The following is a 71829-nucleotide window of genomic DNA, read 5'->3' on the forward strand; positions in this document are numbered from 1 at the left end:
CATACCTGAAGGAACCCAGTGTGCTCAGCTAGAGAAGCACTGCCCTGCAGAACAGCTAGTTAAATGTACGGTAAAAAAGAGCACTTTGGCAGGGCGTTGGCAGAACATGCCTCTAATCCCAGCACTTGGGAGGCAGAGGCAGGAGGATGTCTATATGTTTGAAGCCAGCCTGGTCTACAGAGCGAGTTTCAGGACAGACTCCAAAGCAGTACAGAGAAACCCTGTCTTGAAAAACAAAAAACAAAGAAACAAAAAGAGCACTCAGGAGGCTGAGACTCAAGGAGAATCATAAACTCAAGGTCAACCTGGGTACATAGGAGACAGGAAAAGCAAAGCTACATCACACACTATTGGATGTTATAGGCACATTTGGTGACAATCAGACACAAACAACCCTTCTGCCTGCCTTGCTCATGGCAAGGTAGATCTTCCCTTCCACCCTACAGACAGACAGACAGACAGACAGACAGGGACGGACAGATGGCAAGATTCTAATGAGTTGGAAGGTTCATATTTGTAGAACTATGGACAGCTGCCAGCTGTCTGCATCAGGAAACCTCTGGCTGAAAACAAAGACAAGCAGAGGGGAGAATCAGCAGCTGGTGCCCCCTCCCCCAGCCTGTTTCCAATTCTGCCTGAGACTGGGTTGAAGACCCCTAAGAGCCATCTTGATCATAGAAATGTCCCCTTTGGGAAAAGCTAGCCTGGGTGGTCTGCTGCCAAGGGTGCTGGGCTAACCGTGTGATCTGGGCCTCGTGTGACAGGGAGTTAGTTGGTGCACAGGGATAAGCACAAGACACTTGGAAACAATCTGTTCTTCGCCGTCTTAACTAGGTCAGGGACAGATTGTGCAACCCTAACAGGTACAGCCCTCCGCTAGGAGCTGGGAAAACTGGAGCCGCTGACTCAAGAGCAGCGAAAATGCTAACCTGAGCTGCACCGACATTTGAAAATGCAATTAAGGGTAATAAACCAGCCAGAGCAGGCAGACGTTTTCCCAGAATTTCTAACTGCTTCTGAGACTGCGACCCAGAGCTTGCTCTTCTACAGGGTCACATCTCATCTGTGGTTCTTAGCTCCAAATCCTCAGATGCTTTACTGACGGTTCTGGGGTTTGCTTATTTGGAGGGACATCTTACAGTATTCATAATTCTTGATTTTCTATAATGTGTCAGTGGCACAGAGGCTTTGGGGCTATTTAGATGTGACCCTGTACCTACCAAGCCATCTTGCAAGCCCAAACCAAAAAGAGTTTAAGATTATATATATGTACATATATAATTATATTTATAATTATATATATGTACATATATATGTACATATATATAATGTATATTTTATATATATTTTCATATGCTATAGATATATATGTGTTATTTTAAAATTATGTTTGAAGAAAGAATAACCTCAATGAACCTTGACAACATTAAGGTGACTAAAAGTCATTCACAAAGAGCATGTGCTCTGTGAATCCATTATGAGATATAATGAGCCCATCTACGGAGAGAGGAGGCACACTCATGGTTGCCGGGATATTGGAGGGAGGGAGGGATGCACACTGAAGAGTAACTATAACTGTCCTGAAATTAGAATTTGGTGAGAGCTGCAAACCCTATGCCAGACTGATGGTGCACACCTGTAATCCCAGCACCTAGGAGATAGAAGCAAGAAGTTCGAGGTCATCCTCCTGTATACAGAGCAAGCCCAGGATATATAAAATAGGTAGCCTGGAATCTGAATTCCACTACCACTAGAATGCCTTCAGCTAGCAAATACCAAGAGTCCATGTGCCTGGCACTGTGAGGCAGTGAAGAGACTGGAAACAAAGGCCCTCGTCAAGGGGTTTATTCTCCAATTAGGAGGGTAGATGGTCTATAACTGTGGAGTACCAGTGGCTGTGGGCTAGAAAGGAAAAGCAAGCGAGGCAAGTCACAGGAGGGTCACGAGGTGTGCTGTTGTACATACTCTGGCAGGCACAGCTGCAGTAAGAACAGACTTTCTTTTTTAATTAAAATATGGTTGCATCATTTCACCTTCCCTCACTCCAGCCCTCTCATGCCCCTCCCTTTCAAATTCATGGCCTCTCTTTTTTCTTAAAAATATATATGTGTGTGTGTGTGTGTGTGTGTGTGTGTGTGATATATAACTATATAAAGTATACATAATATAAAAATGTAGTTTATATATTTTGTCACATATTTACATCTAAAAATATTTATACATAGACATAAATGTAGTATTTATATGTGTTTTTATTATATAACACATAGTGGAAATGTATTACACAATAAAAAAACCATAAATATGCAAACAAGTACAACCCGCTTCGACTGTTTAGTGTTGATTGTACATATATGACTGCAGGGCTAATCACGTACTATTGGATAACCAATTAGGGGATTCGTCCCCAGGGAGGACTAAATTCTTCCTCTCTCAGAAGTCTTTAGTTGCCTGTGGTTCTTTGTCTGGGGCTGAGGCCCCACGACCGTTCTGCCTTCCAAGTCAGTATATATATCGGCATTGTCCTTGGTCAGGTCTTGTTTAGGCAGCCATACTGTTGATATATCATGGGTGTAGCTTCCTTGTCATTTTTAGGAGACTCAATCTCGCAACAGACTTTTTTATTCCTCTGGCTCTTAAAATATCTCCACCCTCTCTTTCATAATGTTTCTTGAACCGAGGAGTTGTTTTGCAGATGTAGCCATTGGGGCTGGGCAGCCCACGATCAGTTGTTCTCTGCATTTTGACCAGTTGTGTTTTCCTGTGATGGCATCTGTCTGCTGCAAAGAGAGGCTTCTTTGCTGAGCGTGAGAGCTGCACTTGTCTGTGGATGTAGACAGAATATAGATAGGGAGTATGCTGATCTAGTAACGTGGTGGTTGAAGATTCTCCTCGAGGATCTGTGACCACACTAGCCCCAGGTAGCTAGCTAGCCCTTTAGTAGCAGACATGCTTTCCCTCCTATTGAGTGGGCCTTAAGTCCAAATAGATGACTACCGGTTATCACCAAGATATGAGTGCCGTGTTGTTCCTTTAGTGATATATCAGGCTGGCTATTGATGTGGTTCATAAGTGTCACCAACTGGGTAGGATTATAGGTTGCTTCCCTCCCTTGGCAGGTTGCAAAACCTTGTGGTACCGTGAAAGCTAGCCCTCAGGGAGGAGGCTTTCCAGTCTGAGCCGGTTTGAATCCTCCAAATCCTGTGTCCAAAGTGCATGATGTCTTCAACAATAGCGACTCACCTTCAACCTCTGGGAGGTAATCAAAGGCAATAACCTATATTGTTTTAGGAGTCTCTTGGATATACCTAGCCAACAACTTTAAAGGGAGTTTCTCATGCCTGGTACTGAAGTTTTTGCTAAATAGTCTCTGCTTTTTTTTTTTTTTTTTTTTTTTTTTTTTTTTTTGAGACAGGGTTTCTCTGTGTAGCTTTGGAGCCTATCCTGGCACTCGCTCTGGAGACCAGGCTGGCCTCGAACTCACAGAGATCCACCTGCCTCTGCCTCCCGAGTGCTGGGATTAAAGGCATGCGCCACCAACACCCGGCTAGTCTTGTGAGAAGCATTGTCAGCCCAAGTGGCTTAAAATATATATATATATATGTGTGTGTGTGTGTGTGTGTGTGTGTGTGTGTATGTACATATATGTATGTATTATATGTGACATTTTAGGTAAATAAATAGTATGATTCCTTATGGTTTTTCAAACATCCTTAGTGTTACTCTTCTCTCCTCCACCCCACTCCTGTATTGGTCTCCCACCTTTCCCCACCTCCATTTTACCCATTTCCCCCTCATATCACTGTCTCCTGCTATTACCCTCTCTAGCATTCTTCCCCTGCCTCCGTTCATTGTCCCTTTTCACTTTCCTGGATTCTGCAGTTACTCCCGGCTGCATCTGAGGATTTGGAGCTCGGAACCACAGATGAGAGAGAACATGCATCATTTGTCTTTCTCTGTCTGGGTGTCCTCCCTTCATATAATCCTTTCTAGTTCCACTCAGGCCCCTTCAAATCCCATGAATTCATTTTTCCTTACGGCCGAATAGTGTACCATTGTGCATATATACCCCATTTTCATTATCCATTCGTCAGCTGAAAGACATTTAGATTGTTTCCATTTCCAAACAATTGTGACTAGTGTGGCTATGAACATGGCTGAGCAAGTACCTGTGGAGTAGAACGTCAAGTCCTCTGGGCAAACGCTAAGGAGTGGTATAGCTGCGTCATGTGGCCAATTTATTTTTAGTTTTTTTGAGCACTCACCACACTGATTTCCAGAGTGGCTGTACCAGTTTGTAGTTTCATCAACAGTGAAAGAGTGTTCCCCTCCTCCCCATCTTCTCCAGCGTTTGTTGTCAGTTGTTTTGTTGGTCTTAGTTAGCCGTTCTGACTGTGGTGAAATGAAACACGAAAGTCGATTTGATATGTATTGTTCTATTTGCTAAGGATAGTGAACTTTTTTTTTTTTTTTTTTAGATTTGTAGCCATTTTTATTTCTTCTTTAGAGAACTCTGTGATCAGCTCAATGGTTTATTTGTTTTGAACGGGCGGTTTGTTTTCTTGAGTCTGTTGAGTTCTTTATATGTTATGGATCTCTGTCCTCTGGCAGATCTACAGCATTGATGAACTCTTGCTTTGGGGACTTCCACTTGATCAGTTGATTATCTCCTTCGATATGCAGAAACTTTTAAGTTCTATGAGGTCCCATTTGTCGATTGTTGGACTTATTTCCTGGAGTCCTATTCAGAAAGCCCTTCCCCGTATCTCTATCTTGTAGGGTGCTGCCTATGTTTTCTTCTAACACAGTGGCTCTCAACCTTCCAAATGCTGTTCATGTTGTAGTCACACCTCAAACCATAAAATCATTCCATTGCTACTTCATAACCATAATTTTGCTACTGTTATGAATCATAAGCACCCAATAGTGCAGGAAATTTGATATGTGAGCCAAAAGGGGTCATGTCCCACAGGTTGAGCAGCACTGTTTGTGTTTTAGGTTGTACATTAAGATCTTTGAGCCATCAGGAAATGATTTCTGTGCAGGGTGATAGATCATTCTCCTAAAGGTGGACATCTAGTTTTCCCAGAATCATTTGTTAAAGATTGTCTAGTTAGGTATCATTGTGAAACATCAGATGGGTATATTTATGTGTGTGTACTCACACTGGGGTTTTCCATTTGGTTCCATTGACCTACACATGTATTTTTGTGCCAATATCATGCTGTTTCTATTACTATGGCTCTATAATATAGCTTGAAATTTGTAATGGTAATCCCCAGCATTGGTTTTGTTGTTGTTTTGTCTTTTGTTTTTGCTCAGGATTATTTTGGTTTATCCAGGCCCTTTTATGGTTCCAAATGAATTGTAGGATAGTTTTTCCTATTTCTGTGACGAATGAGATGGGGATTTTGATTGAGTTTACATTGAGTATGTAAATAGCTTTTGGTTGTAAGGTCATTTTCACAATATTAATTCTACTAATTCATAAGCATGGGGTGTCTTTTCATTTACATTTCCTGGTATCTTTCTCAGCCTCTTCAGAGTTTTAATGTTTTTATAGTTGAGGTATCCCCCCACTTAGTTCAATTTATTCCTAGATATTTTATTTTCTTTGAGACTATTGTGAATGAGAATGTATTCACAATCTCTTTCTCAGGGTGTTTGTTGTTGTTGTAGCATAGAAAAGCTATTGATTTTTCCAAATTGATTCTGAATCCTGCCACGTTGGTTAAATTACTTATTGTTTCTATAAGTTTCCTGGTAAAAGTTTTGACAACTCTTATGTGTATTATCACATCATTTGTGTGCTGGCTAGTTTTATGTCTCTTGACTGAGAAGTCATCTGAGAAGAGGGTGCCTCAATTGAGAAACATGCCTACATAAGATCGGGCTGTAGGCAAGCAGGTAGAGCGTTTTCTTAATTGGTGAGTGGTGGGGGAGGGCCCAGACCACTGTGGGTGGTGCCACCCTGGGCGAGTGGTCTTGGGTTCTATAAGAAAGCAGGCTGAGCAGTACACAAGGAGCAAGCCAGTAAGCAGCACCCCTCCATGGCCTCTGTATCAGCTCCTGTCTCCAGGTTCCTGCTCAGTTTGAGTTCCTGCCTGGGCTTCTCTCAGTGGACTGTGATTCAGGATAGGTAAGCCAAAGAAACCCTTTCCTCCCCAAGGTTGCTTTTGGTCATGGTGTTTATCACAGCAGTAGTAACCCCAACTAAGAAACAGACCTGAATGTATTTCAGGGAGGATTGTAGAAGGACTTTGGAACTCCAGGCTAGAAAAACCTTTGAGTGTTCAAATTGGTGAGCTGTTGTGAGAACTTGGAAGATTAGAGGATAAAGCTGTGAGCAGTGTAAATGACGGGGGCCTGGTTTGTGAAATTTCATAGAGAAGCAAAGACTCTTATCAGGCCCACTGCAGATTTTGAATTAATCTGCAGTTTGGGTCACCTGGAGCTGAGACATTACTGGCGATTGAGAAGGGACCAGCATTGGGGCTGGAGAGACGGTTTGGGGGTTCACAGTACTTACTGTTCTCCCAGAGGGTCTGGGTTCAGTTCCTAGCACCCACATCTGGTGGCTCAACATCGTCTGTAACTCCAGTTTCAGGGTTCTGACTCCCTGTGACCTCCACCAGCACCTGCATACAAGTGGTGCACTTAAACCCACCCAGGTATGCACATGTGCGCGCACGTACACACACACACACACACACAAATCTTTAAAAGAAGAAAAGAAGGAAGAGAGGAGGAGAAGGGTGAGGAGAAGAAAGAGCAGAAGGAGCGGGGAAACAGCATTAATGAAGTGAATTCTGGGATGGCTCCCTTGGAGTAGCGCACACACACAAGCTGTGTTCCAGAGGAAGCCAGGTGCTGGCAGCCAAAGTTGGTAGCATAAAAAGTCTCCCAGGTGATACTGGTTTTGAAGGCATAAAGGGGTCATGGAGAGCAGCTGGAGAGAGCCCAGGAGGAGCTATTGATGAGAGTGAAGCCCGGTTGTGATAGAAGACACCATAATTTTGGAGTGCCAATACGTCAATGGCCTTGGAGTAGAGCCAGACTGAGCGTAGGAGACAGTCTGTGTGTGCTGCAGATGGTGGAGCTGCAGAAATGACCCAGATTCTTTGGAAGAGCTCAGGAGACCATGAGTAAATCCCAGACACTGGGCACTTGAGTAATTTACACTGCCTCTGCCTCCTGAATGCTGGGGTTGAAGGTGTGCAGCACCGTACCCAGCTATTGCTTTCTTTAAAGTAGGCACTGAGAGCTATACATCTCCCTCATAGGTCTGCTTAGGGTGTCCCAGAGTTTTGCTTTCATTCAGGAATTTTTTCTTAATTTCTTTGATTCATACATCATTATGATTTTATTTCCATGGCGTTGTATGTTTACCAGAGATTTGTTTTCTGTTGATTTTAAACTTTATTGTATCCTGTTCAGGTAGGAAATGCTGAGTTCCTTCAATTTTTCTGAATTTGTTAAAATTTGTGTTTCAGGATGTGGCCTACTTAAAGCAGCTTCTAGGAGCTGCTGAGTAGAATATTGTTTAATGTTTGAGTAGAATATTCTGTAGAGATCTGCTAAGTCCATTTGGTGTGTGATGTCATTTAATTCTTATTTTTCTGTTTATTTTTATTCAGACAGCCTGTCTATTGGAAAAGTGGGGTGTTGACATTATCTACTATGTGTCCTTAATTCTAGTAGTTCTCTAAAACAATTTTTTTTATTTGTGTGCATTTGAGTTTTGCCTGCATGTATGTCTACTTTGGTCCCCTGGAACTGGAGTTAGAGAGAGTTATGAGTTGCTTTGTGGGTGCTCTTAAGTGCCGGGCCATCTCTCCAGCCCCAGGAGTGTGCTTTTTATGAAACTGGGTACATCAGAGTTTGGTGCATATATGTTTAGGATTGTAATGTCTTCTGAACTGTCCCCTCGATAAGAATGACCCTTCCTTCCTTATCTCTTATGATTAGTTTTAGTGTGAAGCAGGTTTTTGTCAAATATTGGGATAGCACTGCCCACTTTCTTCCTGGCTCATTTTGATTATAGAGTGCTTTTCTATCTTTAAGGTGGTGGCTATTTTAAAGCATATTAATGTTTGTTTTTAGACAGAAGAGGGATTTCTTTTCTTTTAAAGAGGTTTAAGATTTATCTTGGAGACAAGGTCTATGTAGACCTGGCTGTCCTAGAACTCATTCTGTAGAAGACCAGGCTGGCCTCGAAATCACAGAGCTCCACCTGCCTCTGCTTCCCGAGTGCTTGGTCTAAAGGCACACTCCACCATTTCTTTTTTCTGTGTATAGGTTTTTGCTTGTATGTATGTCTGTATACCACATGTGTGAGGTGTCCATGGATGCACCAGCTCCCTCAGAACTGGAGTTACAGTTATCAGCCACCATGTGGCTGCAGGGAATTGAACCTGGGTCCTCTGGAAGAGCAGTCAGTGCTCTTACCCACCAAGCCATCTCTCCAGCCCGATATTCCAGGCTTTTCAAGTTGTTTTTAAAGGACATGTTTTGTTGTAATTTTACTATTTGTGTTATTAGTCATACTTTGTTTCTGGGATTCTAGCTTGTAGTTTTCTTTCTACAGCCCCTTGGCTAGGCTTAGTCCTCTCTTCAGGCTGGAGTATTGCTCCCAATATTGTTTAGGGTTGGTATGCTGGATATGAATTCTTTTAACATTGTATCAAAACTTTTTTATTTCATTTTTAGCTATGGCCGATAGCTTTGTTGGGTGCAGTAGTCCAGATTAGCAGTTGTGGTCTCATAGACTGTGGGGTGTATTGCCCCAGGATCTTCTGAATTTCAAAGTTTCCATTAAGAAATAAGATGTTGCCAGGCAGTGGTAGTGCATGCCTTTGATCCCAGCACTTGGAAAGCAGAGGCAGGCAGATCTCTGTGAGTTCAAGGCCAGCCTGGTTTACAGAGCGAGTTACCGGGCAGCATTCCTTCATAGGTGACTTTTGTTTTTTCTCTTGATGTTTCCAATACTCTGATGTATACAAAGCATTTTAACTATGATATGCCATGGGGAGTTTTTCTGGTTCTGTATTTGGTGTTCTATGTGCTTCTTGCATCAGTATGGGTGTGTCTTCCCTTAGTTTGGGGAAGTCTTCTGTGGTCCTGTTGAAGATAAGGTCTATGTCATTAACCTAGAACCCTTCCTCACCTATGCCTATAATTTGAAGATTTTTGTCTTTTCATGGTATCCCAGAGTTCCTGTATACCACCCCCTTTCTCCCATGCCTGTGTGTGTGCTCGTGTGTGCGTGCATGCGTGTGTGTGTGCGTGTGTGTGTGTGTGTGTGTGTGTGCACATACGTGTTTCATATTCTTTGCTTGTATAGTCTACTTCTTCTACTTGATTTTCAGGTCCTAATACTCTATCTTCTACTTGATCCATCCTACTTGTAAGACTTTCCCCTGAGTTTTCTAGCTGGATTATTTCAATTCCATCTTCGTTCCAGCTGTGTGCTCTTCAATATTTTTTATTAAATTTTTTAAATTTTAGATTGTCATTTCATTCAGCATTGTGTTTCCTTGGGCATCGTTCCAATGTTTACTCTTTATTACATTTTCTTAAGTTCATTGAGCTGTTCATCTTTAAACTCTCTCAGTTCTTTGAAGTGTATGAGTGTTCTTTTAAGTTCTGTGTTCTGACGCCCATCTAGGTAATTCTACAGGACTGGTGGATTGAGGGAGGGGGAGCATACTGACTTATCTTTCATATTGTTTTGTAGTTTTGCAATGAAACTCGGGCCATGTGGACTTCTTCTGTTACTTCTGTGACGTCAGACGTGGAGACACAGGCTGGGCTGTAGGATAAGATGTGCTGGGCCCTACTGGGCCTGGAGCTTGGATGTGGTGCAGGCAGAAGTCATGTGAAAGGTGTGCCGGGATGCACTGGGCTGTCAGGCAGGTCATGGCCAAAACCTGACCAGATTAGGCCAGGGCCCTAGACGTGGGAGTCAGGCTAGATCTGGGGACTGAAGTTTGTGTGCATGGGACAGAATCACACAGGTCAGGATGGGCCCTGGATCCAGATGTGCAGGTTGGACTGGGTCTGAAGATTGGATGTGCCATGGAGGGATGAAGTCAGGTGGTCGGAGGCAAGCCTGTGCTGGCATGTACAGTGTGCCCTGGCCAAAGCCTGAAGATTGGGGATTGACGAGGCCAGGGCACGAGAGATGGGCCGGATCTGTGGGCAGGGATGGTGCGTGGAGAGGGAGATCAGGTGAGCTCACCAGGCCGGCCCTGCTGCAAGACTGAATAGACTTCTAGTAAAAAGCAGGACCGTGGCACGACTACACCTGGACCTTTCAGGGAGTGGGTAAAGTCAGGAAAGAAGTTTGGGCTAGAGGGCTGGAGCCATGTCATGTAGACTGAGGAGTAGGACAGAGAGATGTGCGCCTCGCCGGCCTTCACAGTAAGGGAAGAGTGAGTCATTTAGACTCTAGAGTAGCTAGCTGGAGGAGTGACACAGGCTAACTGTTTTAAAGGATCAAACTGTGGGTTGGAGAGATGATTTCAGTTAAGAGTGTTTGCTGTTCTTAGAGGACCTGGGTTCAATTCCCAACAACCACATCCGGTGGCTCCCAACTGCCTATAGCTCCAGCTGCAGGGGATCCAATGCTGCAATACTGCTCTCTCTCTCTCTCTCTCTCTCTCTCTTGCACTCGATTTTTAAAATAATAAAAAAAAGGCTCAATCTGGTTGAGTATGGTAGTTCATGCTTATAATCCTAGTGCCTGTGAGGCTGAAGCAGAATTGCTATATTAGACTAGCCTGGATAATAGAGTAAGATCACATCTCAAACCACCCCAAGATAAACAAGTTGATTAAAAAACTATAAATGGCCTGCTTTAGTTGTGAAATGAGAATAAGCTGTAGATCAAGACAGCAACAGGGAACTTGTCAGGAAGGTATTCCAATCCCTGACGGAGGCCTGAATCTTATGGTAGCCAGGGCCAGAGAGGTGGAGAGAGGCTACTTCTTCATATTTCCACTGGACCCACTGGTGGGTAAGGCAGGGATTCCCAGAAAAGGAATGTAATATTTACCCTTCCAAAGAGTTATTAGCATTAGGTTCTAGGCAGCAAAGGGCTTTGGTTCCTGGCCCCAGGGCCTTTGGCTTCCTGATGAAGATGTTTGTTTGGGGTAGGGGACAAAGAAGACTGCTTGTGGCAAATCTGGAAAGTAGAGGTGAATCAGACAGGCTTTAGGGATATAGGGCTGCCCACAAGGAACTGTTTCAAGCAAGAGTCTGGGTTGGTGAGAAAGGCTGAAAAATGAGCCCAGGGCTACAGCAGAAAGCCCTGCCCATCAAGGTCACAGGCAGTTTTCTTTGTTTCCACTGATCTAGGAAGAATTAACAGTCCTAGTGGGATACAGATTTCTAATGATATATTTATGTCCCCCACCCCCACCCCCACAAGTCCATCAGACTATGGAAACGATGGACTCCCTGAAATTGGAATTTTCTGAGTTGTCCCCTGCCAGAAGGAAAAGCTGAAGGCTGGTACCAGGTGGAGGGGGGAGGGGGTTGTCCTGGAAACAGATTTACAGCTTGTTAGACTATCTTAAAGGAGAGACTGCAGCCCAAGAAATGACGAAGGTGGGACATATCTTGACTGGGGCTCTTTTCTGCACACCTCTGGCTCCTTCCTTAAACCAGAAAGAACCTATGTTAGGACCCAGAAGGTAAATTTGGGAGGGAGGCTGGGGAAGGGGGTGTCACTGGACCTCTTAATTTGTTTTTGTTCATCTTCCAAATCTATCCCTTTTCTGCTTTTAATTTGTCCCTTCAGCAGTCCTACTGAAGGCAAATGGCTGAGCATGGGCTGTTATGGGCTAAGCTGACCCTAACTAGTGTAACAAATGAATAATTATTCAAATAGGACAAATCCTATAAAAAAAAAAACTTACTAAGGGGAACCAGAGAGATAGTTCAGTGGTTAAGAATGTGCACTGCTCTTGCAGAAAACCTGAGTTTGGTTTCCAGTGCCCAGGAGAAGCTAACAGCTGTGAGTAATTCCAGCTTCAGGGGTATCTAGTTGTCCTGGCCTCTGTAGAATGGCACTCACATGCCACACCCATACACAGACACACAATTAGAAATAAATCTGGTCATGGGAAGGTGGCTCAGAGGTTAAGAGCACTGGCAGCTCTTCTAGAGGACCTAGATTTGAATCCCAGCATCCAGATGGTGGCTAGCAACTTCTGGCACCTCCAGTTGGAGGGGATCCGACACCTCTCCTGACCTCTGAACGCTAGGCACACCTGTGATACACAGCATGCAGGCCAGGCAAAACTCATGTACATGAAAATGTATACGAAATAACAAGCATCACGCTAAATAGCTTTGTTCATGGTGTTGTCATTTAATTCTTACAACAACCTATAAATTGTGTTATCAATGGCCCTGTTTTATGAACAAGAAACCTAGTAAGGACAAAGCTGATTAGCTGTAGGACAAAGCTTGAGGCTTAGACTAGACTCAGCAATACTGCCCAGTGCACCAAGTTGCAGCTGGAGTTAGGGAGAGAGAGGTCCCAGTGAGGCAGGTGTGAGCACAGGCAGGGGTAATCTAAATGTACAGACATTAGTCTGTGTTGTTAGACATGAAGAGGGGGGCTTGGGACGGAGTTTAAAACAGAAGGGCAGGTGTAGCATGAACAGAATCCCATCAGCTGGTCTACAGGAGAGTGGCTAGGCCCTCCAGGCGCTGACAACTTGCACACCAGGTCATGTCTGCTTGGTGAGGTTAGTGGCACCAGGACACATCATGGCAGACCTCTGTACTACAAGGGAGACAGTGCTGTCTGGTAGGTGACGAAGCCCCACCCCCTTCCACAGGAGCCCCTATTACTACCAGATGCAGGAAGAGCACCCAAAAAGCCACTGTTGGCCTATTTAAAGAGACCACTTCAGGCCTTGTGAGCAAGGAGCTTGACAAGTAAACCTCACAATTCCAATACTTTCATTTCTTTTTATCAGTCAGCAAGTACTGGTGTACAGAATGAGACATTTTCCAATATGTCCCAAAGGTTTACTGAGTCTAGCCCAATCCAGACATTGCAGAACCTGAGCATAATGAGGGCTTTTGTGATGTCATATTAAGGAGTGAAGAGTCTTCCTCTTGGAGTAGCTGAGACCATGATTGAGCCCAAATGTGAATTCTCTACTTCTCTGTGTGTCTCCCATCTATCTGTGGTTTGTGGCTTGTCTGTTTGAGGTCTGTCTGTCCCTAACAAAAGGCTTTACTTTATTTATTGAACATCACAGAAAACATGGTATGGGAAAACAACAACAACAAAGAAAACCTTTTACAGAAGTGTTTAATGGGGGTGGGGCCTGGAGAGATGGCTCAGGGTTGACTACTGTTCTGAAGAACCAGGGTTCAATTCCCAGCACCCACATGGTGGCCCCAACCATCCGTAACTCCAGTATAAGGGGATCTGATCACCTCTTCTGGCCTCTAGGGCATCAAGCACACATGCATAGAGGTAGGCAAAACACATATTTTTTTTTTAATTAAAAGAACCCTTTAACAGTTTTATGGAAGGAAGTTACTGACCCAGAATAGCACTCAAACACATCAGCAATGTATATCCACATGTTACTTCCAATATTCATGGTGGATTTTGTTTGAAATTTGCTTTCAGGGACTGAAGAGATAATTTAGTAGTTAAGAGCACTGGCTGCTATTCCAGACATATTCAATTCCAGGCATCCCTGTGGAAGCTCTCAGTCATCTCAAACTCCAGTTCCAGGAAGCCCTTTTCTGGCCTCAGTGGGCACCAGGCACCCACATGGTGCACAGACATACATGCAGCCCCAACATCCATTCATATGTTTTTAATTTAAAAAGCTTATTTATGTTTGTGTGTATGCCACATGTGTGCAGTACTCACAAAAGCCAGAAGAGGGTGCCGGGTCTCCTGGAGCTGCAGTGGCAGGTGGCTATGAGCTGGGGTGGGTGCTGGGAGCAGGTCCTCTGGAAGAGCAGCAAGTGCTCTTAGCTGCTGAGCCATATCTCCAGCTCCCCAAAATTACTCTTACTGTTGTGGTGGCATATGCCTTTAATTCCAGCATTTGGGAGGCAGAGACAGGTAGAGCTTTGTTAGCTTGAGGCCAGCCTGGTTTACACAGTGAGTTGTAGGACAGCCAGGACTATGTAGAGACCCTGCCTCAAAACACTCAAAAAAGTAAAAATTGCTTTCAAATTACCACCCACCCATCCACCCCCCACCCCACTCTGGGTCAGGGTCTTAGAAAAAAACGAATAGTTTAAGATTAAAGCTATGTGCCGGGCGTTGGTGGCACATGCCTTTAATCCCAGCACTCGGGAGGCAGAGGCAGGCGGATCTCTGAGTTTGTAGCCAGCCTGGTCTCCAGAGAGAGTGCCAGGATAAGGCTCCAAAGCTACACAGAGAAACCCTGTCTCGAGAAAAAAAAAAAAAAAAAAAAAAAAAAAAAAAAAAAAAAAGATTAAAGCTATGCATTTAGCTTAGGTTTGCAAAAGCTGACTGAATGAGGCATAAGGTTGGTTACATTCTCCTAAAGGCAGGTTAGACTTACACAGGTTGAGCTGAACACACTGTAGGACAGCACATTATGTACGTGGTTTTAAATGATCTCTGGGTGTGTTACGGCTTGGCTGCAAGGTCCAGCAAGAGTCCAGTCTCTGACAGAGTCAGTCATTGGAAAAACTGCTCCCTCGAGGGCTGCTGCTTGTGCTATCACGATTGAACACACTGTCCCAGTCAGTTTGTCCAGGTCACTGATTGTCAGGTCAGGTGCTTTGCATCCCCAAGTTAAAGAGGAACGCTGAGTGAGGTGTGGCAGTGCAGGAGGTTTTTGCAGGCTAGCCTAGGCTACACAGATTCTGCCTCAATCAGAGAAGCACGGACATGGGTCCACTAAACTGACAACTAAGTGACAGGAAGAGGGAGTGATGAGAGAATCCAGAACTCAGACCTCCCTATTCCAAGTTCAGCAGTCTCCAGTCTTGAATGCTAAGCAATTGGAAATGAATTAATGTGCTTGACACATTGGGGGGGGGGCAGGGAGAGCTTACACTGATTGTGACTCTAACAGTAAGTGGGTTAGAGGATGAAATAAAGACATGAACAATTCAGCCTACTTGATGACTGGAATCAACTACGTTCTATATGCTATACCACAGCTTCTGAGTTTAGAGTAACAATGTAAAGAGTGGTACTGGGCAGGCTTTTAACTTAGAAGCGACAGTTAAGTTGCTTTACTTCTTATTTTTGTTTTTAAAACACCATTTGATCCACAGTCCTCTTTCATTACTTAAATAGTGGGCCACAGTGTAAATTACATGTCGCATGTTGCCTAATGCCTCTGTTCTGAGAATCCACACCGCTGATTTCAAAACCATGTACTTACAGACTTACCTAGGAAAGGCCAATCACTTCCCGTCACGGCCAAGAACTAGGAAATAAGCTGTATAAGGCAGCTGCCAACAGTGCTGTTACTCTTCTAAAATAAGCACAGGGTAGTGGGTGAACCAGTAACTAACCATAGGATGCTGTGCTCGACCTTTATGTATGAGTGTTTTGCCTGCATATATGTCTGTGCAATACTTGGGTGCCTGGTGCCTGCACAGGCCAGAAGAGGCCAAGGGACCCTTGAAACTGGAGTTGAAGAGTGTTGTGAGCCATGAAGTGGGTGCTGGGAACCAAATCCAGCCCCCTATAACAGTAGCAGCCAGTGCTCTTAACCACTCAGCCATCTTCCCAGCCAATACTTAAAAAAAAAAAAAAAGGAAAAAGAAAACAAAAAACTAAAGAAAATTGTGTGTGTGTGCCTAAGTATATGTGTACCACACAGTACAGGTACCTCTGAAGGCCAGAAGTGGGCATCAGAGCCCCTGAAATTGTAGTTACAGATGGTTGTGAGCAGCCCCATATGGGCTAAGAAGTGAACCTGGGTTCTCTGCAATAGCAGCCAGTACTCTTAAACCCCGAGCCATCTCTCTAGCCCCCAATTTGTTATCCTTTTATATTTCATGTGCATTAACAGTCTGTAGGCTGGCATGGTGACACCTGCCTACAACCCTTGCACTCAGACGGCTGACACAGGAGGACTGCAAATGTGAGGCCAGCTGGGCTACTTAGTGAGTGAGACCCTGATGCAAAGAATTCAAAGGCAGGGAGATGGCTCAGAATCAAGAGCACTGGATGCTCTTCCAGAGGACCCAGGCTTGGTTCCCAGCACCAATGATGATTCACCATCATTGATGACTCGGTTTCAGTGGATCTGGCACTGTCTTCTGGCATCCTCAAGCACCAGGCATACATGTGGCACACAAGCTTACATGCAGGCTAAATACCCACACGCATGAAACAAATTCTAATTACAATTAAAACATACATAAAAGATAGCTAACAGAAGGACAGACGTGAAGTAGGATCTGCACATGCCTCAAGTTGCTATCAGTTTAAAACGGAGTGTTACCATCAATGTTTTATACAACTCCTATGGTAACTGAAAATGCCTACAGAAGGAACACCCCACCGCACACGCGCGCGCACGCGCGCGCGCACACACACACACACACACACACACACACACACACACACACACACACACACACACACACACACACACACACGTACGTGTCAATAAAGACAGGGAAAGTAGGGAAAATACAAGATACAAAACAATAATTATAGATTAGGATTCCTGACTAAATGACAATGAGTTTTTAAAATCCAATTAGATGCCACATATAAGACTCATGTATATGTCTATCTAGATCCATCTTAACCATGTAGCTTAACAGGCCTGTAACTCACTGTGTAGACCAGGCTAGGCTGGTTTTGACCTTGAGGCAATCCTCCTGCCTCTGCTTTCCAAGTGATGAAATTACAGGCAGGCCCACCACCACGCCTAGCATTCCAAGACTCATTTTAAATACAAAAGCTGGGGTTGGGGGTGTAGTTCAAACAGTACTTGCTTCATATGCACAGACCCTGAGTTTACTTCTCAGTATATTACCTAAAATAGGCATGGTTGCTCAAGCCTGTAACCCCAACACTTAAAAGGCAGAGACAGGAAGATCAGAAGTTCAAGGTCAACCCGGTCTGGATCCCCATAACACAAGCATGTTTTACATAGTTTCCAAGTGTTATCTACCGTCCTCTTCCTCTGATGGCTCTAACAGGCCAAATTGTTCATGAAAATCCAACCACTACTGCTGCTAAGTTGACAATTAGGAGCAAGTTTCCCAGGAAGAAAGAAACCCTTGGCTTCCCTTAGATAGGAGCATTTTACTTACTTACAGACATGTGCTCATGTAGGCCAGGTTGGCCTTCCACTCTGACCCCCTGCCACCACCTACTGAAGGCTGGGTCAGGCATATACCATCACACCCAGCTTCCACCAGGATCAGTTCTTAAAGAGAAGGGGATCTACTGAGAACAGATAAGACGCAGGTTTCTCTGCACGGTTCAGTGCTTCACCAGGCTGTAACAGCTTTGAGATAAATAAAGCTTTATCCCATTTGAATGTGTGAAAGTCTATCAGCAAAATTTTTTTGTACAAACCATCTTTCTTTCCCGGCCTCTTGGAGTTATTTCCATTAAGGATGACTAAGCTTTTGACCCTGCGATATTATCTTCTATAAATGTTGGGCACATTCCCAGCATCTTGGGACGTGTGCTCAGGCGGCAGAATGGACACACCTGGTGTTAACTTCCCTTCTGAAGAGTGAAACAGGAGCCATACCTGCTGGCCATCTTGTCTTTTTCCTTTGAACAGGATAACCGAAGATACAGACAGGATTCAGCAAAATAAAGCAGATGAAACAAACTCTAAAAGACTTGAGAAGCGACATGCTACATTTAACCTAAGTTTATTCATGCTTGCCTAGGGATGGGGAATAGATCATTCAATAAAAACATACAGTAAAAACGGGAGGGGGGAGGCTTATCATGTACAATGTTTAAACTACAATAATGATGTACCTTAATTACTTCCATGCACACAAGTCTAACATTACAAGTTTTTAAAAAATAAACACAATTAAGACTTCTAGGAGCATTTTATAATAAATTCCTAATTTTTCTTTGTAGATAGATCAAGCACCTCCAAAATACAGATTCCTATACACAGTGAGTACTTTACTTAACGTACATGGACAGCCTCAGGACAAGCCGACATCAAGTCATCAGCTTGGCAGGCAACAAACCATAGTGCCAAATGGAAAAAAAGGGCAGTTGCAAATAAACTTAAAACTAAGTTAACTTTTATAATTAAATACAGAAAATATACTGATTTGCTAAAAATAAATAAGATGTGATGTATTTAACACTTCACTATAAAGAATGAATACCAGGACATTTATAAATGGTGAACGAGTCTCAATAGTTTACTACGATAAACGCTGGCTAGATAGAAGTGCATATGCCGTGGAGCACTATGGGTGGTTTATGTTTCGCCACATACTTTTGTTACCTTGAGGTAGATAACACATGTGTACCAAATTCGGCATTCGTTTTCAGTTGCTGCTGGTATCATGTGTCTTAAGAAATGTGTACAGTATGAAAAACTTGAAAATACTAATGAATGAAAAATGTTTCAGGAAAAAAATAGATCTTTTCATGCAATTATGTACAGTCTCACTGTGTAAGTTTCAAGGCAAGGTTTTGTTTCCTGTAAAGCAGGTCACTGGTCTAGAGAATGTCTAGAGAATTCACCCTAGCGCATCATCTCCTCCTGCACTGCATTGTTTTGCTCTATTCTTTGTGTATGTGTGTGTGCAAATGACATGCCAGTTCAAATGAAAACTAACGCACATGTAGAAAAAAGTCTGCATTTTACAAACTGAGAACTAAGAAAAAAATCCTTGCAAATTAATGACACCTTCTGATTCAAGTAAAAAAAAAAAATGACTTAAAACATTAGTGATAAAAAAAAGACACAACACATTTCATGAAGAACAAAGAAATGTCTGCTGAGTGTTTAGTTCAGATGTTTCAGAATGCTGCTGTACGTCTTGTGAGGGATTTGAGGGGAAGATTTCATAGCGGAAGGTGTTAACGTGGCCTGGATAGACTTGAGTGGGGACCCCACTGGACTGTGGAACTGTGGGGTGCCTATGGACTCTAGCTGCTTGCTCAGGAGGATCTCCCCATTGCCGTTCAGAAGCCCTGCCTCGTGTCCTCTCTCTCCACGCTTCCCTTCCTCTACTGGCTCAGTTTCTAGCATTTCAGAATCTTCCTTCCTGCTAAAGAACTTGTCCAAATAGCTGGTGTATGTGTTCTCCTTCTCCACATGCTCATCCTTCCTGACCTCACAACAAAACTGACTGATGAGGAAACATTCCTCCCCACCGCTCACAAACTGGCTGTCCCAAGAGGACTGATACAAGGCTTCCAACTGAGCCAAATTAGCCATTCCCTTTTCTTGCTTCTCTCGGCTCACTGACTTGGATATCAAGCTTTTCAATTCTAGCTGGGACACTGAACTGTTCAAGTCATTTAACTTGTCAACAACGTCAGTAGGCTCATGCTGGGAACTAAGCTGAATAGTTCCTGCAATGAAGGAGTCAAAGTCAAAGCCCTGGCTCTTCTCCCTTTCCTTCTCTGCCAGTTGCTGGGATGCTTCCTCCAGTGCTATCTGCGCTTTGACTAAGCCATTCCTCTCACACTTTGACTTGCCTTTCTTATCGGATTTTTCTTTACTTTGTTCTTTCCAGTTGGAAAGATCTATAATAAGTTTGGGCTCATAGTAATGGTTAACTTCACTCTCCCTCCACACCAAGTTATCTAAGTATGACGATGACCTTGTTTTGTAGTTACAGGTGTGGCTACACTCCAGATCACAGTACTTGTTCTCATGGTGATCCGGATACTGCCAGCAAGGCTCGGCAGAGTAGCTAGTGTCAAAGGCGGGATCCTCCAGATACTTCTCTCGGTCTCCATCCAAGTATTTTCGAGGATCAACTTGAACTTCTTCTTCATCGGTGACATCAGACAGAGCTCTTGGGTCAAGCTGAACCTCATCGATATCAAAGTTGTTATGAATAGGCCAGTCATGCTCTGAGAACTGACAATCATGATACCTGAAGAAAACACAGACATTACTCCATGGGATTTCATTTTCAAATGCACAGTGTGCTTGCTCTCTGAGTGCTGCTTGTTTGGCTTAATTTCTAATAGTGAGTCCCACTATATAGCCAGGCTGACCTCACACTCCTGGTACTGGGGAGGTTGAGACAGGATGATCATGAGGTGGATGCTGCCCCACCCAGCTGGGTGTAAAAGTTGTGCAGGGTTTGTGGGGGTAACTGAAGAGAAATCGAGGAGCAGTCCCTCCTGCCAGAATTTATAATCACCATCTGGAAGCTGTGCTACTAATTAAAACACCAGAAGGCAGCATCTGGTGATTGCCAATACAGTACCAAATTTCCAATTTCATAAGGAAGTTCAGGTCTTCCATTTTTAAGCAAGATGGATTGCTACTTCCCCCTCACCTCCTTTGCTCTCTATTCTCATCCACAGGTAATGAATGTTCTAGGAGGCTGGCACATCTGTAATTTAATTCCTCCAGTTTCACATTATCACTTTATGTCCAAACTCTGTACATCTAACTGTGAGCAGGTATTTTACCAATCTTAGTTCCACTGGTAATAAGGTAGCTGAGTAATGGGGACGGATTTCTGTGTGTGCTGTTTCTGCTTATTGACCCAGCACAGCAAGGCAACTACATCTACCACACCCAAAGGGAAGCAGACTGACACACTGACAGAGGTTGGAGAACAGGAAGGAGTCAAAGGAGATGATGACTTAAGTATACTTAAGAGAATGTACAGGCCAGAAAATAGCAGGGTAAATGAGAACTGGATTCCGGGACAGCTAGCAGATGGGGTAAGTACATCGACATTGAAGAGGAGAAAACATGCTGCTTTAAGTACTTCTGTTTCCTTTGGCTTGGGTCAACACAGGGCATCGCCCTATAGCCAGGGTAGCTCTACCTCTCCAGCCTCTAGGCAGGTGTCACCAGGTTCTTTCAAAACACAGAAACAGGATAACTTAAATCTCACCTGTGATTTTCAGTCCTGGATACATACCACATCCCTGAAGACCTTGACTCTACTGGGTGGTATAGGCTAGCAGGGTTGCACAGCTACAACCCCCACCTCCGCCCCCAGCAAGTTAGAAATACAAAGGAGGCTGAAGAAAGCAGTGCCTTCCTTAGTGAATGTGACCCACTCTGTTCACAGCATGTAGACCAGACCTGCCCTTCACTGAACCTAGTCTAAGCTTTTATTCATCTGGAGAACAAATCCAACTGTCACATGCACAGGAATCAAAGAAACTTTCTATTCCAACACTGAGTCACCTTACCAGGTAAGGTTTAGTCTTGAGATCCAGGGAAAAGTGCATGTTTATCACCAAAGCCTTGGGTTTTATCCTCATGATGAAAACCATTAGGTGTGTGATTAAAATGATTTTTATAAAATTAGTTTTAAGTCATTCAGATTTTCAACCATCTTAAAGCTTTAATTAGCATGCTTTACTGACTGCTTAAGACAGCACTATTCTCATCATTTCCTCACCATGCCTAGTGCTGAATTCCACAGAAGCCAGTTAATGGCAGTGACAACACACACCCCAAAAGCATCACTATTAAAATGTTAAGACATCTATAAACATAAGCATAAAGCATACAGCATATGGTGCACTGAAGATTCAACAAATGTTTTTCTAAGTTAGGATGAATTTACCTTTCCCAGTTATAAATGTGACTATGTGTTTCATCCATAAGCAAAATATCATCAACTTCGTCTTCTATGTGAAAAGGATGGTTTGAAATTGGCTCATCCGTTGGAAAAGAGTAGATGCTCATGTAGGGATGGGAAAGCGCTTCTTCTGCTGTCAGCCGGTCCATGGGGCTGAACGTAAGAATCTGTTCCAGGAAATCCAGTGCTAAGGGAAAGAGGAAAGGTCTGAAGAAAAACTGAAAACGCTGGTTTCAGTTAATACAATGTGTCTAACCGGGCATGATGGTACACATTATTTTTTTAGGGGGGAAGTTTTTTTGAGACAGGGTTTCTCTGTGTAGCCCTGAGTGTCCTAGAACTAAGAGATCCACTTGCCTCTGCCTCCCAAGTGCTGGGATTAAAGGTGTGCACCACTGGCTAGCAAAGGCGAGAGTCTTTGACACTCTGATGTATCTTACTATCCAGTACTACGCTGGAGGTCAAGCAGAAGGCTGGGGCATGCTAGGCAATAGGTCTATCACTGAGCCAAACTCAAGTCTAAGTAGTTTTCCCTTTTCTCAAGAAAAGGTTACCTTATTACAAAGAACTATGACAGTTGAAGACTTTTGACCAAGCATGTCACTCCACTGAGATGAGAAATCAACTATCTTAGTAGTTGATATAGAAACTTCAACATTCAAGACTGCACAAACTCATACATGTTTTGCTCATTTGGATTAATACATGGGCAACCACTATTTTTGCTTGCATTTTGCTCTCTTCCTTGCCATGAAGATCTCTGCCTGACTCAATTCTTTTTCCTATCTAAATTTTGGCCAGTGAGATGGCTCAGGGTGTAAAGGTGCTTGCTGCCAATCCCGATAAGCCAAGGTCGGTCCCCTAGACTACTATGGTGAAAGCTGACCACCCACTCTTCTTGCAAACTGTCCTCTGACTTCTACGTGTGTGCCTCTGCATACACACACAGTAAACTTATTTTTAACGACTCAAGTGGTTGTTTGCTTTTATTTTAGAATATGGATGTCTGTCTATGTGTGACATGCATGCCTGATGCCCATGGAGGCCAGAAGAAAAGACATCAGACCTCTTGGAACTCAAGTTACTGACAGTTATAAGCCACCATGTGGGTGCTAGAAATTGAATCAGGGTCCTTTGGGAGAACAGCCAGTGCTATTAACCAGTAAGTCATCTCTACAGGCCCATAAAATTATTTTAATACAGAAAATGAGTCATTCATAGGCATACCTGATTAGTGTCTAACACAGACCTCCACTGCAGCTCATTGAGAACCAGACATTTGATTAACCACAGTAGGTGGGAAGATAAACTGGAAAATGGTATTAGAATCAAGATGGGGTATGTTTTCTAAAATCCAGGAATGCAAAGAAATAAGACTATAGTTCAGGGGCCAGCTCAAGAGGGAAACTCCAGAGTTGTTAAAGGCCTGGGTTCACCTGAAGTCCTACAGACTCTGAGAAAAGAACACAACACCTCAAGATGGAAACAGGCCCAAGCCTCCACACTCCAGAGATTGACAGTTACTGTCAAGTCACAATACCTTCTCGACTAATTCCCGGAAGCAGCTGAGTTAGCGGTTTGTGTGGCTCAGTCATGTCGTTTCTAATGTAAACTGGAATCACACTGAGAAGCTCCTGACGATCTTCCTCATGCACAACAGGAATAGATTCTAAGATCAGCTGCATCTGTTCAAGTTCATGTGCACCTGAGTGAAATCCAGACACCAGAGTGTAAACAAATCACCGCCCACAGTGCCCATTTCCTGACAATAAGTCCATCCACAGATTCTCTGATAGCCTTCCTTTCAAGAAGTCAACACTTCTCTGCACCGAGTCTGAGTTGGACGTGGTGACCTGCATTTCAGCATGAGGCTGAAATGACAGTGTATAAGTTCTGAGGAAAATCACAAGGTAGTTCAGAATGTTTATGGTCAGCTTGTGGACACCACAAGCAAAGTAATGAAATTGGACCCCCTCCCTCATATCACACACACAAAATCAACCCCAAACAAATCCTTATCTAAATGTAAAAAGCTAAAATTATAAAATGTTTCGAGGAAGACATGGGAGTAAATATTGTGACCTTCAAGTAGAGAATGGTTTCTCAGATATGCTATGCTAACAAAAAAGATCAGTTGGCCTTCAACAGAACTAAATGTCCTATGCTTCAAAAGACACTGTTATAAAAGAAGACACACTGCACACAGCATAACAAATTATATCTGATAGACTCCATGTCCACAGTATGTAAAGAATTCTTAAAAATACAAAAGACAATCCAATTAAAAGTAAACAAAGGATCTGGATGTCCTATAAAGAAGATATTAAAAGGCCAACAAGAGACTGGACATGGTGGCTCACACTTGTAATTCGCAGCAGCCAGAAGGGCTACCTCATGAGTTCGAGGCTAACCTGAGCTACGGTGTAAGATCCTATACTTACAAACTAGAGGTCAGTTAGCACACTGAGATACCCCCCTTTCATATGTCTTCACATCCACCAAGATGATCACACTCAACAAAGACAACACTTTAAAGTGCTTGTATCAATGTAAACAGAACCTCCATCCATCCTCAGTTAACTGGGGAATGTACAACACACAGCTGCTTTAGAAAACTGTCTTGTCGGGCTGGAGAGATGGCTCTGAGCACCGACTACTCTTCCAGAGGTCCTAAGTTCAATTCCCAGCAACCACATGGAGGCTCAAAACCATCCATTATGAGATCTGGTGCCCTATTCTGATGTGCAGATATATATGGAAGCAGAATGTTATATACACAATAAATAAATAAAATCTTTAAAAAAAAAAAACTGTCTTGTCTCCAAAAATTCAACCTAAGTTGCTATGTGTCACTTGGCTGTTTTATGCCTGGGCATGCATACCCACCCAAAAGAACTGACAACATGCTAACATAAAAACTGGTACACATACATTCACAGCAGTATTGTTCATAAGGGCCAAAAAGTAAAAACCCAACATCCACTAACTGATGAATGGAAAAGCAAAATGTGGCCTGTATCATACAGGGCATATCTGGCACATGCCAAATGAAACACGGACATGCACAGCATGAATAAACCTCTAAAACACTGCCATGAGAAAGCAGCCTGTCACAAGAGCCTGATACATGGTTTCATCCATGTGAAATATCCAATCCACAGAGAGAGAGTGGATGAGTGGATGCAGGAGCTGGAGAAAGGGAAATAAATACTGTCAGAGGGTTATCTTCAGAAAACGGAGAAGCTCTAGAATCAGACATAACCCCATACATTTATAAACACACCAACTACACAACTGCAGTGCTGGGTTTTGAACCAGAGGTCCATGAATCCTAGGCAGGTACTCTAACACTGAGCCACATCTCAGTGTTTGGTATGTGAACTAGGTAGCTTCTCTTAAAACATACTGGCTTTTTCCTCTGTCTTTTAAGGGATAAGAGCTTCCACACTGTGAGAACACCCCCACTGTCCAAAGGAAACCTGGAGAAGGGGACAACAGAAATCTATAGGATTTTCAACAGTAAATTTACTAGGAAATGACTAATGCAATTCAGATATGACTTAACACAGATCGCCGACAAAGAGTCTAGATCCACAAACCACTGAAGTTTAATAAATAAGCTGGCACATAATAAAACACTGGAGTTCTAACTAAATGCTAGAGCAATTTAATGAATATGTGAATACATTTTCTCATTTCTTAAGTAATATAAACACTGTTTTATCTTGCATTTGAATATTCCAGACTATATTAAGTTCTCTGAAATCTTACATAGCCTTGCCTTAGACAGAAACGCAAAATGACTTCTGGTATGATTTCCCCCACATAATACTGACCTGCAAAGAGGGTTTTACCAGTCAGCATTTCAGCAAAGATGCAGCCTGCAGCCCACATGTCAATGGCTTTAGTATAATTATTAGGAGAAAGTAAAAGTCGTGGAGATCTGTACCATTTGGTAACCAATCCTTCAGAAAGATGACCCTGGAAAAGAAACACCAAACAGACTTCAATTTCCTGTAAAAACTCATCCTCCAAAAAAGCTGTAAAATTTTCAATTATTGTTGATTTCTAAGCCCATTTTCAAGGCTCTTACCACCCAGAGGCCACAACATTCCTTTAGAGGTGGATATGCCATCTCTCAGACGACAGTCACAAGTACAGAAAAGAACACACCATAAGGTCTCAATGCCGACTCTAGGCCAAGTTCAACTTGTTTCAGAAGAGAATCAAGTTCTCACTCCAAGTTTTCACATAATTAAAGGAGCAGGCATGCTTCCTTCGGACCAGAGGGAAAGGTTGGGGAGAGAGCTGTAGCTCCTAGTTATCACAGCGATTCTCCCCCACCACACCCCACTCTAACCAATGTCCACATGGCCTTGCTCCACCCTCAAACAATACAGACACTGTACTGGTGGATTCTGTTTTTGCAGGTCAGAGCACTGGACAGACCAAGAGTCTGCTTAGGGACACACCTAGGTGATTCCAGGGATGTCAAAGAAAGGCCTGGGTGTGGCTCCTTCCAGTGCTTGGTCCATGCCTCAGCGGAGACTCGACCTCTGTGTTAAAAGTTGTTTATTAATCTATGTGGGTGAGGGAGGAGTGAGGGAGAGCCAGCAACCACACACTACAGTGGAAGTGTCGAGGTCAGAGAACAGCTTGGAAGAATCCATTCTCTTCTACAGTGTGGGTTCCAAGGACTGAACTAGGTTATTGGGCTTGCTACAAGGCCTTTTTGCTATGCTCAATTCCTCCCCCTCCCCTTTTTGTGCCTGAAGTGAAGATAACCAGTAAGACAACATGCTTGGATGAAGATTTGTTTGTTTCAGACATGGGCTATGGAATGCCAAGTAATAGAACTTGCTCTCAGAGGTTCTTTGTCAACAAATCAGTTCTACTTTAATATTTTACTTATTTTATTTTATTGAAACAGAGTTTCACTGTGTAGCCCTAGTTGGTCTGATTTATCCGTCTCTGCCTCTTGAGCACTGGGATTAAAGGTATGCACAACAATGCCCAGCTCACTTTTATATTTTATTTCCACTTTTATATTTTAAACATCAAGATTCTACCCAAGTTTTCAATTTAAAATCAAAAGGCCCGAGTTCTCCTTGGAAGACACTATTGAGTTCTTATATGAAATGAAGTTGTTTATAAAGGGAAGTTGCTATGAAGTGAATCTTTTTGTCTGTACTTAATTGCCAGTTGTTCATGAAAATTTAAATTTCAAACTAAATTCCATTTAAATGAGGTATAGCTATAGAGTATAGAGTACAGTGTAGAGTAGTATCGTATCATCAAAAGGACAAAAGATAACTTAAAAGTTGGGAAAGCTTATCCTCTCACCTTCAAATAGGACACCAGACCCAAACACAAAAATATATTTTACTTTCAAGTAACTAAGTAAGAATTCCAATTACAATAAGTAACTCTATAGGGCAGCACATGCTTGGAATCTCAGTATTAGGAGGCTTCAGATATTGAGTTTGAGGCTAGCCTAGACTATACACTGGAGTCCAGGGCAGCCTGATTACATAGCAAGACCCAGTCTCATAAAAACAAAAAGGCCAGGTTGTGGTGGCACATACCTTTAGTCCCAGCACTCAGAAGGCAAAGGTAGGTGGATCTCTTTTGAGTTCAAGGCTAGCACTGTCTACTGAGCTAGTTCCAATTTAGCCAAAACTACACAAAGAAATCCTGTCTCAAAAAAAAAAAAAAAAAAAAAAAAAAAAAAAAAAAAGTTGTACACTTCAAAACTTCACTACTAACACACAGCCATGCACTCTGAGGAAACTATGTAACTAGGATTCCACTTCACCTGCAGTTCAAATGTAAATGAAAGCAGACCTGCATCAATCAGGAAAAGACACACCAGTTTAGAGGTTGGGCAGAGATAGCTTTCCACATACCTTATGGGAATAATGAGGATCCATGATCCGTGCCAGACCAAAGTCACCTATCTTCAGCACCAAGTCTTCAGTGTTAATGAAAAGATTAGCTGGCTTGAGATCTCTGTGCAGTACATTTGCAGAATGGATATACTTGAGCCCTCGTAGCAGCTGATACATGAAAAGCCTTGCATGCTCTTCCAGTAAAGGGCCCTGCTCCAGCACGTTTGCCAAGTCCGTCTCCATGTACTCCTGAACAATGTAGACGCTGTTTAGCTCCGTGAGAGAGCCCACATCGTCTGTTAACTGGCTTCCACTGGGACCAAGAATCTCAAACACTTTCACAATGTTATCATGGTCAAGTCTTCTAATAATTTTGATTTCACGGAGAGCATGTTTGACGCTCTGGGGATCGGTGAGGACAATTTTCTTGATGGCTACTCTTTTGTCACAGTCATTGTCTACAGCAGAAAAAACCAAGCCATTGCCTCCACAGCCCAATGGTTTTAAGTCCATGTACCTAGAGCCCAGATCAAAACCATGAATGTTCATGAGACTTTCAAATTTCTCTGCCATTTTGAAACCCTTAAAATAATTGCCTTTTCCTTTCAAATTGTTGAACTTGTGTAAACAAGGAAGAAAACTGGCATCAAAAGGAAAGATCTCTCAAAAAGGGAGAAAAACAATTCCGTTTCCACAGCACGATGGTTTCTTGATGTTCATTGCAGACGCCAACCAGGCCCGCTGAGTTCCCCTCAGACTTAAAGCTCAAAAATCTCTATTCATACTGAGAATTAAAAAGATTGCAGTGCTCATAGTTCAAGGAAGGGCAGCAACTCTGCAGACATTTAAAGAAAACACTCAAGAAACTCAAACGGAATGAAATGACATACTATGCACTCAGCTATACTATGCTAACCGACTTAACATGGGACAAAACTGTGAATAAATATGCACTCGGCAGGCCTCCATGGACATCCTCTCACAGTGCAGATACATTCAGTGTTGGACTGGTCCTGAGCAGCATCCTAAGGCGCTGGGAAGCACGAGTTCCCTTTGCTTCCTCTCTTCCTTTGTTGCTGAATTTCAACAGGAAGCCCTGGTGATGTTGGCTGACAGGTATCTTTTGTTAGTGATCAGGTGGCTCCAGCTCACCACAATCACAATCAAAGCTACCGTCCATCTTACTCTGATACAGCCTGGGTGAAAAGAAGAGGGAGAGAAAGAAGAGTCACCACTAGAGGAAACACTTGGATCTGTACAAGACATGGCAGGGAGGCAGTCAGCAGGCAAGGACGACTGGCACAAGCTGTAATCCAGAGAGGCTGAGGTAAGAGGGCTGTTTGGGAGTTCCAGGACAGCCTGGGCTATGAAGTATCTCCGTCTGACTGTCTGTCTGTCTGTCTCCCACAATTAATCAAGTGGTAAGTTTCCCAGAATTCACAGCACTGAATTCTCTGGAACAGGGTCATCAGGTTGACATTTCTGTGAGTAAGGGGCTTGATCTAAAAACACTGAGACCTAAATTCAAACTCCCAGGCCTCACCTAAAAAAGCTTGTAAACCAGCATTGTGTGCAGTGGAGTCAGGAGGACCACTGGACCCTGTTTCAGGGATATAAGTCTAAGAATGATAGAGCAGGACACCTAACATCCTCTTCTGGCCTCTGCATACACACAGGCAAGTTTACACACACAGGTATACAATATACCATACATATACGCAACACATGAAATACTAACCAGTATGGGAAATGTCATAATATTTTTATACTTTTCAAAGTAAAATTCATGTGAAAGGCAAAATTTTAGTAGCATTTTTCTTAGTTGGAGCATTGAGTTATTATCAGGTAACTATGTCGGTATCCAGTAAGCAAAGCCGAGCAGCACCGGATGAACTTGCAGAACACACTCTTAATAATGGTGAAAGAGAAGGTGCCGGCAGCTCACTCAGGAGACTGACACCACTGACTGCCAGGGAAATCCAACTATCTTAACATTTCCAACCAGAAAAACTTTGGGTGGGGGTGGCCTGCACACACCTACGTATACACCACCATGCCTGCCTTTTACATGGGTGCTGAGGATCAGTTTCTCATGCTTGCATGGCAAGCACTTTACTCACAGCCATCTCCACAGGCCCTAGAAAAAATATTTTAATATTCCATTCACATCAAGTATGAGAAGAAATTCGATAAAGAAAGAAACAACAGAATATTGATATAGTACTGGTAGAAGTTTAAAATAGTTAAAGAAAGCAGGGCATGGTGGTTCACACTTGTAATCCCAACACTCGAGAGACAAGCAGATGGCTCTCTTCAAAGTTCAAAGTCAGCCTCGTTTAAATAGCAAGTTCAGCCCAGCCACGGCTACAAAGTGAGACTCTGTCTCAGAAAATAAATAATAAATGCAACAGTTAAAAGAACTTTAAAGTAGCATGGCATAAACACATGAAGGTGGGAATGAACAAGTAACATATCCTTGGTCCCAACTATTTTTCCTTCAGGTAAGCTCCTAAAGAAATGCTTGCTAACAAACATACTAATGCTTTCTCTTTATGTTGTTGGGTTTTTATTCATTTGGGGTTTTTATTTGGGGGGGTAATGCCCCCATTCTATAGAAACTGGATATTCTGTTCTAACTCTGGTCTGAACTGTATCAGAAAGCACTTACTGTGCAAGTTTACATATGAGATAACAGCCTTAAAAGCAGAGGTAGCGCGCGCGCGCGCGCGCGCACACACACACACACACACACACACACACACACACACACACACACACACTCACACACACACTCACACACACTCACACAGTCTTGCAAGCACACTGCAGCTTCTCAGGGTAAAGTGCCCCTCCACCCCATCCAGCCTGTTCACACACAGCCTGGAAGGCTCTTGTTCACTTTGCTCTACTCCAGAGTCAGGTGAGCAGTCTGGGTTAGCTGGAACTCAACCAGCTGCTTTGGGAAGGGACAGGTTGAGTTCTACTCTGTACCCTAAACCTGGCACAATGGTGCTGTTATCAAATTCACTCTTGTCTGTAACCATGCCTCAGACTCTCTAGTTACTGAATTCCCAGGGTACAGAAGGCCACAGCATAGCTACCTGCTCACAGGCACTCCTGACAAAGACCTTGCTTCTCAGGTAGGCTGTCCTTTCAGGATCTGGACCTCAAGAAGGCCAGCGGTACAACCCAGTATTGGGTGAATCATCTCAGGAAGCCAGACAAAAACTTAACATATAAATGCCAAGGCCTAACAGTCTTGTTTCATACAGTTCGTATCAGTAACTACTCGGCTACCCTTCATCCCATCATCCTTCTTTCTGGCCAGGACTTCATGGGGGACGGAGAATAGACAGCCTCATTACATAGCTCTGCTGTCCTGGAACTCACTATGTGGACCAGGCTGGCTTTGAACTCACTGAGTGCTGGAATTAAAAGTTCTGTACCACCACACCTGGCTCAAGACTGTTTCTAAGATGCCACATTGACCTAACATTAAAGAAACACCAGAACGAACAAGACCATGAAATATTTGAGCACTCTTCTTCAGAAGCCTTTGGATGTCTAAGGATCCCCACCAGATTTCTGCAGCAGTCAGGATAGGCCAGATAATCCCCTAAACCTGTCGACTTACTCTGTCACAAGAGTTGTTCTCTAAGCTGGTGAAGATATCACCTTTTCCACTGATTCTCAATGCACCAAAGGATCTATGCTAACATCTACAGCCCTCCCGTCCCCATGGCACATTTACCGACCTATTACAGAGCCAAACAGGTCACAGTCTCACAGACACACCCAAAGGAATTGAGGAAGTGCTACCCCAATCAGGACCCAGAAGCACAGAGAACCAAGACGTTAACAGTTCTAAGAGTCTGTGTCTGCTCCTATTTCATCAGAGTCCTGCATGCTCACTGTGTCGGCACTGTCTTCAGGCAATAAGGTATCATGGAAACAAGAGAAACAACCTGGTTTCAGTCCTGACTCAGAGAAGCTCTTCCCTCCCGCTCACTGTTTCCTACTTCCTTTCTTCTCTCTTACAGTGTTCTCATTTTCCCCAAGGTTATTCTTCCAATCCTCTACTCTGTCTCTCCCATGACAACATCCCTCTCTACTTATGGTGGCTGTCTGCTTTAAATCAAAAGGTTTGAGACTAAGCAGTTTTACTGGCATTTTCTGAGCACAGACTCTGGCCGTTACTAGGTGCCTCATTAAATGGTACAGAATGAATAAAACAGCATATCCAAAGAGGTGATGAGACATTTGAGGGATCTAGCCTGGCCACCAGAGAGTGTCTGTGAAGACTCAGCCAGCCTTTCACTGTCCAGGCACTCCCTTAGGAGCTCACCCCACCATGAACACACAAGCTTGTCAACAGGAAAACATAACCGGTTGGTTTCAAGCCCTGGGAGATCAGAAGCAAGAGCACTCAGCTTTGTTCCACTCCCCTTCTCCTGTGTGGAGATGGAAGGACAGACTGCCAGGGAACTGTGCTCTACAGAATCACAGAAGCAGCCTCTGTGAAGGCTGTCCAGGGAGCCCAGGCAGCACCAGGGCATGTGTCAGTCAGACCTCCACACATGGTGATCCGAGCAGGGTCTAGGGCACCGAGGCCACACTCCACAAACTACAGGTGAGACTGACCACTGCTGGCCTGTAGCTAAGCCTGGTCAAGGAATAGGCCCTCACACAAGCTTGTACTCCCAGCAACTCAGGAGGCTGAAGCAGGAGGCTCAGTAGTCAAGGCCAGTTTGGGCAAGAAAACTTGTCTCTCTTAAAAAGGAGTGGAAGTATGGTTCTGTAGCAGAGCCCTTGCCAAACACTCAGGAGGTCCAAAAGTTGATTCCCATCCTTAACTTCAGTTCCAGGGGATCTAACAGATTCTTCTCACATCCAGCCACCATACACAAATGAGGGACACATACACACATTAAGGCAAAAGGCTCATACACATAAAGTAAATAAAAATCTAAAAAAATAAACAAACAAAAAAGATCCATTAAGATATTAAGCCTTGCCAGGTGGTGGTAACACACACCTTTAACCCCAGCACTCCGGAGGCAGAAGCAGGTGGGATCTTTTTGAGTTCCAGGCCAGCCTGGTCTACAGAACAAGTTCCAGAACAGGCAGAGCTACACAGAGAAACCCTGTATCAAAAATAAGAAAGAAAATGCCAATCTCTTCAGAAGAGAAGATACCATGGCTGCTCTTGTGCCTGGCAACAGAGCAGAGAACACGGAATTTTCCACAGACAGGATTAAGGAGAACTCAGACTTCTAAAGAACAGTTTCATGGCTGCATGCAAAGCCCTCAGAGGACATCCTGCACATCCCAATCACCGGCCCTTTTCTAGTGGTCTTTAGTGAGTACAAAAGACTGTGTAGGCAAGTCAGGTGTGGGGCCATACTCACCTCTAATCCTGACACTCAAGGAGGCACAGAAAGGATGACAGCTGTAAGTGAGGCCACCAGGGCTACATATGGAGACTGTTTGCAAAATAAAAGGGCTAGAAAACCCACCATTTCCAAAGCAGCTGCTCTCTGAAAGTGGGGCCAACACAGGAAGCTAAGACAAATACCTCCGCAGTATTCCGCATCTTCAGAATAACAAGTTCATATTCTCCTAAGGCTGAGCCAAGAAAACACGGGGCTGCACTGGAAAGCAAGAGAAAAGTTCCTGCAGTCAGAGGGAGCCAGGAGCCAGGCTGAAGCAGAGACCTCCAAGGTTTGGTAAACTAAGGGGACTTCAGAAATACACATCAGGACATTTTCAAAATCAATTAAAACAAGACAAAAACAGAACCATCAACTCAAAAGTGATTTACAGAAAACCAATGACACACACACAAAATAAAGACCAGCTTTTAAAGCCAATCAGGAGAAAGAAACAAAGTATGTATCAGGGAAGAAAAGGAAGACTAAGGTCATCACTAGGAAGGAAACCAGCAGCCTGGAAGAAAGGCAGAGGAGCAAGGCTGTCACCAGAGAAGAGTGTCAAAGACTTAAAGCATACTACAGTTCACAGGATTTTCCATGATGTTCTACCATATACTGCCCCACAGGGTAGCAGGTAAGAACGAAGCCTTAGGAACCTGAAGGAGTCAGTAACATCGGAGCAAGAATGGGGAGGCCATATGGTTGGATATGATGGAGAACAGGTAGAGCATGCATTAAGGCTGGTGAGAACCAAAACTCAGAAGAATACTGGAGCCAAGCTGAAGGAAGGAACATTAACTCATAATTTACTCTGCATCTAATACATGCCAGGCATTTTCTAAGTGACAAACAGCTCATCTTACAAGGAGCACAGATGCTTCCAAAGGTGAGGTCATCTCATTAGGTCACATGGACAGTAAAGCCAAGATCTGGGCACAACAGTCTGATTCTGAATCTTCCCACAGCATACAGTTTGTGTAATGTTTGCAGAGCAAGGACCAAAATTCCCCAGAACAAGCTAAAAGTAGGAATTATTTATTTTACTCAATTTCAAAATGCCATTCCAAGCCACCGAAGAGCAGGTGACTCATGGAGACTGAGTCTAGTATGGGGCCAGGGCAAGGAGTAACACCAAGGCCGTGCCCCTAATGACCCACTGCCTTCAAAGACGCCACCTCCCACTTTTAACCAGCTCCCAAAAATGCCACCATATTATAAGTCAATCATGGGATTAAGTCACTGATCAAATCAGAATCCTCGTGAACACATCAGATGTATGCTTTAGTGATCTCCTAGCATCTCCTAATTTAATTAAATTGACAAGACAGACAGACTACACATCTCTGATGAGAGCTTAAGACCTCTCAATTTCTGTACCTGGAAATAAGTATATGGCAGGTCCACCTGGCAGTTGCCTACAGAATCAACAATCCGGGAGGGACTAGGCCAAGGGCAAGACTATCAACCCTGACCATAAAGTAACTTAATTCCTTTGTATTATTTTGGATCCAAGTAAAAGAAATGGTAAGAAATGTGCATGCATTCTTACAACTTAGATTAATTAGCTTTATTCAACAGGAAACTGGCACCACTAACAGTCATTAAAAGAATATCCAGGCATAAAGTAAGTTATTAAAAAACCTACCATCTCTTCAAATTGTATATAAAGAGGGAAGAATTACCAAATTGAGACTCATTATTAAGTTGAGGATTAGATAATTTCAAATTTAATAAAAATACATAGGTTAGACTAGGAAAATGGCTCAGTTGGTAGACCATGTGCCTAACACACAGGATGCACAAAGCCTCAGTCTCCAGCAAGACAGAAAACCAAGTGTAGTGGCGCACACCTATAATCTCAGATGGAAGCAGGGGACTGAGGCCAGTCCAGGCAACAGGGTGACTCTGAGGACACTTGGGCTACGACCTAAGACTCTGTTACAATAAATCAAAACAGAAAGCTAGAAGTGATTTCAAATACCTTTAATCCTAGCACTTGGGAGGCAGAGACAGGTGGATCTCTGTGAGTTCAAGGCCAGCCTGGCCTATAGATCAAGTTCCTGGACAGCCAAGCCTACACAGAGAAATCCTGCCTCAATAAACAAACAAGCAAGCAAATAAATAAATTCAGTTTCTCAGGGGCATCATCACTTGTCAAATACTTCATCATCATCACTCTGGCTGGCTGAGACCTCATTGGTCGGCACAAAACAGAGCACTCCCTCATCATACAAGCTCTACCCACCAGTGATTATAGTCTCAACTTTACATTCACATTTTTCAGGAGGGCCAGGAAAAAAGAATTAGTAAGACCTGGGTTTGCCAAACCATTCCCTAACTAGCTGAGGCCATTCATGTCTCTCTCAGTCAAATGGATGTGCATTCAAGTCACAATATTGCTAATGCATAGCTTCTAATTCACTGGGTCTGGATGAGCCGAGGGTCAGAACCTTTAACCAGCTCCCAAGTGATATGGCCTTAGATCCTACTGGGCCTCAGTTTACTTAACTGTTAAATGATGTAGCTGGGGCAAAATGTTCATGCCACCCTTTCAAACGCTCTCATGCAGTTTTATGGTTGCAGAGGCAGATTTCCTTGAAGTAAATGTTGAAGTTTTTACATCCTAAAACCTTTGTATTCCTTTTGTGTATATGACCTGTGTATGTGAGTGCATTTGCCATGGCACACATGTAGAGGTCAGAGGACAACTCTGGAATCAGTTCTCTCCTTTCACCCTCACATGAAATTACTGAGATCTGTGTCAGGTCAACAGGCTCCCATAGCAAGCACCTTAACCTGCTGGGCCATCTCACCAGGGCAACATTCTAACAGTTCTTTTTCTTTTCCTTTATGTTTCTTGAGACAGGGTTTCTCTGTGTAGCAACCCTGGCTGGCCTAGAATTCACTCTATAGACCAGACTGGCCTTGAACTCACAAAGATCTGCCTGCCTCTGCTTCCTGGGTGCTAAGGTTAAAGGCAGGCATGCACCATCATTTAAAAACAAAACACACACACAACGCAAACAACAAACTCTAGCATCTTGGTGTCACATGCCTGTAATTTCATGAGGCTAAGGCAGAGGGATTAAGACATTTGTGGCAAGCCTAGGCTATGTAAGGCGCCGTCTCAGCAAACAAAATTAGGAGGGGTGCCTTTCAGGAAGAGATACTACATTTTCCAAACACAATTCATGGAGAGAAATTCATGGAGGCTCTGGCATCAGCTCACAGGAGCAGCTCCCTGGCAGTAAGCCATGGGGTACAGTGACATCATTTTTATGTTTGTAATGTCTGAGTACTAAGCAATAAAACTGACCAAGACCCTGATACTGTAGGCAGGTTATAGTACAAGAGTCCAGCAGAGGACTGTCAACAATGTCACAGAGAAGTGACTTTAGAGGCATCTTCCTGGTTTCACAGAAGCCCTGAAGTAACACAGGCTGGCAGGAACAGTGCAAATAAGGAACTGGAGAGCAGTGTCAAGAACTGCCCACCTCACAAAGCAACACCTAAGAGAAAGCTTGTTAATGCCTGAATTACGTACACCAGTTAATAACCTGCATTTAAAAAGCCCACATGCTCAACTTCTAAGTAATATGATGCTTTGAAAAATCTCAATCCTTTTTCATTTGTATGTTTGTATTTCCTTTAGTAGACAATATTAAGCACGAATTAATCTTTGTTACAATTTCAAAATGTATCCAAAGATTTAATTCAAATCCCTAACATATTTTACTGCCCAGCAAACTTCCCAAGAAACTCTGAGAGAATGAACAGTCTATAAGTAACAAATGGAGGAGGAGATGATTTCATTAATTTCCTCACTTAGGAAACAAAGTGTCTTCTATCTGTCTGTATTCCCTCAATTTTTTTTTTTAGGCAGGTCTCACCATATGGCTCTGGCTGGGCTGGAGCCCTCAATGTAAACTGGACTATCCCAAACTCACACAGTCCTGCTGGTAAGCACACCCTGCCCCAATCTTATTTTAAGCCAGTTTGTTAAATGCTGGTCATGAAATATGTCCAAATATCTATTTTATCACTTAAGTCCTAAATTTGGAACTATTTATTCATTCAGTGCATCTCTTTAAAAACTACTGATTAAAAACGGTGCTTGTAACAATGCCGATTTCAACTTGTCTTTATTAAAATAGAAAATTCCCGGGGCTGGAGGGATGGATGGCTCAGCAGTTACAAGCACTGGCTACACTGGCTACTCTTCCAGAGAACCCAAGTTTGAATTCCTAGCACCCACATGGCAGCTCACAACCCTCTGAAACTCGAGTGTCAGGAGACCCAATGCCTTCTTTGGGCTTCTCTGAGGGTACTAGGCAAATGGTTCATAGACATGCATACAAGCAAAATATCCATACCGATAAATTAATAACAACTTTAAAATACAGAAAATGCACGAATATCACAAGAAAACACTATGTAGGTATAACAGCTCCTACTAAACTCTGGTGGTATTTGTACAACACTCAAACCAGTACCTTCTAGATATTATAAAGATAACTTGTACATAATCAATAAAAACCAGTCCATTTCCAACAAGACTATAATATACTACCTGCCCTTTATAATAACATGCTAACAAATACCTTAATAGTAACCAAAGACCTGATAGTATCAACATTTAATTTCAGCAACTAACCAGCAATTGACTTTTTATCTTTTCTTTCAAAAATGTTATACAATTGTTATCTGTTGGTACTGAATATCCTTTTAAAAGGCAACTTAAGAAGCCATTACTTTGGGGGAGTACTATTCAGAGAAAAGAGAACTATGATATGGACAGAAACACTTTAGCCTATCATTTTTTAAAAAGAAAGAAAAAGAAAGAAAGCCACGTAGTAGCTAGTAGCGGCAGTGGGCAGGGTGAGTCATCACCCAGCTTTTGAAACTTGCAGCCTACTTCTGAGCCGCCTCCCACCCGACCCCAACCCCTTCACAAGGTACTCTGAGTCAGCAAGCCTTACTATTTGGTCAGTTATGAATTCTCACGATGCCTACATGAACTTATGTAAAATGCTGCAGTGTTCTTAGCGCTCCCACTTGTCTTTAAAACGGTCGCCTTTTCTACTGCAAAATTAAATGTTCAAGTCAGGCTTCTCCACATTCTTTTTTAATCGTCGAAAGTGGGCAGGCTACTTTTAATCCTTTTCTGCAAATGACTAAATTCCAAAATACCCTCATATAGAAAGCTGATTTTAAACAGTTTTTCATTTCCCAGGGTCTATTTTTTTCTGAACAGTAATACTGAAGAGACAATCTGGCAAGCTTCAGAGATGACAATTATTGATTAGGACATCAGTAAGCAAGGTTTATGATGGAATTTGATTAACTAATACAACATATATGTTCAAGTACCCTACAAACAGGTTTTTAACTACAAAGCTAAAGGTATTTTCTTCCACCCAATTCAAAATTATTTCCAAACACCAAAACCTGTCATTTCTAAGAAAACGCTACAGCTGACGATAAGGATGCACACGTGTTAAGCCCAGCAGGAAGCTGAGGCAGGAGAATCGTCTCTCAAAGCCTAGCTGGGACTACGTGGCGTGGCGTGGCGTGGCGTGGAGAGACCGTCTCAACAAACAAACAACAAAAACCCTTTGAGGGCCGGACCCTGTTTAGACCCTACATTCTTCTCTACTCAAATCATTCTTTCCAACTCAGCTCTCCAACGTTAAAGAGACAGAACGTGAAAAAACAGAATTTTACCAACAGAAAACACGCTAGAATAATCAACAATTAGAAAATTATTCTGAAGCTAGTTGCTCTTCGCTTGATGGCCTGTGAATGCTTTTTCCCTCCGACAATCATCTGTAGCCATAAAAAGTTAATACCGCGACTGCCTCGGGACTCTTAGCAACGAACACGGGCTGTTCAAATTCAGTAAAGAGACCTCCTAACTCCCCCTTTACCAGGTCCCTTCGCTCGATCTTTCCCTACTTTCAAGCCAGAGAAAGGTAAAACAGGGAGGCAGTCTAAGGTAGCCTGCAGCACGCAGCTCCCCCAGGCACCTGAGCCGGAGAGTCCACGCCAGGCAGGAACAAAAGGCGGCCGAGAGCCCTCCACTCCACACAACCCCCAGGTCGGATTGTAACAGGCTCTCAGTGAGGAGGCCTGTAACCGGTAACGTACGTTTTCATCTGGGTTGTTTTTCCGGATCACACCTTAACGTCTGGAAAGGTGTCAGGAGCCCTGTCTCAGGCCGGTCGCCGGCACCTCGTGGACCGCCAAGACACAAACTTGGGCGGACTTAGGGGCTGGAGCAGAGCGCCACGCAACGTGCCGGGAGACTTTGCCCGGCCCGAGTCAGCTGAGGCCGAGTCACCCGGGCGGGCTGGGGGAGGAGACAGGAGAGCGTTAGGGAGGCAGCGAGCCAGGAAGGCAAACCTCCGCTGCCTCAAGCGCTCCTGGACCACCGCCCTCGCCTGCGCGCTGGCGGGGGACTCGAACCCGCGGAGCCGGGCGCGGGCGACGGGGACTCGAACCCGCGCTACACAGCCCGGCGCAGGCGGCGGGGTTGGCCTGCCAAGCCCGCGGCCGGCTGCCCAGCGAGGGGCGTGCCGGGTGGGAGGGGCGCGCCGGCCGGCCGCGCCGCCAGCCCCACGCGGGGACCCGGCCCTCGCAGCCGGCCGCGCCGCCGGCCGAGCGGGCACACGGAACAAAAGCGCCTTTGTTGAGCGGGGCCGCCCGGAGGGTCACACACAATGGACGCGGGAGCCGGCGCCGCCGCCGCCGCCGCCGCCGGGCCCTCCACCGTTCCCTCCCGCGCCGGCCCGCACACGGACACACACGCACACACAGACACACTCACGGGACTCCTCCGACTCATCGAGAGAGTGCGAGGCCCGCGGACAGCCCCCAGGGTCGGCTCAGGTCTCCGGCTGTGCTGGCGGCAGCGGCGTCTCCGAGGCTCTCGTTTTGCCGCAGTCGCCGCCATGTAACCCCGACCCGCGAGAGAGGGCGAGGAGAGGAGGCGGGGCCTCGCGAAGGCACGCCCCCTCACGTCACAGGCTCACTCCACGGCGGCCCCGCCCCCGCCGGCCGGGAGTTGCACGCGCCGGAATTTCCAACGCCCGTGACTACGCGCGCCGCGGGGGCGGTGGGAGCTGCACGCGGCCTGCTGGCGGGTATGCCCCGGCCTCAGCTGAACCACCGCGCAGGGAAGTCGCAACAAGTGACCCGGCAGGGCAAGGCTGTGAAGGGCAGCTGGGCCTCCGTCTGTTGGGACGAAGAGGCCGAGAGCAAACATGATAGGCCAGGTGCTGCTGAGCAGATCAGCCCCGGGTGGCGTAGGGAGGCTCCTGGGATCGGTCCCCTGAGGCCTGTCTGGTGCTTCCGAAGCATCCACTGTAACCCAGGAGGTGGCTAGGAGAGGGGTCGTGAGAGAAAAGTGTGAGCAGAGACCCAGGCAGGGGAGTGGCTGGCTTGTTGAGGGAGCTGGGACCGAGCGTGTTAGTAGCCCTAGGTAGTGAGACAGATGGATCGATCGCTGTGCTTTGGTAAAATTTAACTGTTTAGGAAGTTAGAGATTAAAAAACAGAGGGGAGTTTCGCTGTGAGTTCGAGACCAGCTACATAGTGAGTTCAAAATAGACCCTGTCTCAAGAAGAAGAAGAAAAAAAAAGGAGTTTGTTGGTGTACCCCTATGATCCCTGAACTCCGCGAGTGGAAATAAGAAAGGTTAAGAGACACGGGTAACTCTTGGCTGCATAGTGAGTTCAAAGCCAGCCCGGACTACATGAGACGCTGTCTCACAAAAAGAAAACAAGAAATTAGAAATTTGTTCAGCCCTTTTTATCAGTGATAATTGACCATCCTAAAGAAAGTCTGACACACAGCCGTCCATTATCCACTGTATACAGCAAAACCCTTCGGAGATGCACAGTCTCTTAAAGTTAAGAGCTTGAGATGAGCTTCAATATTTTTCTAATACAGAGATACATTAAAATAATATACTTTGTGAGACAGCATCTCACGGTAAAACCCAGCCTGCCCTGGCACACCTAATCCTCCTGCCTTAGCTTCCCCAGTGCTTGGATTATAGGCTTAGGCTGCTGAGCCCAGCTCTATTATATTTAAAGCAATACCATCTGAATACCAGGTGTGTAAAGGAGAGGGATGCCGAGAGAACAGCAAGATTTCCAGCCTGTGGATGCAGCCTGCACTGCACTGTTCAGCTCCACCGGCCCTGCTCTGCCCACCCCACCCCCCATTCCTCTTCAGGGTTTCTTCCACATCCATCTGCCTATGATGTCTGGGCACCTGGGGGTGGTGAGAGTAAATAGCAAGCAGTATGCCTTCCCACAAAAAGTTCAGAGTGTGGTATCTTTTATTAAAGACCAAAATAGTTACTGGTCAGGCAAGGACAACCTTATTGTTTTATAGCAGTCAAGGGAGTCCATGAAGTTAGGATTTAAGATACTTGTTAAGAGAGGTCTGGGTGAGCTAGTTACAAGATGTGGAGGATTTGGTTTAAGATAGTCTTTCAGAGAGAGGACTTGACTGGGAATGAGTGATGTAACAGTTGAGGATGGGAAAGGGGAGAATTTTGAAAGAAGCCTAAAAGAGTGTAATGTTGGGTAAACCCAGTAATCTTGCTGAGGAAGGAGTGGGGGCTGTTTACCTGGATGAGTTTGGTCACTGTTAATAGCCTTCCAAAAAAAAAAAAAAAAAAGGCTTTGAGGAAGTCCCTGCCTGAAAGTGCAATAAAATATTTGCAAATTCATCTTCCTGGGTGAGAATTTCTTGAAATTTGTCATGCGTACAAACCAGGTGTGGTGAACAAACGCTTGCCATCACAGCACTCTGCAGGCTGAGACAGGAGAATGTTGAGCTGAGGTCAACCCTTAGGGTTCATAAGATTAGTCTGCAAGGCAAGCAATCAGGCAAAGAGAGGAGAATGGGGAGTGAAAAGTGACCAAAATTCATTATTTACATGTGTGAAGTTGTCAAAGAATTTTCAGATAAAGATCATGTTTATATGCACAGCTGAATTGCATTCACATTAATACAGCTGGGCTTAGTTCTTAATCCTGTTGTATGAGTGTAAACAGTCCAGTTCCACTGAAGTTTTGTTTTGAAGGGGGTTATTTTGAAACCAGATCTGTCTGGGAGGCCCTAACTGGCCTCAAATTGTTGATCGTTCACCTCAACCTCCCTGGTGCTCCTCCACACCTCCACACACAGCTGGTCCAAGCAGTTTTTGAAGCTGTACATGACAATCCTTTAATAAATAGGGAGATCATTTTTGTGGGTCATGACCAGCAGATTTGATTACCAGAACAGCAAAAAGCTGAAAAAGAGAACACCCCTTACAACAAAAGGGGAAAGTAACAGCGAGACTTTTCAGCTCTGCTACATGTCAGCAACTCAAAATACCACCAAACATGAGCCATGCCATCATTTTATATACTGCTAAGATAAAAACCAGGGCCTGGGGGCTGAAGAGATGGCGCAGTGGTAAAGAGCCCTGTGTGCTCTTCCAGAGGACCCAGATTCAATTCCTGGCACCCACTTGGCAGCTCACAACCATCTGTAACTCTAGTTCCAGGGGATCCAACACTCTCTTTGGGCCCATGGTGCACACAGACACATATGCAGAATATCCATATCCATAAAATTAAATCTTGCCAGTTGTCGATGATGCACACCTTTTATCCCAGCACTGGGGAGACAGAGGCAAGAGGAACTCTGACCTGCACAGAGAAACCCTGTCTCAAAAAAAAACAAAAAAAAGTTTAAAAAAACTCAAAAGATAATTTAAGAGAGAAAATAGCACTAGGAATTTTGAATAAAGTTTCAAGGTAGTAAAAAAAATCAGAGCAATAGAGAAATGGTTCAGAGGTTAAGAGCACAGGTTGCTTTTCCAGAGGACCAGGGTTTGATTCCCAGCACCCACATGGGTATTCACAACTATCTGTAACTCCAGTTCCAGGGGTTACATCATCACCCTTTGGCCACCACAGGCACCAGGAATGTATATGATGCACAAATACACATGCAGCCAAAATATCCTTATACTTTTTTTAAAAGAATGTCATCACAGCTAGACAGGCCTTTAATCCCAGTACCAAGTAAGCAGAAGCAGGTAGATCTCTTTGAATTCTAGGCCAGCCTGGTCTACACAGCAAGTTCCAGGGCAGCCAAGGCTACACAGTGAGACTCTGCCTCAAAGAAGCAATAATAAAATCTTACCATTTTATGTTCATTGCTATGTTCTGGTTTCAGAGCATTGAAACAGAAGGCATATACAGGTGTGCATATGGGATCACAGCGTGAAATGAATTTCTGATTTTTGCTCATTATTGCTAGGAACATTTGAAAGCCATGGTTGTGGTGGAAGTGTGCAGGAGAGCTTGAACATGGCTAAAGGAGGCAGAACGCAAGCATTTTCTGAGATGCAATGGACTACCTTCACAAGTTGAGCTGTAATGGAAGGAGCAGGTAATGAGAGCTGGGGACATCAGGGAAAGCTCAACTGGAAGAGAGCATTTTACCTGGCCTCAACTTGATGGGGCAGTAGCCAGGCAAAAGATACCCCCAATGAAAGAACAGAATGTAAGAAGGCATGAGCCTACAGACCACAGTGGAGAACCAAAGTGCAACAGACATGAGAAAGCTGGCACCAGATGGAGAAAAAGGCTTTGATCGTCCTGCCAACAGTTCATGATGATGACATCAGGCCAGGAACGTAGGTGATGCAATTAATTGTCAAAGATGGTGACGATGATGATGCCAATGTATGTGTGATGCTACCCATGGACCCCCAGGCTTCTGAATACTAAGCAGGCCTTCTGCTACTAAACTACAGCCCCAGCCTGCACCTAGTTCTTTGAATTGAAATGGTTGACATCAATAAGACCCAAGCCCCTGAGAGGGTAGGAGAGGCTATTGTTTCTTCCCAACTTACCCTATTCTGCTAATGGTGGATGCTCAGAAAAGCCAGACACAACTTAATTCTCTGTCATCCTGGCTTTCCTAATAATTCTTGTTTGGAAGTCCAGCTGGTGAGACAAAGGAGCATGGTGTGGACAGAGGGGATAGAGAGTGTACTTGCATTGTATCTTACCACTCCCCCCCCCCCCCAAGCGCATTCTCCAGGCCCACAAGCACTGATTTCTGGTAGAACCACAGGCATCAGAGTTCACACTCTGCATATGAGTGAGTAAGGGAGCTGATAGCTCCCAGACGCTGTGCTTTCCAGTAAAACCAGAACTTGAAACACAAGCCATGCACTCTGAGATTCACAAGACTGAAATGTGGCAACATGGCCACTCTTGCTTTGTTTCCTGTGCTAGCACCTGTCCTGAGGACACTTCTAACCAGTCCCTCTTTACGCTTCGGAGATTCTTGGTAGAATGTGTGTTATCAAGAGGCAAAACAATAAGGTCGAGTAAGTTTTATGCAGATTTCTGGCTTCCCTGGTCAGAATGAAACAAAAATGTTTGAGCCCTGAGACAGAAACTGGGACACTTTGGTGGGTACATGCAAAAGTTAAGTGTTTGTGGTTACATGTAACCTTTTTCTTCAGCATCATATTAACAAATTGAAACAAAAGGAAGACTTTTATGTTGAGTACATTTAGCAGCATTTCTTTTTCTTTTGATTACAAGCATTGACTACCACATCCAGTTTAGTGTCTCTTTTTATGCTTTCTGAACAGCGGGCTTCAGAAATTACCAGCATTGCTAGGAAACCACTGCCCATGGCATCTTCCCAGCCTCTAAAGGAGGTGGATCAAAGAAAGACTCCCCACTTACTGGCACTCCCCTTACTTCCTGAGCAAGCCGGAAGAGACTAGCTCTGTTCTCTCTGGAGGATCCAAGGCTGCCTATAAGCCAGCTGCCACACTTGAGGCACACTCCCTGTAGTGACCACACTTGAGACACACTCCCTGTAGTGACCATAATTGGACTTCATTATTCCAGGAGTTAGGTGGGAAAGAAAACAAATTGGTATTTATAACATGGTGTCTGTGGGGGACACAAATTAGAAATCAACTTTTTGTTTGTTTTGTTTTGTTTTTTGTTTTTCCAGACAGGGTTTCTCTGTGACTTTGGAGGCTGTCCTGGAACTAGCTCTTGTAGACCAGGCTGGTCTCGAACTCACAGAGATCCACCTGCCTCTGCCTCCCGAGTGCTGGGATTAAAGGTGTGCACCACCAACTCTTAAGAACCCATTACAGTAACAGACAAGGACTGTCTTCCAAGTTCAGAAATACCAGCACTGTCAAAAAGGATTCAAAACTGGGGCAGATACATGTTAACACAAAGTTCTGTTTGTTTGTTTGTTTTTGTTTTTTTCGAGGCAGGGTTTCTCTGTGTAGCTTTGGAGCCTATCCTGGCACTCGCTCTGGAGACCAGGCTGGCCTCAAACTCACAGAGATCCGCCTGCCTCTGCCTCTCGAGTGCTGGGATTAAAGGCATGCACCATCAACGCCCGGCTAACACAAAGTTCTTAACAGTGATAACTTCACTCTATCCCCTGGGAAGAGTCCAGCCCTCTGGAGTTGCAGCTTAAAGAACCTGCTGCGCCCTATGTGGACAGTCTCTGGAGACCAGTACTGGCAAGGCCGTGTTTGACTAAACAGATGGTAATCCATTAAGAACACAGAAATGACTGTGCTGAGTGGAACCCAAGATTCAGCCTGTCTGGTATTCTCTGGCTGTGTGCATAAAACTTCAGGTTTGACTCACTGACGCTGGTGTTGGCTGTAGTAGTCATTTGGTAAGTATTGAAAATTAAGTATTTTGAATATTACTCTTGCCAGCTACTGCCCAAATTTAGGGACTTGGCAGCAAGTAGTTTTACCACAGAGCCATCTTGCCAGCCCTTCCTCAGTTTTTCACGGTTGTAACAGAGTACCTGGCATAAGTCATGGCATGTTATTTTAGCTTATGGTTTCTAAGGTTCAATGGCCATCTGACTATTGCTATGGGGCTTTGAGGGGCAGAATGAGGAAGACAGGGACAAGATAGACCCTTGTAGTACCACTCCCATCCTCAGTGACCTACCCCTTCTGACTAGACCCCATTTCTAAGGTTTCTAGCATATTACACCCCCTAGCACCATCTAATATTTTTTGCTCTCTCAGTGGGTAACTCTGTTGACATCAGAACCCTCAGGGTCTAGTCATGTTCCAAAGCCTGCAGAACATGAGCTGAACATTCCCCATCCACACTGTCATGGGGATCTGCCTGGTTATTTCACCATCCTGGTGAATTGTCAGATCCTCTCAAGGTTTCCCAGAAGAACTCAATGTCTGAGTCTGAGTAATGCTTCATTTCTGTCTTGGACAAAATAATGCATTCAACTGTGTTCTGCCTTCTTAGGAAAGAGGCTGCCGTGTGGCTTCAGCGAACAGTCAACTCTAACTCAGGTTCTCTTCTTGGAACAAAGCATGGCTTCCAGCTCATCTGGTGCTCACTTCATACTAACGGCCTAAAAGAATTGTTCCAAACAGTGCAAAATGGAACTTATTTGCCATCCTCCTGCCCACTCACATGGCTTGTGCAATGTACCTTTCTTCATCTGCTTAGAGTTTATTATTGTGCTGAGAGCTGCAGGACATTTTCAGCCCAGTGACTTCTCCTCATTTTCAGTCTCTGAGAGTCCCATGCCCTCCAGCAGCAGTGATTCGTGAGAGCTCCCCTCAGGAAGCACCAGGAGCGGCTGGTATCCATCTGGTGTCCTGATACCAACAGCAGTCACCAGGCCTGGGGATTGGCTCCACTTCTGCCCCTTAGCTGTTTGACTCCAGGCAAGTAATTTCATCTCAGGACAGTAGAAAAGAGCACCATCTCTCTTCTCCTGCAGAGCCATTCTGAGGGCTTCATAAAGGTGTTCAAGTCTCCAACCGGTCTATTCTCCCCACATGGCTTCCTGAAGTTGGCCTGGTCTCCCTCCACTCGCTGCATTCATTCGACAGTTACTCTTTGAGTGCCTACTTTATCTGAGGCCGAACATTTTCCCAGAGCTGGGGATTCAGTTCTGTGGCCTAGCACCTGCCCAACATACATGTGGTCTGGGTTGGATGCCCAACAACAGGAAGGGCAGATAGAACAACTCTCTCCAAACCTTCTGGGTAACTTAGTTGGGAAGTTGTTGTTTGCAATGCATGTCTAATGCATCAGTTGATAGAGACAGTTTTAAAGCATGGAATGCGTTGTTTTGCACTTAATTACTTCTCAAAGGCATGATGAAATAGTGAGGCCTGACACATGCCCAAGCACATCGCTCAGGGACAAAGGGCCAAGCAGTTACCTGTATCTCTCCCTGGAAAGAAGCTATGCTTTCTGCTCCCCGGGAAGCAAGTATGCCTTCTACTTTCGGCCAGGAGAGGTAGAAGAAAGGTCAGGACAGATAGGGCTAAGAAGACCAGGAGAAGTGCACAACGGTGATACCAAGGTGGCTGGTAACTTTGCCATCCCCAGCATCCAGTACCATCACACATATGTTCATTTATACAAAAGCAGCATTCATGCTCCATAGTTTAGCCTGGGGTCAGTTCAAGCAAAGAAAAATTTCTTCTAAGCTTAGAAGCCTTTGTTGAAGGATTACAGATTGCACTTCTGAAGCAAAGACAGAAGGCTAAATATCCTTGGGGGGAAACAGAAAGGAAACATTTAAAAAATGACTTAGCCAGACAGCAAGACATGCAAGAATGAGAAAGAAGAAAATAAATGGCTCCTTCCTGCCTCCCTCTGTGACTCAGAGATAACCCCTAAAAATAGTCACCGTCCCAGTGTGGGGAAGCTGAGGAAGACTCATCTTTGAAAGTTAGATGATGGCTGAGGAAGGGAAGGAACAAAAGGAAGGAGGTGGGAACTAGATTTGATTTTTTTTTTTTTTTTTTTTTTTTTTTTGCCAGCAGAGGGGTGGTGGTGTTTTTTGAGACAGGACCTCAGTATGTGACCTAGACTAGTCTCAAACTTCAGCTCTTCCTGCCTTACCTCAATGCAGGGATTACACTGTACACCGGCACCCCTGGCTGGGAAACAGCAACTGTGCGTGCCAAACAAGGGTGCTCCCACCCATCTGTACCCCCAGCCTTCTTTTTAAACAGATTTTCTAATAAGTTGCCCAGGCTAGCCTTGAACTTGTGACTACCCCTTCTTCAGCCTCCAAAGTAAATGAGATTCCAGGCCTGAGTCTCTTGGGCCAGTGGAAACAGTGTTTGTGGTGCAGGGGACGAATCCTGACTTCTCTCATGATTGGCAAGAGCTCTTACCGCTGAGCTCTGCATCAGCTCAGGGCCAGTAATACAGTGTGGAAATTTAAAAGACTAACATACTCCAAGGCAAGGCACAACTGATGGTCCATCTAGTGAAATCAGTGTTCCTACTCTTACCCCACTATTTGTTTAAATATGGGCAGTGGCCAGAAAAGGGTGTTGAATCCTTTGGAACTGAGGTTATTGACAGTTGTGAGCCACCATATGGGTGCAGGAAATCTATGCTGACTGGTTTTATGTCAACTTGACTCAAGCTAGTCACTGGAGAGGAGGGAGCCTCAATTGAGAAAATGCCTCAGTAAAATTGGGCTATAGGCAGGCCTTAGGGCATTTCTTAATTAGCGGTTGATGGGGGAGGAACCCCTTGTGGGTGGTATAATGCTGGGCTAGTGGTCCTAGGTTTTATAACAGTAGTTCTTAACCTTCCTAATACGACCCTTTAATACAGTTCTTCATGTTGTGGTAACCCCCAGCCATAAAATTATTTTCATTGCTGCTTCATAACTGTAATTTTGCTACAGTTATGAATCAAAATATATCTGTATTTTCTGATGGTATTAGGTGATCCCCATGAAAGGGTTGTTTGACCCAAAAGGGTCACCGCCCACAGGTTGAGAACCACAGTTCTATAAGAAAGCAGGTTGAGCAAGCCTTGGGGAGCAAGTCAATAAGCAGCATCCCCTGTGGTCTCTGCATCATCTGGAGCTCCTGCCATGCTTGAGTTCCTGTCCTTTCTTTGATGACGAACAGTTTTGTAGAAGCATAAGCCAAATAAACCCTTTCCTCCCCAAATTGCTTTTGGTCATGGGGTTACAACACAGTTCTAGAAACCATAAATAAGACAGAATTGAACCCAAGCCCTCCAGATAAGCAGCCAGTGCTCCTAACCACTGAACCATCTCTCCAACCTTTCACCCCATTATTTGTAAGACTTACACATTTTATTGCCTTAGGAAGGATGAAGCTCAAAACTTGCTGTTTCAGGCTTGTCCCCCACTGAATCTCCTAGAGATCCATGACTTACAAACTCAACTGGATTTTCATCTTTTCAACTTTCCCATGTCTCTTCAGTTATTCTGTATTCTTTTTGGAAAAGCTTTTTATTTTTAATATTTCAGACTTAGAAAAAGGTTGTACACCTGGGCTAGGTATGTGACTTACTAGTGGAGTATTTGTCTAACATAGGAGAAGCACTGAGTTCAATTCATAGTATTGTAAAAACACAAAAAGGGCCTGGGCAGTGGTGGTGCATGCCTTTAATTCCAGCACTCAGGAGGTAGAGGCAGGTGGATCTTGGTGTGTTCAAGGCCTGCCTGGTCTACAGACCTGGTCTACAGAGCAAGTTCCAGGATTGACTCCACACCTACTGAGAAACACTATCTTGGAGGGAAAAAAACACAAAAATGGGGAGGGGGCCTGGAGAGATGGCTCAGTCAGTAAGAGCACTGGCTGTTCCTGCAGAAGATCAGGGTTTGGTTCCCATCCTCCATGTGGTAGGTCACAACCATCCATAACTTCAGTTCCAGGGAAATCAGACACCCTCTTCTGGCATTACCTGTACCAGGCATGCACTGAGTACACATACATATGGCAGAAAAAACAATGATGCAAATAAGTATAAAAATAAATAAGGAAAAACTGTCCACACATAGCATAATGACTTTTTTCCCTATGTGTTTAAGATAGAACCCAGCTTTCATCTAAGTGCCCCACTGCTTAACTCCCAGCCAAACATATCAATTTTCACCTGAACAATTAGAGAGTAAGCTGTTAACAAGACATCTGTGGTGGACATTCAGACCACTGGCTAACTCTTTCTTTGAGAAAGAACTTGGTGCTCAGCTGTTGGGACTGTGGTTGCACATGGCTGTCAATCATTTCCTTCAGTGTTTGCCTAATCTGCAGAGAGCATCCTTGCCCAGGGAGATACACCTTTCCCCAATGACTCAAACCCATTGACAGTCAAAGCAAAACCAGAAAGAGTCAAGTACATTGGCCCCGCATGGGTCATGCCGGGTGCCTTTTCTGTATAAGTGCTCCCTGGTAGGGTTAGGGCAGGCCATCAGTCTGCATCTCATTTCAGCTCCTCCTTCTGCCCAGTCCTGTTTCCTTCCCCTCCTATCCACAGATGTTGATCCCAACCTCTCTCTCTAATAAATATCCTGAGCACTGAGTCTGTCTGAGTCTGCTTCCTGAAAAATCCTGCAACTGGAGCCAGGGGAGGTCTGAGAAGTCAGACGTCAGACAGGGTTTGGAGCTGGCCCATTCACCACTGGCAAGACAGACCACAGGAACCATGAGTGACAGATGGAGCACAGAGAGCCTTCAGCACAAGACAAGCAATTAAAATACTTTGAAAGTATCTTCTTGCTCACTTAAAAAAAAGATTTATTTGATTTTTAAGTGTGTGTGTGTGTGTGTGTGTGTGTGTGTGTGTGTGCGCGCGTGTACATCTGGGTCTGTGGGTATGTGCATATGAATGCTGGTGCCCATACAGGCCAGGTGTCAGGTCCCCCACCTGATGTGGGTGGGTGCTAGATATCAAACTCACTCGGGGCAAGCACTCTTAATCCCTAAACCATAACTTCAGCCTCCTCATTTTATTTTATTTTATTTTTTTTTAAGACAAGGTCTCAAGTAGTTCAGGCTAGCTTCAAGCTTCCTATGTAGCCAAGGTTAATCTTGAACTCCTGATCCTCCTGCCTCCACTTCCTGGGCACTGAGATTGTAGGCCTATATTACAACAACCAGCTTAAAAAGAATTTTTTTTTTCAACACAAAATGGAGGACTAGAGAGACAAAACAGACACAAGGACTCACAAAATGGCAGATATAAATCCCTCATGTAAAATGACTCAGCCAGGTGAGTCAGCCTTTGTCATCAACCACACCATGGCTGGCACAACAGATGCATGAGTTAAGTGACCCTGTGGCAGAATGAGACTCTTGAGAGCCCAGTAGCCCAGGTTCTCACTTCCCAGGACTTAACTACTTATTGCCTCTACTTGACAGCAAGAGAGGCCTGTGCAAGCCCTTGGTATGTCATCACACCCCCAAGAAACCATCTAGTGACAAAAGCTGGACACTTTGGAATCTTTCTTTGGTGAATGATTCATTCTAACAAGAATGGACAAGTATTTGGGTGAGTGTTTTGATTGTCTCATCCCTCAGGCATCACCCTGGGGTTCTGGAATATTCCATTAGCATAGAATCTCACAGAACATTGCATCAGACCAGGGGATTCAACTTGCAACAAAGAAGTGATGGTGGTGGTTATCTGACATGGAATCTGCTGTCTCTATTGCTCACCAGCTGCAACAGTGCCTGCTTGACTGCCTTACTCTGCAGAAATGGAATGCCATTTTCCAGGTTGCCTAAGGACACAGGACATCCGCCCCCCCCCCGCCTTTTTTTCTTTAACTATGGTTCTGTGTCTCCAGCAGGAAGAATGTGTGGACCTGGGAAGCAAACTTGCTATCACTCCCCTGGGCCCCAGAACTACTACTACTGTTCCGATTCTGTAGGGCTACGGGACCTGGTTCCTATCATGGGACTCTTTCCACCAGGTGACGCAGCAGCAATCCCTTTGAATAACTAGTGCCTGAGCACTTTGTGTATCTGGTATCCAGAGACAAGGGGAACAGACTCCTTGAGATTATCCTCATCATCAGGATCCCACGTCCCCCATATCCAACAGCCGATCAAAGTATGGTTCTAGATTCAGACCTGGACCAGGGAAATGGCTCAGTTGGTAAGGTGCTTGCTTTCTGAGTTTGAGCTCAGAATCCACATTAAAAAGCCAAGTGTGACAGCATGTGCTTGTAACGGTGGAGAAAGGAGGATCTCATGGGACTCAGCAGCCAGCCTGGCCTACTTGGTGACCTCCATGCCAGTGAGAGACCCTATCTCAAAAAGCAGGATGGATGGCTCCTCAAGGACACACCTGAGGTTGTCCTCTAGCCTCCATGTGCACGTGGACACATGAGCATGTGAACTCACACACACCCAAACATGCACACACATAACACAATAAAAATGGGTCCCAGCACTTTCAGCCTGGTTGGGGGCACTCTGGTTCCAGGCTCCTCATGGGTCATTTAAGGCTGCCGGTCATCCTTCTAGCTTGTGTTTCCTTCCTCTACACTTGCTTCCTTCTCTTCCCTTCCCTTCCACAGGTGTCAATTTCAAAGGCACTCCCTAATAAACATCCTGGATGTTAAACAGTGACTCAGAGGCTTCTTCCTGTGGAGTCAAAGCTATGAAGACGCCCTGTTGCCCCTAGAACTGTAATGTGTTTTCCTCACTAATGAGAACACTCAGAGCATTTCAGCAAAATCGTCTAAATCAGGATTTAACAAGTTTGCCTCTGATCTCCAGACTCCACTGAAATTGGCAAAGATCTGGGTGGGAGGGAGAACTGTGGTTGGAATGCAAAATGAAATTTTAAAAAATTAAAGATGGAGAAAAAAATTGTCAAAGTTCTCAATAGTATCCTGTGTGTATGTGTGTGTGTGTGTGTGTGTGTGTGTGTGTGTGTGTGTGTGTGTGTGTGTGTGTGTGTGCATGTGTGTGCATTTGCAGGTCAGTACATAATTAACCTTAGGTGTCACCTTATTTTGAGACAGGGTCTCTCACTAATCTGGAACTCTCCAAATAGGGGAGCTGACTGGAGAGAGCGCCTTGGGGTCTCTGCCTCCCCAGCCCTGGGATTCTAAGTGGACACCACCATGCCAGACTTTTCCACATGGGCCCTGGGGAGCAAACTCATCCCCTCATGTTTGAAAGGCAAGCACTTCACTGACTGAGCTGTCCTTCTAGCTCCAATCATACCTTCTTCATAGTGAAATCACACCTATGTTTAGATGGCATGGCTCTCCAGTCTGTTGTTGTTGTTTTGGTGTGTGTGTGTGTTGTTGTTGTTTTAGTTATATGATTATTGATGTGTATATGTATGTGTACATGGAGTGCATAAGGATAACTCTGTGGAGTTAACGGCAGCCATCTTCTCCTTCCATCTCTGTGTGGGCTTTGAAGATTGCATTATGAGTGACATTATCCACTGAGCTATCTCACCAGCCCCTCCTGTCTTTTCCTACATTGAATAGTTTCTTAGTCATTCTTGCACTTTATATAATAATCACATATGCAGTGTTATGTAATACTCACATATGCAGCAGCCCAGGCTGGGTTCAGACTTCTTTCTGCCTCTACTTCCCAAGTGCCACGGTGTGTACCACCATAGTGGCTTTCCTTTGACTTTTCATGACTTAACAGTTTTCAAGACTATAGGACACTTCTTTTCGTAAAATGTTTTTGAATTTAAGCTTATCTTGCAACAGAGAATCTGTGAGGCGAGGTCTCTGGCAATGAACTCTACTGGCTGTGTCATCTACCACACCCCCACAATTGGCTCTGTGTCTGTTCAGGTGCCATGCTCTGCAGGCACGGATTGCTATCTTCCAGGGTACAGAAAGACAGAGTCAAAAACTGGAGTTTTATCCTAATTAGATTCAGCTCAGGCACCTTTGGCAAAACTACCAGAGAAGCCACTTCTCATTGCATCCTAGTGGGTGACACGTGACACCGATTTGTTTTATCACACATGTGGGTAACTGTGATCACTTGATTAGGTGGTGACTGCCAGGATTTCTCACTGTGAAATTACCTTTTTCCTTCATAATTAAGTGTTTTGTGGGGACATACATTAAAACTATGAGTAAATAATATAAACAGTAAATATCTACTCTTCCTCAGACCTTTGGGGTATTTACTCATTCCTTCATGTCTGCATTGGATGGAGGACTCCTGTTTCATTCAGTGAATTATAATCCATAACTTCATTAGTTTATTTTACTTTTTTGAGACAAGGTATCCCTACATAGTAGGCCAACTGTTCTGGAACTCTCTATGTATATCAGGTTGGCCTTGAACTCACAGAGATCCACCTTCTTCTACCTTTTGACTGATGGGATTAAAGATGTGAGCCAGCCACCATGCTTAACTTGTTTTATTTTCCAGAGTTTCCACTTTTAGCCAGTAGGAGCCTGTGCAAATTGGCCTCTTTATCCTTTAGCTGATCTTCATAGTGTCTTTTGTACTTCCTTGCTCACTGTGCAAGACACTCCAAGCTTACTCAGTATCTTCCATGCTTCAGCCCTTCAGCCATTCTCTTAGAAGCCAAGATCTGGGCCTTAAACAGGTTACTTACTCTTCTGACTGTTCTTGGGCTGTTGACACATACAGCTAGGGAATATAGGAAACATTCACATGAATGTACGTGTGTACTTATACATAACAATGTACACATTTATAGCTATAGTTATTTCTAGACTCATCTGTGTATATCCAAAGTAATATCACTCTTACCTCCAATTCCAGCTGAACTTGACGGGCTTCAGTCTTCTCATTTCCTATGTAAGCAATAACTATCTCTACTGGTGAAAAGCTCGGGTCCCCATGACTTATCTGATCAGTCATTCTGTGTTAACAACCTCCCCCGACAGCCTGTGAAATTGTGAAATATAGATTAGGCCTTTACAGAGAGATCCACAAACCTGTGTAATTTCCCGAGTAACAATGGCTGCTGGGAGAATTTTTTTTTTTCCTAATTTTGGTCATTGACCCTGACTCAAGAGATCTTCAGACCTGTATAATTTATTGAGTTACTGCCACATCTAACTCAGGGCCTCTAAGTTCTTGGAATTTCCTGAGCTAGGTGCATCCTCTGTTGTACCAAGACAACTCTTGACATGTTCCTGGAGAACCTCAAGATGGAGCTGGTTGCCCGGGGAACCAGCCATGTGATCAGATGGGGCAAGGGCTGTTGAAGGTGGATCTGAACATGAATTTCCAATACTGCTTCCTTTTAGTTTTTCTTTTTCTCCCTTGTCCCAAATTCTCCACTGGTGTCCCTTCCTTGTAGGGTTGCCCTCTCTCTCCCAGCAAAGTCACCCTCTTGACTTTAGCCTCCTTTTCAAGACCAATTTCCCACCCAAACTCTAGTCTACAATGGCCCTGAAACCTCCACTTTGCTTGGCTCCTGCCTCAGTTTGTTTTCTATTGCTGTAACAGTAGAACTGAGGTTGGACACTTTAAAGAAACAAGATATTTAATTAACTCACCGTTCTGGAGACTGATACTCTAAGATCAGATGGTTTCTGGCGAGGAACTCCTCGGCTACATCACACCATGCCAGATGGCGTCATGGCAGGAGTACAACACAGAGAGCAGCCAGGCAGCAGAGAGGCCTTTTTATAACAGCAGTTCGTCCTCTTGAAAACAAACTCCCCAATTCTTTCCAAGGGCAAAACCTCTGATGATTTAACAAGTGCCTTCAACTTAAGCTCTTAAAGGTCTCACACCTCCCAACATCACCCCACTGAGGACCAAGCTTTCCCCGAATAAAGACACACCCAAACCACAACAGCCCTGCACATGGTTTGATTTGTGGAAGAAGGGGAGGGAGGAGCAGAGAGGAAAGTAAAAGAAGTGACACACCATTAATCACTTTTCAAGTTTTATTTTTTTGGGGGACAAAGTCTCATGTAGTCTAGGCTGGCTTCCAACTTGCTACATAGCTGAGGATGACATTGAACCTCTGATTTTCTTGTCTCCACCTCTTGAGTGCTAGCATTGCAAGTGTGTACCATGCCTGGCTCATGCAGTGCTGGGGTTGAACCCAGGGACCTCCTGCATACCAGGTGAGCATTCTACCAACTAAGCCACATCCCCATTCTTCGGGTCCACTTGCATGATCTTGAGATTCAGCTCCATTTTGGCTTTTGCCTATATCTACTTGTTATCACATCTGTTAAATTTATATTTGCCAGGGGAGCCAATGCTGCCTGCCAATTTATTCTCTTAGTTTTCGTCTTTGTTCTTACGAGACAGGGCCTTGCTATGTAGCCCAGGCTAGCCTCCAACTCTTGGTGTTCCTCCTGCCTCGGTTTCCCAAGTGCTGCAATTACAATCACAGGCCACCATATCACTTCCACCCACTCTTTATGATGCCACAAAGTCTTTTAGCAGAGCCTCCATGGCTCATGCAGGGCAATAGATAACAGCTGACCCCTGAAATCCCCCTCTCACCATTTCTGTCAGCAGATGCATCCGGAAACAGACAGGGGCATGGGCAGCTGCTTTAACCACTTTGAGGCCTCCCCCTCCACCCCTCCTCCCTTCTGTTCTATTTCTCACTAGAATGTTTGTTATCTTTCTAGATTCTATTTGTGTGTGTGCATTCGTGAGTGTGTGTGTGTGTGTGTGTGTGTGTGTGTGTGTGTGTGTGTATGTGTGTGTGTCTTAGGATGGCACAGGTATGGAGGTCAGAGGATAACATTCAGGAGTTAGCTTTCTCCTTGCACCATATGGGTCTGGAGATCAAATGCAGTCAGGCTTGGCAGCAAGTTCATTTGTCTGAGCCATCTCTGCCCATAATTTGTGCTAGATTTTTCCCATGGGCAGGTATTTCAAATGTCCTACAGACAGGCAGGCCAGGATCACTTTTTCCTCATGTACACCCCAAGCTATCTGTGCCATGTTCACAGAGATTCTTCTCTCAGACCTGTCTTGCCATTGCACCTCCAAAGATCACAGCCCTGGCATCCTTAAAGGCACCCCACATGCTACCCAAAGCCTTGCCAGTTTTCCAAATTTGGGCCCTGATAGAAATTTAGGTATCTGTGACACATGCCCTTTTCTGTTTTACATTCTAGTTACCGCTCATAAGAAATAATAAGACAGGTGCTATGTCTTTCCCATGGCTTCACTCCCTGGAGACCTTGTAAGCAGTAGCAGTTAGACATATTTGTTACATTGAAACATCAAAAAAGTGTGTGTGTGTATATCTGAGACAGGGTCTCACTTCCAGGCTGTCCTGGAACTCTGTAGATCTGGCTGGCCTGAAAGTCATAGGCCTCCTTAGTGCTGCGATTAAAGGTATGTGCCACCATACCTGGCCAATAAAAGCCTATACATTTCTTACTGACACACTTAGGGAAGATACTTTTCCTCATCTGAAGGGCAAGAGAGTTAAAATGTTTGCCTTTATCTCCCAGGATCTGTGTTCCTACATAGGTAAAACCCACTCACACTGTAAATTCAGACTTGTCCATGTAAGTCCAATTTTTTATCTGGCCCAAATGGTATTCCATTCTAGCACTTTAAAGCTATGAAATATTGACATATTTTCATTTCCCAGAGAATATATTATTCATTACTTCCCTATTGCATAAAATCCTATTTTCATCTGCAGAGACATGGCCCCAATTCCTCACTCCTGGTAGGAATTACGTAATGACAGCAGGAGAGCAGCCTGCTTTCTTTGTGCTGGTCTTAGCCTGGAATCTCATAATCTGTTTCAAAGCAGGGCATTATGGAAAATCTGGCTGGGCTGCTCTGGCAGACATTTTCTGCATTTAACTATTTAGAGTGAGAAAAATCATTTGGTTATAGACTTTTGCCCAACAATGTCTTCTCTTTGGACCCTCTTTGTCATTCTTGGGATGACAGGATACTAGGACCTGCAGAATGGGACTTCACCAAGTTCAGTTTTGAGTGTGTTGGTTCTCTCTATGCCATCTGCTACTGATCTTGTGGTGTTCAGCAGCTGAAAATATAGACTTCTGGTATTTTTCTCATGCCCAGTCATATTGCTCTGAATGTCTGTTTGTCCCTACTGACCCAATCACCAAGTTATTAGAGTCAGCCATCTTAGGAATTTTAATCTTTACATAGAAGAGAAAGAAAGGCTGGAGAACAGGCCAAGACGTTCCTACAACACAGAGAAAGGCTTCATGCCAAGTTCCTACATCCTTATCCTCGTGATCTGTGAATGTGACCCACATGGTGAGAAAAGGCACTGCATATGTGGTTTTAAGTCAAGAGTTTGGAGGTGGGCTGTAGACCCAATAGCCTATACCCTCAGAGGACAGAGACAAAGGGAGATTTGATACACTAAAAAGTAGAAGGTAATGAGACCACAGATGGAGAGACACTACTGATGTGGCCAGACACCAGGGAGTGCTCACTGCTATGAGAAGTCCACCAAGACGAGGAACAGGTTTTCCTGAGCTCTGCTGACGCCATTTTCTACTGGGAGACTGAGTTTCCAGCCTACACACTGTGAGTGGTTACATTTCTGCTGAATTCAGCCACCAAACTGTGGTCAGCCACAAGCAAATAAAACAGTAGCCTATCCCTGAAATGTTTCTATCTTTGCTGCTTTCCTTTTTGAGCCTGCGTATTTTTAAAATCCCATTTTTTCCCTTCATGTTTTCTCTGAGAAAACAACTCTCCATGTTCTTTTCAATTTCCTTAGATGATGGATTTCAGACTAATTTAACAAACATTTACCAATCATCTATTGTGGGCCTGGAATGTTAAGATACTATAGGGGACACAAAGCAAAAGCATACAGCCTGTCCTTAGTCTGTAACTAGAAAACAGTTTTAATAATGCTCATTCCCAGTGTATGATAAAATGCAAAGATAAGAGCCAAAGCCAGGATGGGCTAGAGTGATCGAGAAGGATGGAAGTGAGGGGGCCTGGGGCATGGGGGTAGACTTGAATGAAGAAGCAGACCTTGCAGGAAGATAATGGGACAAAGAAGACTTCAGAATGCATTCTTCTAGTCCTTCTTGTAGTCCCTCCCCATTTTCATTTCTTTCTGCATTAAACAAGTAACCAAGATTCTTTTTCTCCTTTTGTGTCCAGTGCTACGGATTGAAGCTAGGGCCTCATGTGTACTAGTAAAGTTTTCTACCACTGAGCTACACTACCAGCTTCTTTTACTTTGAGGCACAGTCTTGCTAAGTTACCCAGGCTGGCCCTCACCTCCTGGGTGGCTAGGGTGATAGATGTGTACACCAAGCACCACGGGATTTCTCTGAAAACATTTCAAAAACATAAAACTGCACCATGAGATGCTTCTGTAATCTCATACAATTTCTACCCAGAGAAAAGCTTTGCTAGCAATTCCAAGTATCTTCTTCAGGCTTTACCCCTGCACACACAGTGATATGTTTAGGTAATTGTTACTGGAATGACAGCATGCTGCACACATTCTTTCCCTACCTGCTGTGAACAGAGAAGAATGGGGCATTTTAAGATAATTCTTCTTTGGCACACACACACACACACACACACACACACACACACACACACACACACACACACAGATTTCCCTAATCTCATTCTGATCACATGCTTTAGAAAAATCACACTTTTCTAACCACATAATGGACTATGCTGAGGGAAGAAGCCAGGAGGGAAGAAGGAGGGAGGGAAGAGTTTTTGTTTGTTTGTTTGTTTGTTTTTGACAATAATCTGAATAAACAGGCTGATAGGGAGGGTGTGGAGAGACGGCTCAGCAGTTAAGAGCACTCACTGCTAGAACCTACACCAGGCAACTTGAAACCACCTATAACTCTGGCTCCATGGGATTGGACGCCCTCTTCTGGATTCTGTGGGCGTTGCACTCACATGTATATTCTCATGAACATATATAGACATAACAAAAAATAAAAAAAAATGAAATTAACTAATTAAGAGTTAGAATCAGGGTCTGAGGGCATAGCTCAGTTATCAAGTGACATGTGTATGGCCTGGGTTCAATCCCAGCATGGCAAAACTAATTAAAAGCACCATGTGGCAGCTCACATTCGCCCAGCACTCAGAGGCTGAGGTCGAAGAATCTATACAAGTTCAAGGCGCCAGGCAGTGGTGGCGCACACCTTTAATGCCAGCACTTGGGAGGCAGAGGCAGGTGGATCTTTGTGAGTTTGAGGGCAGCCTGGACAACAGAGTGATTCCCTGTCTAAAGAAAAAAGTAAATTCATCAAGTAAAATCAGTACAAATCAGAGTAGGGCACGGCAGTAGCTGCGAAGTTAGGGACAGGAAAGGTCTTTTCCCTACTAATCAAGATCTTGGACCATGTCGATAAAAGTGAACCCCTTTTTACCTTTGAGGGGCAGAAAAATGCAAATAATACATAGAAAACAGTGAAAATTAAAGCAAAAAGCCCAAGCCACCCATAATCCCTAAGATTCAGCAATCACCACACATACATTTGGCTTGTTTCCTTTTGGACATTTTCCTGTGTAAATGTGTGCATTCACATACACTCCACAAAATGACGTTTTGAGGGCTGGTGAGATGGCTCATCTGGTAATGCCAAGCCTAACAAGTGGCCTAAGTTTGCTCTCTGGAACAAATGGTGGTAGAAAATGGCTCCTGAAAGTTGTCCTCTCATCTCCACATGTGTACTGTGACACACGTACACACACAGAAACACAAAAATGAATAAAATGTAGTAAGTTCAAAAATAAAAAAAATTAGAATAGTACAAGGCATTTTTATGACATACAATGTATGCGAGGTGCGTGTGTGGCATGTGTGTGTAGTGTGTATATATATTGTTTGTGTGTATATGGTGTATGTGTTTGTGGCGCTGGGGACCAAACCCAGACCCTCAGACATTCTAGTTACTACTGAGCTACAAAGTAACCCTACTTAAACTACAGTTTATAGTTTACTTGAACAATTCTCCATAGTTTTTTGTTTGTTTCAATTTTTGATCATAAGAAGGTTTCAATGAACATTTTGTCCATTATTTGCAAATCTGTCACATTTTTCTCAAAATTAATTTCTAGGGGCTGGTCTCCTCAGGTGCTGCAGGCATGTGGTATATACCCATACATTTAAGTAAAACACTTGTACAATAAAAAATAATTTTTTAAAAATTTACTTGCTTCTGTCTAGAAAAATATACCCCCAGCCCATCCCGAGACAGGATTTCTCTGTGTAACAGCCCTGGCTGTCCTGGAACTCACTTTGTAGACCAGACTGGCCACTAACTCACAGAGAACCACCTGCCCCTGCCTCCCAAGTGCTAGGATTAAAGGCGTGCACCATCACCCACCCCCCACAAACACACACAGTGAAAACTAACTTTTAATAACTAGTTAGACAAAAGATTTATGGTGTTTGTGGGATCATCTGTTTCTCTGCTTAGTTTTTCTTGCTATTTTAAGCCAAGAGTATAATCTACTCCTTCATTCAAATTTTGCTTCCGTGTTAAGCAGTAGATAATGGGTATTTGCAGAAGTATGAGGCCCTGGTTTGATCATCTATACTCACGCAATGCAGCAGCAACACAAACACATACATTCCCATATTTGAAAGCCAAATTTACCCGAATATCAGTATGAATCATAATCAACCTAAAATGTCACACCCATTCAAGGTAAGGGACTATCCCCAACTGTCATTTCCTGATGAGTAAGGAGATAAATTACAGTAAAGAAAACCTTTAGTGGACTCTTTAGGGGAAATTTCCCATTTTATGGTGCTCAAGAAAAAGCATTTCCCTAGAAATGTAGCAGTTGTTATTTTAAACGGAGTCAGCAGCCAGGTATAGCGGTACATGCCTGTAATCCGAGCTCTTGGAGGCTGAGGTTGGAGGATCATGAGTTCAAGGCTAGTTTGGGATACAATGAGTTTCAGGTCGGCCAGGGCTATATAATGAGTGGTTATTTTAAAACAAAACAAACAAAACCCACCAAAAAACAACAAAAACAAAACCAATCACTTTCACTGCTCTCCTAGTTACTGAGAGGCAAAGGCAAGATGGTCACTTGAGCCAAGGAGTTCAGTGCCAGCCTGGGGTGGGGGAGGGGGACAGAGACCTCATCCTTAACACCGGAGTGTCTAGCTGAAAATGTATTTCTCTACTGTTTGCTAGTCTGTAAAAATATTGTTTCTAACCATGGGAGGCAGAATGGAGGAACATGGCTACACTTTATTTCAGAGGTTACAAAGAGACTCTTTCTTCAGTGGCTCTGCTTCATGTTTCCCCACAGGCTCACACAAACATCTAGCTTAAGAAAAATGGGTTAAGGGTGGGAGGGAGTGGGGCTGCTCCTCCCAACCTCCGTTTGCAGGTGACAGATCTCTTCAGCATAACATCACCATCTTGTGGCCTTTGGCCACATTACGGTTAAGACCTAAAAGCTTTTGTAATTGAGGCCTGAAGCCATTCTCCTAGTGACTTCCTGAGAAAGGAAATACACAGTGCCAGCCAGCTAGGCACACCAGTTCCCACCCTCCGCTGAGACGGCATCTCTGTGTTTACCCAGGATTCTAAAATACCCAGTTAAAAGAAGTAAACAAACTAGACAGGTTTAATCGGAGCAGAGTTGCTGTAAGGAGAAAGCTTCAGTTTTGTCTTTGGGCTAAGTCTATTTTATTTTATTCTTTTTCTTTTTTTTTCGAGGCAGGGTTTCTCTGGGTAGCCCTGGCAGTCCCGGAACTCAGTCCACAAGGCCAGCCCTTGAACTCAGGGATCTGCTTATCTCGGCGTGGGCCTCCAAGCCCAGCTAGCTAGATATATTTTAGTAGTTTTATTTTATTTCTCATAAACTGGGCATACTGGTGCAGATGTGCATATTCCTAGCACTTGGGAAGTAAAAATAGGAGGATCAGAAGTTGAAGGCCTTCCTCAAAAATTTAAGTTTAAAACCTGCTTGGTTCTAGGTTGTGGTGGGGCACGCCTTTAATCCCAGCACTCAGTAGGCAGAGGTCAGCCTGGTCTATAGAGCGAATTCCGGGACATCGAGGGCTACACAGAGAAATTCAGTCTCGGAAAAACAACAACAACAACAACAAACAACAAAAACCTAGTCCCCCCTCCAAAAAAAAAAAAAAAAAAAAGCCCTGCTTGGGCTACATGAGACTGCCTTAAAAAAAAAATAACAAAACATTGCAGGGGAGTTAGTTTTCCTGACATTCTCCTCTGTTTCAGAAGTTGGGGAGTGTTCTCCCATGTTTGTCTCTATAGGCTCCCCACTATTTTATTAGGCTTTTAAAAGATAATCTTTCATCTTATTCCTCCTGTCTGTTGTCCTCTAGTCTCTCCTTCCGGGTACTCTGTTCTCGGTCTCCATGGTAACCATACAGCTGTCACTCTCCTCCTAGCAGGCCCCGCCTCCTCTGCCTGTTTCTTCCCTCTCCATGCCCTCCCTTTGCTAGTGCAGCCGCTGACCTCATCCTGCCTGCTGGCCGAGGTCTTTCCAGGACACAGCTCCCTGGTAACCCATATCGGGCAGGAAGTAACCAAACCCAGCCTTCTCCAGAGCCCTCTACGTTGGAGGGGAAAGGTCCCAAGAAACAAAAGGTTCCCCTTTATTTCTCTAAGGAACGCCTTCTGATTTAATAATGTTTGCTGCGGCTTGCTTTTTTTCCCCTCTTTTCTCCACACAAAAATACACATTTTCATAGGAAGTATACGAGGACATTTTCAACATTCATCTTTCCTTGCCCAAACTCTCATTTTCATAGGGAACTTACCGGGGCTTTGAAGTTGACAATCAACTCTCCTAAAAATCCAGTAGATACATAGCAATGAGAGGACATGGAAGTTAAGGATAAAATACTTGTCATTGTTTTGGAAAACAGCTTATTTTGGGAAGTGTTGCCTATTTCTAGATACCCAGAAAACTCTTCCATATGGAAATTGGCTTCCCTTCCAAATAGATTTTTTTATGATGCCAAGTTTATACACACACACACACACACACACACACACACACACACACACACGAGTTATAAGAAGCAACCAACTAATTGACTCAGTTTATACCATATTATGCATTTTTTCCACCGATTATAAAAACAATCATCAGAATCCTTCATGGCAAATGTCCTAGTTTGCTATTTCTGTGCTAAGACACTGACTGAAAGCAATTTGGGAAGGAAAGAGTTTATTTCACCTTACAGTTCACATTCCATCACGAAGGGGAAGAATCAGCAGGAATTCAAGGCAGGAACCAAAGCAGAACCACAGAGGAATGCTGCTCCCTGGCTTGCTCAGCTTACTTCCTGTATGAACTACCTGCTCAGAGCTGGCACTGCCCATAGCACATGGGGCTCACATCAATCATGGATCAAGAAAATGCCCCCAGACTTGCCTACAGGCCAATCCGATACGCCGATATTCTCAATCGAGGTTCCCTCTTTGCAGATGACTCTAGCTTATGGCAAGTTGACAAAACAAAACCCTAACCAGAATTCCAAATTAGCAGAAAAAAAAAAAAAACAAAAACGTAACACAGTCTGTCCTACTAGCTAAAAATTTCCTTGCTTATTCTAATATATTTCTATTGTAAAAAAATATATCTATGAAACAGAACAAAATAAAATCTTTGCACCCAGAGCTAATTAACATTGGCATTTGTTGCCTTTTTAGTATGTCTGAATTTGACCTTAATTTTAAAAGACACTTTAGGCCGGGCGTTGGTGGCGCACGCCTTTAATCCCAGCACTCGGGAGGCAGAGGCAGGTGGATCTCTGTGAGTTCGAGACCAGCCTGGTCTACAAAGAACTAGTAACAGGACAGCCTCCAAAGCCACAGAGAAACCCTATCTCGAAAAAAAAAAAAAAAAAAAAAAAAAAAAGAAAAAAAAAAGACACTTTATACAAAACCCAGAGGGTATAAAGGAGGGCAATAATAAAGCAAGAGCGATGGCTCAGCAGTTATGAGCATGTACTATACTATGAGGATACGGGGTTGGTTCCCAGCATCCATATTAAGTGGCTCACAATTGCTGGTAACTCCAGATCCGGGGGATCTGATGCCCTCTTCTGGCTACTAGCAGTAGCTGGATACCTGCATGTATGAGGTACATGTAAAGACAAACAGGCACACACATATAAGAATAATGAATCTTTAAGAAGAGATAATGAGAGGCTGGAGAGATGGCTCAGAGGTTAAGAGTACTGGCTGCTCTTCCAGAGGTCCTGAGTTCAACTCCCCGCAACCACATGGTGGCTCATAACCATCTACAATGAGATTTGGTGCCTTCTTCTGGGGTGCAGGCATATACATAGGCAGAATGCTGTATATGTAATAAATTTAAAAAAGAGAGATAATGAAGGATGGCATTTCCCCTTCCTTATCCTCCTGTCCTCAGGTTCCTCTCTTAGGAAGCAACCACTGTTCCCAGTGTGTACAGGAGTCTTCTTGAGAGAGACAGTCAATGGTTTTTTGTTCTTTTGAGACTGGTTCTCTATGTGGTCCTGGCTGTCCTGGAACTCTCTTACTTAGAGCAGGCTGACCTTGAACTCACAGAAATCCATCTGCCTCTCTCTCCCCAGTACCGGGATCAAAGTCGTGTGCCATTGTACCTGGCTCTCAGAGTTTTAATGGTAGCTTTATATGTATGCTATTCAAATTTTTCTTTCTTAACTATGTATCTTAGACATATTTCTTTTCCAGTTTTAATTTTTTTTTTTTCGAGGTGGTCTCTCTGTATAACCCTGGCTGTCCTGAAACTCACTCTGTAGACCAGGCTGGCCTGTAACTCAAGAGATCTGCCTGCCTCTGTCTCCCAAGTGCAGGGATTCAAGTGCAGGGATTAAAGGCGTGCACCACCAATGCCTGGCTTTGCACCTTAATTTTAAAGACAGGATCCTTTCATCGAACCTGGAGCTTCTGGATCCCGTGCTGGGATGCCAATTGTCAGAGCGGTACCTGGGTTTAAGTAGGTGCTGGGGTTTCCGAACCCAGATCTTTAGGCTTGCAGAGCAAGTCACTTACCGCCAACCTACCTCTCCAGTTTTTGCTTTGTTTTTTTGAGACAGGGTTTCTCTGTATTGTTTTGGAGCCTGTCCTGGCACTCACTCTGTAGAGCAGGCTGGTCTCGAACTCAGAGATCCACTTGCCTCTGCCTCCTGGGTGCTGGGATTAAAGGTGTGCGCCACCAACGCCCTGCTTGCTTGGTTTTTTTAAGAGGTGGGGTCTTCTAAGATCCCACGCTGCTCTTGAGTTTGCTAAGGGTGAATTAGGGTTTCTGATTCTGCCTCGGGAGTGCCGGATTACAGGCGTGCACCACCACGTCTGGCTAGAGCTCGCCCTAACGGGCTAGAACTCTCTTTGTAGACCAAGCTGGCCTGGTACTCACAGAGATCACCTACGTCTGCCTACCCAGCGCAGGGATCAAAGGAGTGAGGTTTCCCTGAAGTGGAGGCCTGCTGCGGCTGACAGGTCCCAAACGAGTCTGCCCCGCACCCCAGGCTCTTGCAAGGCCCGCACGCAGCCCAGGGGGCGAACCTAGACACCGCGGAGGCGGAGCCCGCCGAGTGCACGCGGAAACTAGGTCACAGAAGCAAAGTAGGCCTTTGTGCGGGTCTTTACGACACTGTCGTGTTCGGTTGGCCCCCGGCCGTAAAGTAGGCTCGACTCGTCCAGGCCAAGGCCGCGGACCGAGCTGCCATGGCGGATATGGAGGATCTTTTCGGGAGCGAAGCTGAGAGCGAGGCGGAGCGCAAAGGTGCGGCGGACGGGCGGGCGGGCTCCTCGGATGGGCGCACGGGGTGTCGAGTTGCTTTCCGGCCGGAGGCGCGCCACCGGGCACCATGGTGCTCCCACGCTCTTGCCCAGCGCCCCCTGCATGCCCGGCGGTGCCAGCCTCTCCCGGGAGACCGGCGCGGAGTCTGAGCCTCGAGGGCCAGGGGCCAGCCTGGGCTCGTGGGGGGAGCACTCCGAGGACGTATGGTCTGTGCCCGGCTGTGCATACCTGGCCGCAAGAGGAGTGTGGAGACCTGTTCAGTGTTCATCGGGCCTGATAACGCCCTCCCGAGTTGAAACTGAGATGATGGGGGACTGCAGATGCTCATGAAGGGTCCGGGGGGGGGGAGGTCAGGGTGGAGCTGTGTAGAAGGACTACGCACTGGAGATGAGTGCCCTTGGAGAGCGGGTTCAGAAAACCTCTTTCCTTGTCTGTGATGTAAGAATGGGGAAGCTGGTGGGGTGATGGGAGAGAAGTGACAGATGAATGAATGAATGAATGATATGGTGCATGGAGGCCTTTCTAGCACGGGTCTATGAGTGTTTGAATTCGAGATATGAATCGAAGTAGTTTGGAATGAGGAGAGATCCAAGACCCAAGTTCAGAATTCGTGCAGCCTCTCAGGCCCAAATTAGCCTGCATAAAAGTCCTTTTCTCTTTGCCCCTCCCCCAATTTTCATCAACTCCAGTTTATACGTAATTACTGTAGGGAAGGGAGCAGTAGGTAAAAGTACAGGGAACTGAATTCTACTGTGGGAGCTCTATCTAATCAGGATAGGCCTGGAATGTCTCTGCACAAATTCCCATCCCACAACTTTTGCTAGTAGTTTTTCTCTTCGTTTATTCTTGTCTCCTTGAGACACAGTTCTAGGTAAACCTTCCTGTGACTTCCATAAGGTTTTCATTTTATTCATTCAATAAATAACGATCCCTGTAGTTTTCAAGCTACCTTGTTAGCGTAGTGCTTTTCTGATGCACAGTTGAAGAAACAATTGGTTAGTGAAATGCACCCCGTAGCAACGCAAGGCATAGGGAAGTGGTGTGTGGAGATAGATGATCGCAATTCTAAGCCGTTTTTCTATCTTTTCTTCCTTTTTAAAAACTTCCTTTAAGGTCATTGCAGTTTTTTCTTCTTTGCTTCCAGGTCTGGTGTGCTGTCCTTGACAATGGCACTTTCTCGAAGTTGGAATGGATGTGATAGGTGGTACTTGTAGCCCTGCCTGCTTGGCTGCCTTCCCCTCCTCTTTCCTTTCCTTTTCTCCTCTTTCTTCACAGGATCTGCTATGTATGTTGCCTTTGTTATCTTTATATTCCTGATTCTCCTGCCTCTGTGAGTGCGGGTGTTGCATGTATGTACCTCCACTCCCAGCTATTTCATAATTTTTCATTTCTAATGTGAGTTGTTCTTGTGTCTTGGTGCTAGCTGGCAGCTAATATATTAGCTGTAATAGTTTTTGTGACTTTTAGGGCTTTCTACATATGAAACCATGTCGTCATGATTAGAGATGGTTTTTACTGTTTCTTTCTCTTACCTGTGTATTTTGCTTGCTTTGGCTAGCACTTTCCTTATAATATTGAATGGGAGTTGCAAAAGTAGATATTGTTCTTGACCTTAGAAGGAATGTATCTAGGTTTATAGTATTTTTTATAATCATTGTTTCTGTAAAGCCAATAATGACATCCCCACTTCCATTCCTGACTTAAGTAATTTGAGTCTTGTATTTTTTTGCTTGGACAAGCTGCCTAAACATTTAATTTTGTTAGTTTTTTTTTTTTCTTTTTTTGAGGGGGAGATGGGGTTTTCAAGACAGGGCTTGTGGCTTTGGAGGCTGTCCTGGAACTAGCTCTTGTAGACCAGGCTGGTCTCGAACTCACAGAGATCTGCCTGCCTCTGCCTCCTGAGTGCTGGGATTAAAGACGTGCGCTACCAATGCCCCAGCTTGGGCTTTATTTTCTTTTCTCATCTCTTACGATGTAAAAGGTAGGTTATTGATTTGAGATGTTTCTTTTTAATGTAGGTGGTTGTGACTATCCATTTTCTCTTGGGCAACACTGCTTTTCCTTTTGTCCCCTAAGAACTGGTATAATGTTATCATTTTCATTCATCCTAAAATAATATCTAGTTTTCCTGTGATTCATTAGTCCTTTAAATTATGAAAATTCCTTTGCAAGATATAAAAGTCTAGGTCATGCTGAATTGTGGCTTGGGGGTCATATTCTTGACTAGCACCTGCCAGGCACTGTTGTCAGTACCACAAAAAGAAAAAAAAAAGGTCTCCTTGTCTGACAGTCTTTCTCTTTCAACATTTGAATGCCTCTTTTTGCTTCTGTTGTTGTTGTTGTTGTTGTTTTTGTTTTTTGAGGCAGAGTTTCTCTGTTTAACAGCCCTGGCTATACTAGAACTAGCTCTGTAGACCAGGCTAGCATGGAATTCACAGAGATTCACCTGTGTCTGCCTCTGTCTAGGATTAAAGACTTGCCCCCACCACCACCACCTGGCTGTTTTTCCTTCTGTAGTTTCTGGTGAAAAATAAGCTGTCATCTTTATAGCGTATCCCTTGTATGAGACAATGTGGCTGTTTTCATGATTCTTTAATAACTTGATGATATGTTTAGGTATGGATCCCTTCAAGTTTTTTCCAGTGTGGTATTCATTGAACTTCTTGAATATGTAGATTCATCAAATTTGGGTCATTATTTCTTTAGCTATTATTATCTTCTAGAAGTCTATAGTGCTTATGTGGTATATTTGATGGTACCCTATACAGTATTTTTCTATGCTCATGCTTTTCCTCTGTTCATTTTTCTTTTCTCTTCCTGCCGTATTTCTGGTTCCAATGGTACCTGTACCAGAAATGTAGGACTGTTTACTTATTTGTGTGGATGAATTAGGCAGGGGGTGGAGTGGGACTGAGTAAGGTAAAACATAAAGAGGTCTACTTTATTTATTTCAGCTTTTTCAGACAGGGTCTCACGCTGTAGGCCTGCAACTTACTGTGTCGCCCAGGCTGGCCTCAGATTTGAGTTGATCCTTTTGCCTCAGCCTCCTGAGTTGCTGGGGTTACAGTGGGCTGTTGTGCTTGATGACTCTAGCTAGTATGCTCGAGTACTGGGAGTCTGCTAAGTTTTCTTACCTGAGCGTTCTCCGGGTTCTTGAAACTCCTTTGCCTCTGGAACACTGAGAACGTTGGCTCCGCCAGTGTTGCCAGTTCATGTTTGCCTCTTAGCAAATTGAGATGGACTTTTACTTCCCTTTACTTTGCCACAGATTCTGATTCCGGGTCTGACTCAGACTCTGACCAGGAGAACGGTGCTTCTGGCAGTAATGCCTCTGGCAGCGAAAGTGACCAAGACGAAAGAGATGACTCAGGACAGCCCAGTAACAAGGAACTGTTTGGAGATGACAGTGAGGAGGAGGGGGCCTCTCATCACAGTGGCAGCGACAATCACTCTGAAGGGTCAGACAACAGGTCAGAGGCTTCCGAGCGATCCGACCACGAGGATAATGAGCCCTCTGATGGAGATCAGCACAGTGGATCTGAAGCCCACAATGATGAGGATGATGAGGGTCACAGATCAGATGATGGGAGCCACCACTCAGAGGCGGAAGGTTCCGAAAAGGCCCAGTCAGATGATGAAAAGTGGGACAGAGAAGATAAGAGTGACCAGTCGGACGACGAAAAGATGCAGAACTCTGACGACGAGGAGCAGGAGCAAGGGTCTGATGAAGACAAGCTACAGAACTCCGACGATGACGAGGAGAAGATGCAGAACACAGATGATGAGGACCGGGCCCAGCTTTCTGATGATGACAGACAACAACTGTCTGAGGAGGAAAAGGGGAATTCTGATGATGAGCACCCTGCGGCTTCTGATAATGATGATGAGAAGCAGAACTCGGACGATGAGGACCGGCCACAGGTGTCCGATGAGGAGAAGATGCAGAACTCCGATGATGAAAGGCCACAAGCTTCAGATGAAGATCGAAGGCAGTCAGATGATGAAGAGGAGCAAGACCAGAAGTCAGGTAAAGATTCCCGGGAACCCGTGCTGCTCAGTGGAAACATCTGGGCCCCGCCACGCTCCCTTCTTGCTTCTTTCTAAAGATTTTTTAAAAAATCTTACTTTATGTGGCTGGGTATGTTCCCTGCATGCCAATCTCTGCACCACATGCATGCACGCAGTGTCCATGGAGGCCACGAGTCTGGAACTGCAGTTACACCAGTTTGTGTCCCACCACGTTGTTGCTGGGAATTGAACCCTGGTCCTCTGGAAGAGCAGCTGGTATTTTTAACTACTGAGCCATCTCTTCATTACTTTTATTTCCGTCTTTATTATCCTGTTTTTAATTTTCATTTTCTCCTCTTCTATCCTTTTACTTTCACCTTTTAAAACCTTAACTCTCTGCATTCTTTAAATTTCCGTTTGTTTTTACTGTCTTCCCCTTCCATTCATAAACCGACCAGATCAGAGAAAAGTACTAAAGAGCAGTCTTTGAGATGAGTAGTGCTAGAGAAGCCAGATGAACTGAGTTAGTTCCATTTTCCTGGGCAACTAACAAGCACACATGCAACAGATTTGCCTACAGTTAACTGATGGCATCATTGAACTATCCTGTACAATATAGTACTGAGGTATGGGTACCATGTTCCATGTTAGCGTGTGTGTGTGTGTGTGTGTGTGTGTGTGTGTGTGTGTGTGTTTGTGTGTGTGTTTGTGTTTAATAATGGTTGTATGTATGGATTCATGTGTGGGTGGAGGTCATAGGACAGCAGAGCACAGTAACCATATAGCCTGATTTTTGTCTATGGGTTCCCTTTATAATTGTTGGTTAGCTCAGCTCTAATCAATACCTTCTTCATATAGAATTTGAAAATATTTTAGACTTTGTAGTATATAAGTCACCCCACTTAGGTTGAAGTCTTTCTCAAGTGGCATATGGATTGCTTCGTTTCTGTAGGTGATCAGACATGTTAAATTACAGTTTGGTTCTATCCCAAGAAGCTTAAGTACAAAGGGAGATTTGCTCCTGTAATATCTCACGATGGGGATTCAGAACCACATTTGGACTTCTTTTTAGAAGAGGGCATGATATTTCCCAATATGGGTATAAATCTGCATAGACTGTGCATGGGGTTTCATAAGTA

General features: G+C 44.3%; 2 protein-coding genes and 1 long non-coding RNA gene across 5 annotated transcripts in view; 2 read left to right on the plus strand and 1 right to left on the minus strand.

The window, feature by feature from the left end:
* Window positions 1-17864: 17864 nt before the first annotated feature.
* Mapk6 (mitogen-activated protein kinase 6) lies at window positions 17865-55757 on the minus strand. Of its 3 annotated transcripts, XM_035443811.1 has the most exons (7): window positions 55459-55757; window positions 54704-54841; window positions 27678-28855; window positions 25608-25752; window positions 23312-23476; window positions 21757-21958; window positions 17865-20091 (listed from the first exon to the last, which is right to left on the minus strand). In XM_035443811.1, exons 3-7 carry the CDS (start codon window positions 28230-28232, stop codon window positions 18990-18992), a joined length of 2169 nt encoding a protein of 722 aa, XP_035299702.1. In that variant the 5' UTR covers window positions 28233-28855; window positions 54704-54841; window positions 55459-55757; the 3' UTR covers window positions 17865-18989. The 3 variants fall into 3 exon arrangements, with proteins under 3 accessions (XP_035299702.1, XP_027266944.1, XP_027266945.1); XM_027411143.2 differs by lacking the exons at window positions 54704-54841; window positions 55459-55757 and adding an exon at window positions 39918-40056; XM_027411144.2 differs by lacking the exons at window positions 54704-54841; window positions 55459-55757 and adding an exon at window positions 39239-39376.
* On the plus strand, window positions 50789-52808 carry LOC118238696. Its single transcript, XR_004769642.1, has 2 exons — window positions 50789-51479; window positions 51570-52808. It is a non-coding gene; the product is annotated as an uncharacterized LOC118238696 (long non-coding RNA).
* Window positions 55758-66606: 10849 nt separating the features above from the next.
* The window catches only part of Leo1 (LEO1 homolog, Paf1/RNA polymerase II complex component), a 24606-nt gene continuing 19383 nt past the window's right edge, over window positions 66607-71829 (plus strand). The window contains exons 1-2 of the mRNA XM_027411141.2: window positions 66607-66664; window positions 69951-70709. Of these exons, the coding sequence (XP_027266942.1) occupies window positions 66607-66664; window positions 69951-70709 (817 nt within the window). The remainder of the gene's footprint in view (window positions 66665-69950; window positions 70710-71829) is intronic.

This window comes from Cricetulus griseus, chromosome 4 (assembly GCF_003668045.3).
Source record: "Cricetulus griseus strain 17A/GY chromosome 4, alternate assembly CriGri-PICRH-1.0, whole genome shotgun sequence".
Classification (NCBI taxonomy): Eukaryota; Metazoa; Chordata; class Mammalia; order Rodentia; family Cricetidae; genus Cricetulus; species Cricetulus griseus.

Coding starts and splice junctions, on each gene's coding strand:
- Mapk6 (XM_035443811.1), bottom strand. CDS start 28,232: ATGGCAGAGAAATTTGAAAGTCTCATGAACATTCATGGTTTTGATCTG. Junction 21,959..23,311: donor TCCGGGAATTAGTCGAGAAG/GTATTGTGACTT, acceptor TCTTTCCCTTAG/CACTGGATTTCCTGGAACAG. Junction 20,092..21,756: donor CACATTTATAACTGGGAAAG/GTAAATTCATCC, acceptor TGTTTTCTTCAG/GTATCATGATTGTCAGTTCT.